Source organism: Choloepus didactylus, chromosome 21, assembly GCF_015220235.1.
Source record: "Choloepus didactylus isolate mChoDid1 chromosome 21, mChoDid1.pri, whole genome shotgun sequence".
Lineage (NCBI taxonomy): Eukaryota > Metazoa > Chordata > Mammalia > Pilosa > Megalonychidae > Choloepus > Choloepus didactylus.
Genome location: NC_051327.1, coordinates 9,569,345 through 9,641,433, shown reverse-complemented (window position 1 = coordinate 9,641,433; position 72,089 = coordinate 9,569,345). Strand labels below are relative to the sequence as shown.

Below are 72,089 nucleotides of genomic sequence, written 5' to 3'. Positions count from 1 at the left end.
CATTTTCTAAAACATTATTTATTTTTTGTATCTATTTTCCTGAGGTTATTCTCTATTGTTTTATTTTCTTCTAAAATGTCTTCAAATAAATGAAATTGGGATTTATTCTCTCTTATTCTGTTTTGTGAAAGCTTTGTAAAATTGACATTATTTTCCTTATAGGTCTCAAATAATTTTATATTGTAATAACCTGTGCTTTGAGAGTATGTGTCAAAGATTTTAAATGCAAATTTCTACTTCTTTTATTAGGTATAGAACTGGCACAATTTGATGTGTCTTCTTGTGTGAGTTTTGATAGTATGTTTCTTTCAAGGGTATACTGATTTCATCTAAGGTGCTATATTTATTGGCATAAAGTTATTTATAATCTTAATATTCTTTTCATATTTGTAAAATGTATGGTATGGTTATTCTCTTTCATGATATCGGCGATTCTTTTTATCTGAACAATTTAGCTATGAGTTTATCAATTTTACTGATCTGTCAAAGATCTTTTGTTTGCATTGATTGTTTTTTTATGTCATTTTGATTATCTCTGATCATTCTTGCTTTCTTTCTCATTTTTAATTTGAGATTTATTTGATCTTTTTCTAGTGTATTTTAGGTGTAAGCAAAGAAATTGATTTCAGATGTTTGTTATTACAATACATGGCTTTCTGCCGTAAATTTTCCTTTTTTTACTGCTTTAATGACATACCACAACTTTTATATGCTATGTTTAATATTCACTCAGAAAAAGATAATTTCTAATTTCCCTATTGATTTTTTTTTTTTTTTTTTTGACACACTGGTTATTTTCAGCATGTTATTTGGTTCACAAATGTTTGGATGTTTTCCAGAAATCTTTGGTAACTGATTTTTAATTGAATTCCACTCAAGACAAAGAATAATATTTGTGTAACTTAAAACCTATTAAATTTACTTAGACTTGTTTTATGTACTAGAATTACTGAAATTTATTTTATAGGCCAGAATTTTGGATACCTTAATAAGTGTTCTGTGTGCACTTACAAACAGAATATGTTTTCTGCTGCTATTGAGTAGAATGTTCTATAAATGTCAATTAGGTCAAGTTGGTTTATAACACTGAGCAATTCTATTAAAATTTTTCTGAGTTATTGACTTTCTCTCTTTCAAGAGAGGGTTAAGATACTTGTTAAATCATACTTTGAAAGTTATCATTGTTATGTATATATGTTAAAGTTCACAATAAAAAAGTGCATTAAAAAAGAGAGGGTTATGGAATTTCTATTTGTAATTGTGGATGTCTTTTTATCCTTACATTTCTATCAGGTTTTTTATTCATGTTTTTGGAAGCTCTGTTATTAGAAACATGGGCATTTAGTATTATGTCTGCTTCATTAATATACCATTTTATTATCATAAATGTATTTTTTAATCCATAATAATATTCTTTCCTGAAATCAAAGTATATCCATTTCAGCTTTCTATTGACTAGCATTAGTATGTTATATATTCTCTACTCTTTTAAAAATGTATTGTGTCCATTTACTTAAATTATGTCTTGTAAGCAAAATACACTGGGTCTTACTTTTTTTAAATCTGATTTGACAATCTTTGCCATTTTCTGACTATGTGAACCATTTATATTTAATGTGGTTATTGATAAAATTAGGTTTAAGTCTATCATTGATGTTTGCTTTCCATTCCCCCCATGGGATTTTGATCCCTTTCACTCTTTTCTAATTTCTTTTGATAACTGATTATTTGTTTTGTGATTTCTATGGTTTCTTTATATTGTTGCTTTAAAAAAAACCATATTTTATTTGTTATTTTAGGTTTGCCTTAGGGTTCATTGTATAGGTGGTATAGATATTTTGGTCACAGTCTGATTGAAATGGTAATTATTCCTTTTCACATTAAATTTTTTAAATATTTTTTATTATTATGGAAGTAGTTAATTATCCTTAAAAGAGATATAATTAATTAAAATATCAATAATTTAGTTATCATTTTGCCTGTTCTTCATTATTTTGTCTCAATCAATATTTCTATCTAGTGTCAATTTACTTATACCTGAAGGGCAATCTTCAACGTATCTTATACTGCAGGTCTGCAAATGATGAAATCTTATGTCATTTTCTGTGGCTAAAATGCCATTATTTTTGCATTCTTTTTTGAAATGTATCTTCCCTGGGTACAGAATTCTAGAGTCACAGTTTGTTTATTTTCCAGTACTTCAATGCTGTTGCTCCACATTCTTCACAATTGTTTTGCTTCTGACAAGAAATCTCTTGATGTACTTTTCTTTGTTCCTTAGGCATACAAAGTGCCTTTAACTCTTTTTGCTGTCTAAGTTTTATTTTTTGTGTTTATTTTCTTCCCAATGACCTTGGACAATTTGATTAAGATATACCATTAAGTAGATTTTCTATGTGATTCATGTTTCTGGAGTTTGTTAATCTTGGGTATTTTTGTGGCATTTGGGAAACTTCCAGCTATTATTTCTTTAAATAATTTAAAACCTCTTCATTTAAGGACTTCATTTACATATACACGTGGCTGCACGAAATTGCCCCAAAGCTCATTATTGTTCTTTTCATGATTTTGATTCTTTTTTCTCTCTGTCTTTCATTTTGGATACTTTCTATTGCTATATCTACAAATTCAATAAATTTCTGGAAAGACTATTCAAACTCAGGGATTCTGTGCAGCTTCGAATATGTTCCTGCTTTTGCAGTTGTTGTCTGGAAAATATCTTAAGGCAGTAAGTTTGTTCAGTCATATAGCTCATCTCTTTTTTTCCATAAACCATGGAAACTTTCCTTCAGTTCTGATGTCTGTGTCATGGCATGAATATCAATTTTTCAAATATTTAGTCTTAGTTTTCTTACTTTTGTTTCAGGTGGGAGGTTAAATAGGGTTAACTAATGTTTCAGATTAATTGGAAGTGGGAATGAGGATTCAACATATCTCGAGATGAGTTCTGGATTTAGTAGTTCCATTATTTTCTAATGATTAATCTACTTTTAATAAACTCTTATATTCCATACTAATACAAAGAAATATTATTGATATTTTCTTTAAAGCAAGTATTATAATCTGACTGCTTCTGTTATTGCTTTAGTATCCATATACCCTTGAAAGTATAATAAAACTCTTCAGAATTTTCCATTTTCAAATCTTAGTCCCCTGCAACCTATTATTTACACCACAGCCTTGGCAGTCCTGTAACTGATGATGCATCATATCTCTCCTGAGCCCAAAATCCTCCAAAATTTGCATTTTTCAATCAGAGAAAATAGCAAATTTTACAAAGGCCTGTACAGTCCTCCATGATGAGGTCCTGCATTAAAATCTATCATCACCTATATTTACCCATCATGTCCTCAGCTCAAAACACCTTCAGTTCTGTTTCTCCTCAACATAACAGTGATACTATCACTTAAGAACCTCTGAACTGCTGTATTTCTCTTAGTGAATATCCATATGGCCCACTCATTTGTTTCCACTTTTAAGTGTTATTTTCACAGAGAGTGCTCCTGGCTACCTTAAATAAAAATTTAACTGAAATCTTTCTGAAAAAAAAAAAAAAAAACAAAAAACTATCCCCCATTCTGACTACTTGTTCTATTCCATTTTCATAAAACTCATTAGGTTCAATCATACCATATAATCCATTTCTCATTTTGCCTACATTCTACATCTTTCTAAGGGAATACAAGACCCATAAAGATAGAAATTTTGATTGTTTCATTAGCAATGCATATTTGTTGCCAGAAATGGATCAATTTTCATAATCTTTATCACAGACTATTTTGCAACTTTTTATGCATAGGAACTTCAGATTAAATAATGAATGGTCTATACAGAGTCCCTAGTTCCATTAAGTCTGTTGCTTAGTGAAAGATACATTAAAACAGATTGTATGTGGGAAAACTAAGAATGGAACCTAATCTGGACTTTAAACTACATATAAATTTGTATGTGAAGTGTGAGTATAAGTTAGTCATCTCAGTGGTGGATTTTGGTTTGAAAGCAAGGAAATAATTTCTTTATTTCTATACCTCTTAATGATGTATTCTTGCCCATCCCTATGGAGGCAAAGAGTACAAGGCTAAAGAAATGCCGGATACAGTATAAAATGGCTATAAAATAATTTATTGTTTATGAATCCTACAATCAAATTTAAATAGAAAATTTGCACATATTTTCCAGGTTTTCTTTAGGACTGTTTTCACCTCTTTGTTCCTCAAACTGTAGATCATAAGATTCAGCATGGGTATCACCAAAGTGTAAATCACAGAGCCCATTTTACCAGTATCAAAGGAATGACTGGATTTGGGCTGCACAGGCATGAAGAATGGAGTTCCATAGAAGACAGCCACCACTGTCAGGTGAGAGCCACACATGGAGAAGCCCTTATGCCTGCCCCCTGCAGAGCTCATCCTGAGGATGGCCTTGAGGATCAGCATGTAGGATGCGAGGACTCTCAGAAGAGATGAACTAGACTAAAATCTGAAACAATCAGTATTATCAATTTAATTTCATGTGTGTTTGAGGAGAGCAATAATATCAAGGGCAGAGTATCACAGTACAAATGTCTGACAACATTATAGCCACAAAATGAAGAAAAGAATGTATTTTGGATGATCAGCAAAGACTCAAAAACACTGTAAAAGATAAATTATCACCACTAGTAGATGACATGCTCTTTGTGACATGATGTCTGTATAGAACAGTGGGATACAAATGGCCACATAGTGATCATAGACCATTGTTATTAAAATGAAAATTTCACCAGTGATGAAAATACAGAAGAAAGTGAACTGGGTAGCACACCAATTAAGTGAGATCATATTTTGATCTTTTAGAAAATTAAATAGCATTTTGGTCCCACAGCTGTTGAGTAACAAAGACCATTGGGGGGCAGATATCTGAGGAAAAAGTACACGGGTGTTTGTAACCTACAGTTTAACATGCTGCTGAGGATGATCAAGTCCAGTTTATGCATGACTGAGGCCATGTAACCATTGAGGAACAGCCTAAATAGATCAGGATGATCTATGATTCCCATTAGGATAAATTCATTCAGAATTGTGAGATTATTTTTGTTCATCCAGACCACTCAACAAGAAACCTATATTGGAAATAATTATGAGAGAAATTGATAACTTTTGGGATATATGATTGAAAAACATATATTTATATAATTTCCTTAAGACAAATCCATAGCAACAATTTCAGAGTATTTGCTATTATTTTGTAAATTGAAAACATCAGTACATAGTTCAGTTATCCCCCAAAAACATTCTAGTGGTGTGCATCATCAGTAGGATAAAGATATCATTAGCTACACTCAATAATTTTAGTGTCACATGAGGAGAGTTGTTTAGAATATATCATTGCACCAGTGATAATTCCTGCATGTTGTTAGTCACAAAATAAACATATCTTGGAACAGATCCTAGCATTAAAATTTCCCAAAGGTGATATGATTGAAAAAATATTTTATCATTAATATAATTATTATTTGGAAATCTTCTAAAGAAAATCTAAATGGATTTTTTATTGGATTCTGGAAAGAAAGACATAGAAAAGAAAGAAATAAAGGAAGGAAGGAAGAGAGAGGGAGAGGGAGGGAGGAAGGAAAGAAAGAGACCAAAAAAAGAAAGAAGAAGAGAAGAGAAGAGAAGAGAAGAGAAGAGAAGAGAAGAGAAGAGAAAAAAGTGGATGATAATATTTGTAAAATACACCTTTTGTGGTAAATTGTGACAATAAATTAGGCATTTATACTTTTGGCAGTAACTTTTGTGTTTGTTTCTCCTTTGGTATGAAAATTGTATGATGTTTTACTAAGAGAATGTTTTGATTTATGAGCTCAATCCTGAAATATTAAGGGAGTGATGTTTAATAATGTTTGCTAATTACTTTCAAGTGTTCTAGCATTTTAATCTCTCTGTGTCAGACACACACACAGTGGATTTTAATTATTGAATTGATGGTGATGGTAAATGGATTACAATGGTTTTGTTCTTCTATTTGATTTCATGCTTAAAACTATTCATAAGAAATTGACAAAAACCTATAGAAGAATGTAGAAAGCTCTAAAACACAATGTAGCCATGTGAAATTCATTATACATCCAGATGAAACAGTTTAAAACAAGTAATGTCCTTAAAAATGGTTGAGCAGCAACAGAAATAAGAAAATTGTGACAGATTACTTTATATTCTTTTCTTTTTTAAGGTAACTTCAAATGGGCAAAAAGAATCTTTCTTCTCTATCTCCCAATTATTCATGGAAAATGCTGAACACTGTGGGATAAAGTAGATCTACAGAGGAAATTGTGATAGCCTATTTAAAATCATTCTTAATAAGGGAAAACATACAGCAGATTTAACAATTATGTGTAAAGAATATATTATAATAAAAAGAAACTGCCCCCGGCTCTAACTCTCAGCATCCCCATTCCCTTTGCCCAGATTGCAGGTTCATGGAGCAAATGTAGATGGAAATAAGAGATAATATTAACCATTTCTCCTTTTACTTTTCCTCATGGTTACATCATTGTTTCTAAATCATTTCTTCAATATTTATTTATCATTTCAGATGTTATGTTTTGAATATCTAGTATGATAGATAAGAATTTAGCAAGCATATATCATCTCCTTCAATAAACCCTAGAGTCATGTAACTAATTTAATTTCCTTTAGATCTTCACTTAATCAACATTAGACACCAAAACAATGCTTTTAATGATTTTTCCATAGCTGAGAACCACTTACATATTGCAATGATCATCATTGTATTCTGAGAAAGGTGGATTAACTAACAATTCTTAAATTTCTGACTTATCTATAAAGGCAAGTATTTACACTGTGACAATATATTTTTCTATTATGAATTAAGATTATGTATGTGTGTGTGTGGTAGTGTGTGGTGTGTAGCTGTAGTAGTATAACATGGCAACTGGCTTTTCTACTGAAAATCCATGTGTGAATCTCCAGTATTCAAGGTCACAGTACAATAAAAGAGCAATGATGAAAACCATAGATTCCTCTGTGGGGTAGAGAGACAACATGAAATTCATCAAATAACCCAGTGTGGGGAAGTAGTGTTAACTAAGAGAAACACAATTACACAATTACATGTCCCATTTGCAATCATTAAACTTCCAATTTCTGTTTTGTTTATCTGCATGTCTCAGACAAAAGATATTTGTTTCACAGATGTGATCAACAACATACCACTGAGACTCTTGCAAAATCTATGTGTTCATGGATTCAAATACTATCTTTCTATCTTTATTTTATATTCCATCAAATAAAGACACTACCCCATACAATACAATTGAATTGATGACTGAATTATAATGGAATTGACAATGTTGTGGGACATAGATATTATTATTTTAAAAATTCCTTTCACAGATAGATGTCAATGAAAATGTCAGAATAGGAAACTTCAAAACTCTATCCATTCACTAAAAAGTTATTAAAGTGTCAAAGCTCTCATAAAAAATTAAGATTTTGGGAACACAGGAATCTAATAAAAAACACCCAATGTCCGGGAAATGCTTAATAAAGAAAGAGACTTTTCAAATTATGGTTAGAGAATGCTATGGCATTTTCAACTTTACTTGGCCTACTCTGGACTGGTTTGAAGCTGTATGTTCCCCATAAAAAGCATGTTCTTAAAGCTAATTAATTACCATGGATGTGGATCCATTTTAATAGGGTCTTTTGGTGAGTAGGATCTTAACTTGAGATGTGACCCACCTCATTCCAGGTGTGTCTTAATCTTCTTATGTTGTACCTTATAAGATGACAAAAGAGAGAGGAGGACACAGAAAAAAAGCCACAGGAAAGGACAAGAGAGACAGAGAAGCTGAGAAAGAAAAGACAGAGAAGCTTAGAGAGAAGGACATACAGAAGCTAAGAGAGACAGAAGCTAAAAGAGAGAAACATAGAGAGGTTAGGAGAGGAAACCCCTGAAACCAGAAGCTAGAGGCAATGAAACCTGGTGTGCCTGTTGGAAACTGTTGTGTACCCCAGGAAAGACTATGTATTTTTGATCCACTCTGGTGGGTGCAACTTTTCATGGGTGGGACCTTTTGATTAGATTACTTCCATGAAGGTGGGATGCCACCCATTCTAGGTGGGTCTTATTTAGTTTACATTTTGAAGAGAGCAGAGAGACACTTAGAGAGAAAATATGCAGAGACATTTTCAAGACAGCTGGTGAAACCAGACATCTGGAGTTGCTAAGCTAAGAGATGAAGCCCAGAGTTTGCTCCGGAGAAGCTAAGAGAGGACCCACAATGCTTAAGGAGATGACAACTGGAATCAGAAGTTGAAATCAGTACAAGCCAGAAGAAAAGAACCAGCAGACAGCAGCCACATGCCTTCCCAGAAGATTGAAGTGTTCTGGATGTCATTGGACTTTGCTCAGTGAAGCTAGCCTCTTATTGATACGTTAGTTTGGACACTTTTATGGCCTTAGAACTGTAAATTTGTAACCTGATGAATCAGCTTTATAAAAAGCAATCCATTTCTGGTATTTTGCATTCTGGTGGCTTTAGCAAACCCTGGGGAGAAGGAAGAGACTAGCAGCTGTGCCATATGCCTTCCCATGTGACAGAGGAACCCCACATTGCCAGCATCCATTATTCAAGAAGAAGGTATTACCCTATTTATGCCTTGATTTGGAAATTTTCATGGCCTCAGAATTGTAAACATATAACTTAATAAATCCCCTTTGCAAAAGCCAACCCAATTCTGGTATACTGCATTAATTCAGCTTTAACACATTAAAACACCTACCATCCCCCATTCACCAGCTGAAAGCCACCCCTAAGGGATGTTGTTCCATGTTTCAGAGGCCTCTTTATGGCTCCAGGGGAAATACCCATCCTATTCTGTAAAAAACCATGATAGTGTGTTTTGATCTTCTGGTAGATCCCTGAAGAATCAGCTCAAAGACTTACATTTGTTTCACCCATCTTAGAGCTGTCTAAGGTCTATCAAGTCCACCTGACTAACATTTGTCAAAAATACTTAAAGGAGAATATGCTAGCTGAAGTGTCTGGGGGAAGGGATAACATACAGGGCAAGCAACAGAAGAAATCCTGGAAAGGAAGAGTTTAGGGTTGGACATACTTGGGATATAAGTGATTTGAACAATTTTGCATCAATTAGGGAACCCAAAAACCATATGTATACATTGGACTAGGAGCATGCACAGAAAATATCTCAGAAGACCCTAAGCTTTCACCTCCAACTAACCTTTATATTTTGTGCAAGCAAAAAAGTGAAGGCTATGGCATGGTTGTAAATGGCCTGGCAAAATGTGGAAGGAGTGCCTAAACACATAGTCAGTCTGCAAATATCAGCAGTTTTCTTTTGTATTGATTTAAGGAAATCTAGACCAAATCATTAACTGATCACTTCAAATAGTAGGAAAGAACTTAAGTAAAAACACATTTAAAATAAGATAGTTTGTGAAAAATAGTTTTAAAAAGTCAGTGAACAAACAACTATAACACACATCCATGAGGGGAAAGAAGAATTGGATTTCAAGAGTTTCCACATATAGTATTCAGACACACAAATACCAGTTTTCAAGAAAAATTTATGAGACATAGAAAGAAACAAGAAAATATGGCTCATTCATATGAAAAGAAAAAAAGGAAAAGTATCCTCAAGGAAGCACAAATATTGGAATTACTAGAGAAAGACTAGTATCAACTGTCTTATGTATGTTGAAAACTGAACTAAAGGAAACCAGGAGAACTATGTCTCACCAAATACAGAGCAACATTAAGGAAATAGAAATTATGAAAGAAACCAAATAGAAAATTTAGAAATAAAAAGTGCTACAACTGAAACAAAATATTCACTAGTGAGGTTCAACAGCAGATTTGATAGGGAAAAGAAAGAAGCACTGAACTTGAAGATAGGTCATGTGAAAATATCCACTATGAGGATCAGAAAGAAAAAGAATGATGAAAAATAAACAGTGCGTAAGGGAATTGTGGGGCACCATCAAACACACCAACAGAAGCATAATGAGAGTCCAAGAAGGAGAGGAAGGGGAAGTAGGGAAAGAATGAATATTTGAAAAGGTAGTGGTTGAAAACAAATATGATGAAAGACATGAAGCTGTACATATAAGGTCAATTGACTTCAAGTAGGATCAACTCAGAAATTCAAAATGATATACTATACACTATTAACTTAACTACATAGATAGATTAAAAAACAGTACTATTTCATTTTTGGTTTGTAGCTCTTGTGTGGGTGTGTGTATGTATATGTGTGTGTGTGTGTGTGTGTGTGCGTGTGTGTGTATACTTACTCATTAGGCATTATGGTGTGGTTGAGCCACACTGTACTGAAACAGTTTAATATTTTCATTTGGCCTCACCTCCAACTACAAGTGGTGCCTATTATATATAGGACACACACTATATATATAAAGGTATAAATTGTGAAATAACAAGGGGAAGCAAAGCTGTATAAAAGCAGGTATTTTGTATACTATCTGTGTTGAGCTGGTATTAACTCAAACTTGATTGCTATAAATTTAAAAATATTAATAGCACTCTCCAGAGTAAACACAAAGAAAATTAATAAAACATCTCCAGAAAAAATATTAGAAAGAAATTGAAATGAAAGTTGAAAAATTAGGTAAACACAATGAAATGAGAAAAAGAGGAATTGAGGAAAAATTATCCATCAAGACATGAATAAGATGAAAATATTATAAATGTAATCACACCTCACAACAGAACACAGTCTACATGGGACAAAATTTGACAAATTTAAAGTGAGAAATAGACAGTTCTACAATAATGGTTGGAGACATCAAAACATATTTTTGGGGGTTCACAATTCAATGCATAATAGAGCATAGCCTCTCATTGTCATGCATTATAAGACCAGAGTATAAGAGGAAATTAGAGAAGTCAAATCATTCTTCAGAGTCAGTCCCCTAACCCTAATATAACTTTCAGCACTAAAAGAAATATCTATATTTCTATATGAGAGATCTAGAAAAACATGCATTTTGATGCATTCATTTAAATAAAAATTAATTTACAGACAAAACACCTGGAACTACTTAATAAATAAGGTGTGGATAACACTCCAATTTTAAGCCAAATGCATATTTCTGCTCCATAATTCTGCAAGGACAGTTCTTTGCTTACACCTATAGTCATAAAGATTTTAATCTTAGTTCTAATCTCTTTTTGATGTGTATTAGTCATTCAAATGATAATTTGTATCATTTCAAAAGATTCCTCTAACCTTGGAGGTAACATCCAGGGGCAGTCCTCTTGCTCATTAGGCATTATAGTGTGGTTGAGTCACACTGTACTGAAACAGACAGTTTAATATTTTCATTTGGCCTCACCTCCAACTAAAAGTGGTGCCTATTAAATGACATTGATCATTTGAATTATGTTGTGAATTTGGAAAATAGGCTAGAAAAGAAAGACTCAGCACAAAACTGATCTGACAAAACTGAAGGAGGGGCATTTTGTTGTATTTTGTTGTTGTTCATTCAGCTCCTGAAATTCAAGGAATCCCTTTCAAAACACTAGCTCAATACAAGCTAAAGAAACAGAAACATAAGTGATCACATACATTAAGCAACACAGTCTTTGCACAAATAAGTTGGAAAAATCACTAAAAAATATACTAATAACCCCTTCAATAATTAAAAAATAAGGAAACTTCTGGAAGGGAGAAAATCTCATTGCCCTACAAGCTAGAGACCTCCCTACCCTCCTAAACCCCTTTCCACTCTAGCTGAAAGATCTCATGCCAGGCTGTTCAAATTTTAAAAAAAAAAAGATATTTAGATATTTCCTACACACTAGGAGACAGCTTCCCCTCGGACAAGGAAGATTTAGGATTGTTTCTCATGAAGCAGGCAAGAACTCTCATGGTTAGGTCTACTCTCATGCCCCAAACATGAGACCTTGTAGGACCTAGCTTGGGAGGGACGAGAAAAAGTGAAGGCTCCTCTAAAGTCCAGACCCATTTAGGCCCACTGCAGAGAGCAATAATTGAGCTTAGACTTCTCTTTCACCAATCTCCCCTTCCCTTTCACACAGACATCAGAATACCATACATTTCATTGGACAATCTAAAGGGGAGATGAAAAGGGGAAGAAAGAAGGCAAGTAAGGATTGTTGGTAAAACATTAAAGAGACAAAGGTGAAGGAACAAGGGTCTTGTGTGTGTCCCCTCTTCCCCACTCCTATTTCACCCACACAAAAACATTGGTGATTAGATACTAGGGGATAGAGAGAAGAACCAAATGTAAGTATATGGGGCCCCAGCTACACCAATCATCCCAGGAGAGTGTGTCCCTTTTCCTTTTCCAAATCACTCCACCACCACCACCAACAACAACAACCCAAGGACCTGTCCTAAAAGGCCCAACTTGCCCTTGGATGGAAAGATGTTTCAAATGGAGAATAACTAAAGTTGGGCTAGAAACACATGTCCTCATGTTCTGTGCTAAGATTAATGGTGGGGAGAGTGTGGGTGTGTGTGGGGGGGGTAGGTTGGAAGTTCAATGATCTTTTGGTGATTAGTGACAAGAGCAGGAGACCAGGGCTGGAAGGAAGCAGGTGCTTATGCCACTGGAATGCTGACTTGGGTCCTCAGCTGGTCAGTACCTTCTTGCATATCTAGGGAATGAAGAGGGCTCAGAGGACTGAGAGGCCAGCTCCCAACACTGTACTTTCTTGGATGCCTTATTGTGTCCAAATGGGACTGAGGCATAAAGCTGTTCCTTCTCTTCCTTACAGAGGTTTGGTTCTTTGGGAAATTGTTGGTTGGCTTGTCATGATCAGTGTTCACAGCCTCCATATTGAGTTTAATTGTTTTCACTTTGCACCCGTAGAGAGTTGTAAGTTTGAAGATGGTGTGGAGAGTGCACTTCAAGTATGGTAGCTTATCTGATGCTGCCAGGAGTGTCAGCTCAATGCTGGTCCTATAGCCAAACAGGACCGAGGAGCTCCAGCATCAACCACCCTCCACCGGGACTTTTGTACCAGCAGAGCTAATTCAGCAAGTGCTTGACTCAGTGGCTGCTGGGAGTCCAACAATGCTGCTGGCAGTCTTATCCAAGAAGTAGGCCAGAAGACAATGCATGACAGCCTGGTGGATGATAATGAGGGCATCAGCCTGATTCTCCAGCTCCATGAAGACAGGCTCCAGCCACTGCACCAGGTCCTGGTATGATTCCATACCAGGACACTGATACAGGTATTTTCCCTGAAAGAAAATGGCAAACTCTTCTGGGTACTGCTTCTCGATCTCTGCATGTCATCTCCTTGCACACACCAGCATCAATCTCATTCAGAATCTTCCACTGCTCATAAGTCACCCCAGGGATTCAATGGTCTAGATAATCCTCTCCAATTAGCTTGTCCTTTGAGGTTTGAAGTTCACTATGTCTTCTTCCTCCAGAAACTTCCTTAAAGCTTGAGCAAACTGTTTTCCCTGCAATGAGAGTCCAGCATCACCTCTAATCTTCCCTAAGATTTTGAACTCACTCTCTCTGTGCCGACAAAGGTAAATGGTGTCAGGTTGGACATGGAAATTCATGAGGTAGTAGACTATCTTACTCTGGATATACTCTTGGACTCTATTCACTACAAATTGATGGCCCACACTTATCACCTTGATCAAATAAAGATTCTTGTCATAATTGTCTGGGTTGAGGTGCTGAGAGGTGGCTTTGTAGCACTCGATTCTCTCCAGGAAGTCTTCATCACATTCTCCCTGTTCCTTTAAGGGTAGTCAGGGCTCGACATCCTTATGTCCAAGATATTGGCAGCAATGACATCAGGATCATCACAGACAGACTCCACAAACAATACCTTAAAGGAATTCTCCTTTAAGACCTCATTGTCAGGTAGGAGGAAGTCATAGGACTCATAGGTCTTGACTGCTTCATACTGATACACTCCAAATTGAACACCTTGGTGGGAACCACAATCCATTTGAGTTAGTGTGTGAGTTTCTTTGACAGGTATGTTTTGCCCCAGGCTGGCAAGCCCATCAGAAGGATGAGAGTCAGGGAGTTGGTCATGTATGAGGCTCACAAACATTTCTATGAAGCTGAGAGATTTGGGGTTCTAATTTCATGTTCTGTTCTGAGAAAGAAAACATATCAGTTCTTCAGGAGACCTCCTATGATTCCTCCTACAATTCCTCCTGGCAGCAGCCCTGGCACTTCCCCAGTGATGAGGAGGATCAGAGCAGATGGCTGTGGCCAGCCATGAGCACACACACAGAGATATGCCTTTTTAAGGATGTAAATCAACCTTCCTAGAAAAGCTGCATATATAAGAAGTGAAGTGGAATTGGGAATGAAGACTGATGTTGATTATGGAATAAGGAATGAAGGTAGGATGAACTCAATTTATTTGTGAGATTAAAAGAAAGGTATAAAATGAGTAACACACATATTCATAATTTGTATTCTTTCTCAATTTTTAAAAAATATTTTAGGGCATGTTAAAGAAGTCTAACTTCATCCTCAGAGATAAAACTTGGAAAAAGCCACGTGTAAACTGCTGAATATTGAAATAATTTTTGGTAAATTAAAGTTGTGTATCCAACAAATAATACTTATATCAAGGTGCTTGAGAGAGGATTGTACAAAATAACACAGGAATGCAAGGAAATTGTACGTAAATTAATGTTTCTCAATAGGGAAATCAAAGTTAACCTGGGTAATTAACAAAGACCAAGTGGCATCATTTCCTGTTCTCAGATGCTTTGGGAATAATAACAAATTACATTCAAGCTCCCAGGTATCTGTCTCAAAGGGGAGAAATACTCATAAATTTCTCTGATTTCAGTGAGATTAGCAAATACATGAGAGAGCAGTAGCACATTTTTCATTTAAGGTGAGTAGAGGACTCTAGTCATGACTAGTCAGATTAGCTCCAGTGACAATTCTTGGCTCCTGGTTTCAATTTAAATTACAGAAATGACAATAATACCAATGCCAGACTCAGCACAGCATGCTATACATATTTTCTTATTTTAAATGATGTTTTCTGGAGTAACTTGGTATTTTTAGCATCATTATTATGCTCTTTGAAGAAAGCAAAGACTCTGTTTCTATATTTATGATTTCTTTATTAATCCTGGAAATCTAAACAATGAAAATTCTGAAAGGAAAAGTTGAAAGCACCATTTGAAAGTTTCATCTAGAATTGGCCTTAGGAAAGATGGTGTTGGTCAGGTCGGGGTTATTGATGCTAAAGAAGGTTTATGTTTCAAATACTCATAGTTTCCAATGAAAGCTCTCAGTAATTCAGTAATGTAATATTAGCATTATCATTGTCTCCTACTGGTTGCACCTACACAGTTTCATTTGTGGCGTGGATATCTGTGCTCTCATTTTACCAATACCATATACAATACAAGGAATTGTCAGAGTTTAAATTCCCTCCTTAGCAGACCCTTTGAGAAAGACTTGGGTGTATGATGTTTAATTGGTAGGTGGTTCCAGGAAGTATAAATGTGGAAATGAAGAATGTGGGACAGGGAAGGGAAAAAAGCTAACAATGTGTCATAGAAAGCAAGTTAGTGCTATAAGCAAGTGAGACTCAATCACTTGAAATGCTTTGATGTGCTCTGCAGAAATCTTCTTGGACTTGTCCTAAGATCAGAGAAGCTATAGTTTGGACACAACTGCAAAGCACAGCAGAGCTGGCCCAATATGATAGGGATTATGGAGACAGATGTTTCTGCAATTGTGATTACAATGGTAAATTGATGGCAAAGTCAAAATAAAATATTAATTATTTGGGGTTAGGCAAAATAATAAAATGACTTGTACCATACTATTTTGTATTAAATTTGCAGGGGTTTCCATATGGATACTGAGGTTCAAGCCTTGGAAGTATCTCTGAATATATTTCTAATGACGGCCAAACTGAGTTTAAAATCAGCACAATTAAAGGGTAAGGGAGGGTCAGTCCTTAGATGAATTGTGTCAGGTGTGCAAATTCTGCTTATCAGTATTGGTGAACTTGCCATGCATTAGACACTGATAGCTGTATAAGAGGAATTTTTGAAACAATAAGAGAGGAACGGAAGTGGCTGTATGATGGAGGCAGAGATATAATTGTATCACCAGTGAAGAAACCTCATGGATTGTCAACCACTGCCAGCATGGTCCGACCAACACCTTGATTTGGATTTCTAGCCCCCAGAACTCGGAGACAGTAAATTTATTTTATTTAAGGAAACTAGTCTATGGTACTTTTTTACAGTATTCCTGGAAAGCTAAGGCTTTCCTACAATGAATTTTATACCACGATTGAAGAAGGAAAAGGAGAAGCAGAAGGATGAATCTCACATGCATACTATTAAATGAAAGAAATGCTAACTCCCCTAAAAATTTACACTGGGATATACTATTCTGAAACATATTGGGTACTACTCCTATATTTGGACAGTTTGTAAAAGTTATACATATTTAAAGATGTATGATACAGCTAAAGAAGTATGGCATACATGTAAGAATTCAAGGTTGATTTCATCTATGAAAATCAATCTATGCAATAAAAATCATAATTTAAAATTAAAATGGGCATATGATAAAATTCAACATCAGTTTATAATAAAATTTCTAGGAAAATAGTATAAAACAACTTACCAATCTAATAAATGATATCTATAAAATTCTTACATTTGTTTATATGTATATTTCAATAAGTTAAAAATGCAAAATATAAAGAAAAAATGACTACACGGACATATATTATTTTTCCTTTGTTGAATTTTCAAAACAATATAATAGGCAATGTTTAATCACGTCTCCATTTTTTCCTAAGCCATAAAACAATGCATAAGCCACTCTAACAAATGTGGACTTTTAAGGGTTACAAAACAGACTAAAACACCTGTCCTACAGGTACAATATTTTAATTCCAAATCTCTAGGTGGCAGCAGAAGAGACTTAACCAAAAGAAACTGTGGAAAGTTATCAAAAATATCTTTTCTCTTCTTGGGATGTATAGGTGTCATTTGAAATTAGTATATATCCCATTGGCTTGCATGTAAGACTTCAAATGCTTTAGGCAAAATTAATAAATTGTATGCCTTCTCCTAAGGGACAGTCTCAAAGGAGGAGAGAAACCCATAAATTCCTCTTATTGGGTTGTATTAAGAGCACTTGGGGAACAAAGACATAATTCTCAATAAAGGTAAGTAATCTCCCCTCCTGTTCATGGGACAGTGGTAGTTTGATGTGTATGTATCCCAGTAAAACGTGTTCTTAAACCCAATCCATTCCTTGGGTGTGAAACCTTCATAAGTAGGACCTTTTGATGAAGTTACTTCAGTTAAGAAGCTGTAGCCCATCTCCATCAGGATGGATCACAATCCTATCCTGGAGTACTTTGTAAGTAGAGTGAAATTCAGACAGAGATCAGAGAAAGTCACAGGGGGCAAGAAGCTAACCCTAAGTGAAGGGAGAGACCATATGATAGAAGAGCAAAGAATTGCCAGCAGCCAGCCCCAGAACACCAGTGTTTGGGAAGAAAGCATTCCCTCAATGATGTCTTGATTTGGCCTTTGTTCTGGCCTCAAAACTTTAGCAATCAAATTCCCACCATTTATTGTGACCCATTTCATGGTATTTGATTGAGCAGCCTAGGAAACTAAAACAGGGACTGTCCCTCCAATTTCCAGTGCCCTTCATGACCCACATTTTCCATTTAATCTGTTTTCTCTAGTGCCTAATCTAGATGACTTAGAAATATGCATGAACAATCTGCCTTGAAACATGATTTTCTGGACTAGTGCAGTATGTCCACAACATTTATTATGGTCTTTGAGGAAAGCTAGAGCAGACTTCTACATCCAAGTCTTCTCTAGTTAATTGATATTTTTTGGACAGTACAAAGATTCACTCACTGAGGGGAGAAAAATCCCATACCAACATTCCTAAAATTTTCATGATTATTTTCTTTCATTTGGACCCACAACCAAGATATCAAGTATGATATTGTCATCCGTAATCAGGTTTGTTTCAGAATTAACCTCAAAATTTCCAATAGTGCTTTCCATCTATTTTTAATTGAAAGAGTATTATCAATATTTTCTACAATCCTTGCATTTACTCTGCTTTGAATATACTCTGTATATTTGACATATTTTCCAAATTTACCAGTATAATTCAAATGATCAGTGTCATTGCAAGGCACCGCTTTTAGTTGGAGGTGAGGTCAAATGAAAATATTAAAGTGTAAATTTCAGTACAGTGTGACTCAAACACACAGTAATGCTTAATGGGTAAGAGGACTGCCCCTGGACATTACCTGCAAAGCTTTGAGGAGTCTTTGAAACTCATCTGAATCATCATTTGAATGACTAACACACATCTAAAGGAGATGAGAACTAAGTTTGAAATCTGTTCAACTATAGATTTAAGCAAAAAACTATCCTTGCAAAATTATGGAGCAGGAACATTATATTTGGCTTTAAATTGTATTGTTGTCCACTACTTATTAAGTGGCTGCAGCTCTTTTTTCCATTATCTTTCACTCAAAAAGTACATTGATATTTAAATAAATGTGTTAAATGTGTATGTTTCATGCTCTCTTGTAGTAGAAACACATTTTTAATGCATTTTTATTGTGAACTTTAACATGTATACATAACAGTGATAACTTTCAAAGTGCATTTTAACAAGCAGTTCAAGAGCAAATTTCAAAGAATATCATGGGTCAGAGTTCCACGACTTTAGTCATTTCCATTATTGTTAACTATAACATGCATACAGAAAGGTGTTATCATTCAATGTACAGCTCAACAGTTATATAGATAATTTCAAAAATTGTTATGGGCTACAGTTCCACAATTTCAGTTCTTTCCTTATTATGCAATATTGGGTATATACAGAAAGGTGAAGACTTTCAAAGCACAGTTCAATGGAGAGCTGTAGAGCAAATTTCAAAGGACGTTATAGGCTACAGTTCCACCTGTCATTTACCTCTTTCCAGCTGCTCCTTCACCTTTTTGACAAATTCCTTTGAGGTACAGGAGCTTTTGATTTTGAGGAGTTCCTATTTATCTATTTTTTCTTTTGCTGCTTATGCTTTATGTGTAAGGTCATTTATTTTTATTTTATTGTTGAAAGCTGCTTTGGAATTTGGAGTTGGCCCTGGGGAATGATTTGACTTCCCTAATTTCCTCTTATGGTCTGGTTTTATAGTGCCATGACACTGCGAAGCCAGCCCGGTTATGTATTTAAGTTTTTTCTTTTGGTTACTATCTTTATTCATCCTTTCTCTTTCTACCTGCTTCTGACTTTGGAATTAAAACGAGTGTCATGTAGACAACATATAGTGGTATCCATTTTTTATATCTATGTAAGCCTTTGGGCTGATCCCTCAGGTAGCTATCAGACAAATCAAGACACACTACTTAAGTTAGAGAATACGATCAATATTTCCCCCTGGAACCATCAGGAAGCCCCAGGAGGATGGGCCAACATCATTTTGGCTGGCTTGGAGGTGGAGAATGGAGAATAGTAAGTTGAAGTGCCACAGCATTCTCAAACCAAAATGTACCAGTTACTTCATTAAGCATTTACATGGACACTGGACATGTTTTATTAGATTCCTGAGGTCCCAAAACCTTCATTCTTTATGACAGTTTGTGACAGTTTAATCCCTTCTTTAGTGGAAGGTTGGGATTTCTGAGTTCCCTGCTCTGCCACTTTCATTAACATCTATCTGTGAAAGGCATTTCTTAATTAATAATACCTATGTCTCACAAAATTGTCAATTCCTTTGTAATTCAGTCATCAATTCAATTCTATTACAAGGGGTAGTGTCTTTATTTAATGGAATATAAAATAAAGGTAGAAAGATAGTGCTTGAATCTATAACCACATAGATTCTACAGAATAGTTTAAGTGGTATGTTGTTGACAACATCTGTGTAGCAATATCTCTTGTCTGAGCCGTGCAGATTAAATTAAAACAAAACTGAAAGTTTAATGTTTGCAAGTGGGCCATATACTTTTGTTTCTCTTAGTCAGCATTGCTTCCCTACACTGGGTTATTTGAAACATTTCATGTTGTCCATCTAGTCCCCAGAGGAATCTAAGGTTTGATCATTGCTCTTTTATAGCTCTGTGACCTTTAATACTGGAGACTCACATGAGGACTTTAGGAAAAAGCAAATCATCATGCTTTTTAATAGTTATACGTCTACCTTAGTGTAAAGTAAAGTAATCATAGTCACACTTTAAATCTTTGTTTTTATGTATAAATAAAAAGAATTAAGTATTGTTTTTCAATTCACCTTTCTCAGACTACATTGATGATGGTTGCTATGGAAAAATCATCAAACTATTTGTTGTGTATGTGTGTGTGTGTGTGATTGATTAAATGACAATTCAAAGAAAATTAATTTACTTATTTATTATATTTAGGGCTGATAAAGAAGATGTGTATGTTTGCTAAATTGTTATCTGTCATAGTAGATATTCAAAATGCAACATCTGAAATGATAATTTAAGAAATGTTTTACAAGTGCTACAAACAGGAGGAAAAGTAAAAGCAGAGGCAGTTAATGTGATCTTTTCCGTCCACATTTGATTCATGAGCATACAATCTAGGCAAAGGGAATATGGGTGCTGATATGTAGAGCTGGGGGGGGGGCAGGTTCTTTTCATTATAATATAGACTTCACACTTAATTGTTAAACCCCCTGTATGTTTTCCCACATTAAGAAAGTTTAAAAATGGCTATCATACTTTCCTCTGTAGATCTACTTTATCCCCCAGTGTTCAGCCTTTTCTGTGTCTGATTGGAAGGTACAACATAAAGATTCTGTTTGTCATTTGAAATTACCTTAGAAGAAAAATTTATAAAATAATCTGTCACAGTTTTCCTTTTTGTGTTGCCTCTCAAACACTTTTAAGGACATTACTTGTTTTAACCTATTTTATCTGGAGGTATAATGGATTCATTATGAATATTTTAAGCATGAAGTAAAATAAAAATGGAAACTCAACTGTAATCCATTTACCAGCACCATCAATTCAACAATTAGGAAAATTCAGTGTATGTGTGTGTGTCTGTGGGTAGAGAGAGAGAGAGATTAGATGGATATAACATGCTGGAGCATTGGAAAGTAATTAGCAAACCTCATTCAATTTCACTCCCTTAATATTTCAGCATTGATCTCATACACCAAAATATTCTCTTCATAGAACTTCATATCACTTTCAAACCTAAGAACAAATGCAAAAGATACTGCCCAAAGTAGAAATGCCTAATTTATTAAAATGAAGCCATTTGCCACAAAAATATGTTGTATATATACTATCATTCACCTTTCTTCCTTCCTTCCTTCCTTCCTTCCTTCCTTTCTTTCTTTCTTTCTTTCTTTCTTTCTTTCTTTCTTTCTTTCTTTCTTTCTTTCTTTCTTTTTCTCTTTCTTTCTTTCTTCCTTTCTTTCTTTCTTCCTTTCTTTCTTTCTTTCTTCCTTCCTTTCTTTCTTTCTTTCTTCTCCTTCCTTCCTTCCTTCCTGCCTGCCTCCCTCCCTCCATTTCTCTCTCTGTCTTTCTCTCTCTCTCTCACTCTCTCCTACCAGAATCCAATCAAGAAAACCATTTAGGATTTCTATTTTAGATTTCCACTGTATTAATTATATTAATGATAAATTCTTCTTTAATGATATCAACTTTTGGATGAGATGAGATATATTATCTCCTCAAATGTCTTCACATTATTTCTAGTAAAATTTACATAGTTCCTCCACCCGCTGTGTTGCCTATAAACTGGAAGTAAGGTCTCAATTGTGATTATATTTATGATAAGAGTTTTTGTCACTAATATTTCACAGTCATGGTGCATAATCCATACTTCATATCATTAGGAAGCACAGGATGTTAGGTTGTTGTATTATTATTAGTGTTAACTTAATTCAATGTTAAGGATGTAATGGTAAGATCTCTTCCATGGTATGCTTTTCATTTTCAACTAAAAATATGAAGGATAAAATTTGACACAGTAAGAATATGATCTTCTAAACAATTTTCCCCCAAATGATAGTAAAATCTCTGAATGAAGATTACAAAATCTTTGTCTTATTCATGATGGACACCACTCAACTATTTTTTTTAATAACTGTTTACTCTGTGTAATGATTTTGTCAATTTACAGAGTGAGAGTTATTTTTGGCCACCAAAATTAGAAGAAAGATTTTTGTGGACTTGGAAGTTACGGATTGATGTTATGCAAATTATATGTGTGTGCGTGCATATTTTAATCATATTTCCCTAAAGTTATTGGTTCTTCTTATAATTATTTGTAATGTAGGTTTTCTATTGAGTGGCCTGGATGTCCACAAACAATCTCACAATTCTGAATGAATTCATTCTACTGGGAATCACAGATCGGCCTGAGCTGCAGACTCCACTATTTGTGCTCTTCCTCCTTGTTTACATGGCCTCAGTGGTGGGTAACCTGGGCTTGATCATCCTCACCATGGTAGACTCTAGGTTACAAACACCCATGTACTTTTTCCTCAGACATCTGGCCTCCACTGATCTTGGTTATTCAACAGCTGTGGGACCAAAAATGTTAATTAATTTTCTTGCAGACCAGCATACAATCTCACTTAATTGGTGTGTCACCCAACTCACTTTCTTCTGTATTTTCATCACTGCTGAAATTTTCATTTTATCAGCAATGGCCTATGACCGCTATGTGGCTATCTGTAACCCACTGCTCTACACAGTCATCATGTCACAAAGAGCATGTCACCTGCTGATGGTGATAATTTATCTCTATGGTGTTTTTGTGTCTTTGCTGATCATCCTAAAATTTTTCTTATCTTCATTTTGTGGCTATAATGTCATCAGGCATTTCTACTGTGATACTCTGCCCTTGATATCTTTGCTCTGCTCAGACACACATGAAATTAAATTGATAGTACTGATCTTTTCAGCTTTTAATTTAGTGTCATCTCTTCTGATAGTCCTCACATCCTACATGCTGATCCTCATGGCCATCCTCACGATGAGCTCTGCAGAGGGCAGGCACAAGGCCTTCTCCACATGTGGCTCTCACCTGACAGTGGTGGCTGTCTTCTATGGAACTCTATTCTTTATGTATTTGCAGCCCAAATCCAGTCAATCCTTTGATACTGATAAAATGGCCTCTGTGTTTTATACCTTGGTGATACCCATGCTGAATCCCATAGTCTACAGTTTGAAGAACAAAGAGGTGAAAAAGGCCCTAAAGAAAACCTGGAAAATACGTGCTAATTTTCTATTTAAAATTCACTGTAGTATTTGGTAACAATAAATTATATTATAGCCATTTAAAACTACATTGACATTTCTTTAGCCTAGGGATAGGCAGGAATCCATCAGTAAGATGTGTAGAAATAGAGAAAGTATTTCCTTGTTTTCAAACCAAGTCAAACACTAAGAGATGACTAACTTCTGCTCAAACTCCAGATATGAGTGTATATTTAGTTTTAAATATGGTTTATGTTCCATTCTTCCATTTTCTCATATAGAATCTCTTTTCATATCTCTTCCACTAAACAATTGCCTTCATGGAATTAGGGACTTTGTATAGTCCATTCACTATTTAATCTGAAGTTCCTACCAAAGAAAAAGTTACAAAATAGTTCCTGATAAAGATTATGGGAATTGATCCATTCTAGGCAACAAATGCATATTATTAATTGAAACAGTCACAATTCTTGTCTTTATGGGTCTTATATTCCCTTAGAAAGATGCAGAAAATAGGCAAAATAAGAAATGAATTATACAGTATTATTGAACAAAATGATTTATATGAAAATGAAATAGAACATGTAGTCAGAATGGGGGATGCATTTTTAATTAAGTTAGCCAGGAGAGCTCTCTGAGAAGATAGCATTTAAGCAAATACATGAGGAATTGAATGAGTGGGCATTAGGACATGCATTGAGAGAAATACATCCCTGCAGGAGCTCTTAAATGATAGTATGACCATTATGTTGTGGAGAAACAGAATCAAATTTTGGAGCTGAGGATATGATGGGTAAATATAGGTGATAATGATATATTTTAATACAGGACCTCAGGATTACCATTACCTTACTATATAGGCCATTGTAAAATTTCTGTTTATTCTGATTGAAAAATGTAAACTTTGGAGGATTTTGCACTGAGGAGACGTGATGTATCCTCAGTTACAGGATTGCTGTGGCTGTTGTGTAAATAATAGTTTGCAGGGATTGGAAAATGGAAAAATCTAAGTGCTATTTATTATACATACTTGCAGGGTTATGTGGAGACTAAAGCCATAATGGAAGCAGTCGTGTTATGAGAAATGATCCAATTATTGACATGTATTAAAGAAAGTATCAATGATATTTCTTCATATTAATGTAGGATATAAGGGGTTTATTAAAAGTAGATTAATGAATAGAAAATAGTGAAAATGCCAAATCTAGAACTCACCATCCATTTCCAACTAATTGGAAACATTAGGAACCCTATTTACTCTCACATCTGAAACAAGAATTGGAAAACTAAGTCCAAATATTTGAAAAATTGATATTCATGCCATGACACTCTCCTCAGGAACTGAAGGAAAGTTTCCATGGTTTATGGAAAAGAAATGTGGGGAGCCTTAGGACTGAACAAACTTACTACCTTCAATTATTTTCCAGACCACACTGTAAAAGGGGGAAATGTCATAGTCAAACAGAATCCCTGAGTTAGATTGCACACTGCAGATTAATGAACTTGTAGATATAGTATCAGAAACTATCCAAAATGAAACACAGACAGCAAAAACAATCAAAGTCATGAAGAGAGTGATAATGAGTTTTGGGACAACTTCAAGAAGCCCACATATATATGTAAATGAAGTTCCTAAATGAAGAAACTATAAATTAAAAAATTAATAACTGGAAGTTTTCCAAATGCAGTAAAAAGCACAAGATTAACAAACTCCAGAAATATAAAATGCATAGAAAACCTACCTAAAATCATACCAAATTCCTTACAGTCATTGGGAAAAAATAAAAACTAAAAACTTACATAGCAAAAGAGAAAAAGGCATAGGAGGAAAAATAAGCATGACATAAAATTTCTTGTTGGAGGCCAAGCAGTTGTGAAGAACGTGGAGCAACTACATTAAAGTACTGATAAAAGTAGCTGTGAATCTAGAATTCTTTTTTTAATGTAATTTTATTGAAATATATTTACATACCATATGATCATCCAAAGGGTACAAAAATTGTTCACAGTTTCATCGTACAGTTGTGCATTCAACACCACAATCAATTCTTGAACATTTTCATTACTCCAAAAAATAAAGATAAGATAAAAATAAAAGTAAAAAGAACACCCAAAACCTCCCATACCCTTCTCTTCCATGTGGTTCATTTACTTTTTGTCCCAATTTTCTACTCATTTGTCCATACACTGGACAAAGTGAGTGTGAGCCATAACATTTCCACAATCACACCATATAAAGCTAGATAGTTACATTATCACTTTTGAGAATCAAGGATACTGGATTGCAGATGAACAGTTTCAAGTTATTTCCTTCTAACTATTCTAATAAAATAAAAACTAAAAAGGGATATCTATATAATGCATAAGAGTTACTCCAGAATGGCCTCTCAACTCCATTTGAAATCTCTCAGCCACTGAAACTTTATTTTGTTTCAATTATCTTCCCCATTTTGGTCCAGGAGGCATTCTTAATCCCACAATGCAGGGTCCAGGCTCATCTCTGGGAGTCATATTCCATATTGCCAGAGAGATTTATACCCTTGGGAGTCATATCCCATGTAGGGGAAGGGCAGTGAATTTACCTGCTGAGTTGGCTTAGAGAAAGAGGCCTCATATGAGCAACAAAAGAGGCCCTCTGGGGGAGACTCTCAGGCACAACTATGAGTAGGCTTAGCCTCTCCTTTGCCATAACAAACTTCATAAGGCCAAATCCCAAGATTGAGGGCTTGGCCTACTAAGCTGGTGGTCCCCAATGCTTGCAAGAATATCAGGAATTCCCCAGCTGGGGAACTTTAATATTTCCATGTTTTTCCATAGTCCCTCAAGATGGCTTTGCAAATACTTTATATTCTCTTTCCAGATTACTCTGGGTTGTACTGGGGCTTCATGCTAACCTGTAAAAACCAACAAGGTCTCACTCCCTAGTCAAGGTTCCATGTAATTATGGCATTTGAGCAAACTGATCATACAAGTTAAATTATATAGTGTGCTACAGAAAATATAGATTTTACACCATATAACTATCTCTTCCTTTGGTCTCACACAGAAGCCAAAGTTTTAAAACATGGTTAATGTCATTATCTACCTTTTAGTCTGATCTACTCCAATCTCAATCAAGTCCATTTCATTCATATTTCCAATCAAAGTCTGATCTCCTTTTCAGCCTCTTTCACAGTTGATTCATGGGGCAATGCCAACACTCACAACTGCTGAACTCTGGCTCTAAGTCCCAGCTGCCAAACAGACACCTGAAGCTCCAGGGACTGACCATGTCACACACAAACAGCTCAGAATCCCAAAATTTAGAAATAACTGTTGCAACTCATGAATAAAAGTTGTATAAAAATTCTTATATTTGTTCATTTAATCACATTCATTAACCACTCTAGGTTTCACTATGTTATACAGTCCCAGTCTTTATCTTCTGTCTTCCCTTCTGGTGTCATACAGAACCCTAACCTTCCTCTTTCAACCCTATTCCCAGTCATCTTTCTTCAGTGTACTTACAATATTGTGCTACCATCAAAGTGTATTGTGCTATCCATTTCAAATCTAGAATTCTTTACCCAGGGAAGATACAGTTTACAAAGCGATGCAAAATAATTTCAGGAAACAAATGCCAAAATAATCCATCAGTTGAAGACCTGTAATATAAGATATGTTGAAGATTGCCCTTCAGGTAGGAGTAAATTTATACCAGATAGAAATATGGATCTAGACAAAAGAAAGAAGAACACCAGAAATGATAACTAAATATATGATCTTTTAATAAAATTATACCTCTTTTAAAGATTATTTAAAAGATGATTAACTGCTTAAATAATAATAAAAGCATGACAAAAATTGCATGTGAAGTGATATGATTGCCATTCAATGTGGACTGCAACAGGTAAAAGGTCTGTACCATCTATACCATGAACCCTAACACAAACACTAAAATATTAAAAATATAGTTCATAAGGCCACAATAAAAAGATAAATGATTAGTTAATCTAAGAGGAAACAGAAAAGGAGGAAAAGGGAAAGAAACTATGGGACACATGTTTAAGGACAGCATAGATAATAAGGAACGATCATCATAAATAATTTGTTGTGTCATCAGGAGGCACAGATAACTCTTTCTCTCCAACTTGGTTGGCACTGCCATTTTAAGGTCAGCGACAAAATGAAACAAAGATAGAGAAAAATCTGTGTCCTTAAATAAAACTTACATAAGCATGCACAGAGTTTGTAGGTGAAGAATAAGTTTCCCATCAGAGCATGTGGGAAGTTTATGAAATCACATAATGAATCATATAATCAGAAGCCAGGGATGATCAGTGTGATGGTTAATTTCATGTGTCAACTTGACTAGGTTATAGTGTCCAGTTGTTTGGTCAAGCAAGCACTGGTCTGATTGTTATTGTGAAGGCAATAGTAACCAGGTTTGACTGATAACATTTACAGCCAACAAAGGAGATTGCCTTTGGCAGTGAGAGGAGTCTCCTCATCCAATCAGTTGGATGCCTTACAGGGAGGAATGAGAATTTCAGTAGTCAGAGAGAATTGTCATCACTAATTCAGCCAGCCCTCTTCCTCTGTGGAATTCAATTATCACCTTTATTGGATTTTCCAACTTTCAGCCTGCCCTACAGAATCCAGAATTGACAATCCAATGATGAAGAAAGCCGATTCCTATAATAAACCTCTTAATATTTATGCAATAATATAAATCTCCTATTGGTCTTTTTCTCTGGAGAACCCTGACTAATACAGTGGGGTAGAAGTGATATTTAATTGTTATCTAACTTATGAGGATTAATTTCTGTATATCAGGGAAAAATCTATTTGTGACTTATAATTAGTTTGTGTTCAGGAGTCAAAGATAATAAAATTATATCTATTAAATGTATTATAAAGTACACTTTTGCCTTTGCCACAGTTTATTAAGAAAAAATTCTATAATGAATATTAAATACAAAGGTTGCATGCATTCTTCAAGACTCTGTGCAAGACAGTTTTTACCTCTGTATTCATTAAGCTATTGAACAAGGAGCATGGGGATAACTAAAGTGTAAAACACAGAGGTCATTTTATCAGTATCAATGGAGTGACCAGATTTGTGCTGCACATAATTAAACACTAGGGTCCAATAGAGCAAAACCACCACCGTCAGATGATAACTGCATGTGGAGAAGCCTGCCCTCACCTGAGCACATCCTCAGGATTGCATATATAATTAACATTTATGAAACAAGAATAATCAGAACTGAATAAATGAATGTAATAAAAGCAAAGACCAAAATCCACAGCTGTTTGGAGTGAGTATCTGAGTGAGTTACCCTGAGGAGAGGCATGTCATCACAGCAGAAATGATTGATGATATTGGAGTGGCAGTAGGAGAGGCAGAATGTGAGGATGGTATGGAACAGTGCAATAAGGAAGCTGCAGCTATGGGGGCTGGTACAAGAAGAATGCAGATTCCTGGGGACATTGTGACCATATACAGGAGGGGATTAAAAATGACCACCTATCAATCATAGGCCATGGAAGCCAGTAACAAGCACTCTGACACCATGAAAGTGAGGAAGCAGCCTAATTGAACAGCATACTCTTTGAAAGTGATAATATTTTGGTTGTACAAAAATTTCCAAGCATTTTGGGAATAATGACTGAGGTATAACCAAAATTGACAAAAGCCAGATTGCTAAGGAAGAAGTATATTGTCATGCTGAGTCTTGTATCTGTCATAGTGACTAGGATTAAACCCAGGTTGCCCACTACTGTGCAAAGATAGAAGGACAAGAAAACCACAGAAAGGGGCACCTTCAATTCCTGGTGATCTGTAAGTCCTGCAAGAATAAATTCTGTCACCTGAGTGCAATTAATCTGAGCCATGTGTCTCTCCAGGATGTCTGCTGATGAGGAATAAGAGTTCTGTTGCTAATGTAGGGATTGTTAGCAAACTGGGAGCTATGAATGGGAAAGAATACAGAAAGAGATATTTATAGGAAAGGAGTATTCTATCCCCCAAGATTTTTATATAGAAGCTGTGAAACAGTCCACATTGGCTTAGCTTCTATTCAAAACTTTTGAATACCACATTATTTAAAGCTATACTACCTGACTTGTTTAGAATGTTTCAACTATCATTTTGATTAAAGAAATGTTATTATTATTAACAGAGAGGAAAACAAAGCTGTGCTGGCAGGGCTCTGACAGATCTATCATTCTTCCAGTGCAGACGTGAACTTCACATTGCCACAATGCTGGCAGAAATGCGGTCATGTATATTTCTTTTTCAATCATTTACCACATAGAGGACACTATAGGTTGTTAACAACTTTCACAATTATGTCAATATTGCAACTACTGAAAATGTGGGTCTTTATGGAAGAAAGAATGAGAAATGTGAAAATCGCATTGCTGACCAGTGTGTTGGTCTCAGTAGAACTGTGTCAACACAATGATTGCCCTCAGTGGCCATGAGAAACTAACAAAGTTTTAATATCTTACCTAGGCACTCAATGGTTTCTCATAGATTAAGACTCTAGAATGAGGGTGCTACTTATCATCATTTTAAAGTGCCTTTTTTTTTCACTGCAAACTCATCCCCTAAAATTCTCTGCCTCGATCACTACACTCTAGCATTCTGCAATTTCTAAAACATGTCAATCATGTTCTAGTTTCAATGTATGTGCTACAGCAACTGCCTCTGTCCTCCTCCTCCAAATAGTCATAAGGCTTCCTCATTATCTGATAGTGTTTTATATACTTGCTTCTTTATTTTCCAACTTTCCACTCAAACAGAAGCTTCACAAGGGAAGGAAATGCTTTGTTCAGCATTAAATTCTTGTAACTTAGGATATGTTCTTGTCAAATTTAGTAAACAATAAAGATTTTTGAGAAAGTATAATATGTAAATTTTCATGTAGCCCATGGTCATTTTGTTGATTAGTACATTATCTTATTTTTTTTTTTTGTCATTTTGTCTGATTCAGGAAAAGAAATTAAACCTAAATCAATAATCAATGTTTATTAGCCAGCTTGGTATTTGATGTGGCTATTAAAACAATCATTACTTGCAAATTCAGTTCTCTCATGTAGATGAAGTTTGATGATTTTATTTAATTTTGTCGTCAGAGACCAGACCACATTATTAGTTATTATTATTTCAGTAATAGCAATAATCACATCATATTGCTAACCAACTTCAGTGCTCTCTCAACTCCTCTAATGGAGAATTTTGTACTGCTTCAACATTGTATTTGTCGCTTGGCTTGTGTAGGTGGAGTTTACCAGTTTTTTGGGACTTTCGTTAATAATCATTTGAAAGCTGTGGAGAGTATGAAACAGGTATGCTTTGACTCTTACTTCCTCTTAGAAGTTTCCACTGGGATGCTGTTTTTAATCTCACATTCTCTCCTGAGTCGTGACAGGGGTTTGCTATGCAAAAACTTTGGGGTTGAGCCTATCTAAACAAAATAAATATGTAGACTTCTTCATATTTACGGAAAAAGATAATAGATACGGAACTCCTGGAATCCCAAGTTTTTCAATGAAATCAATGTCATTTCAATAAATTAAGAAATATTTTAAACACAGAATACTGTTACAATCTAATTTTTTTTAACTAGGAAAATCCTTTAAAATAAAATGTGCTTTCTTAAAATTGTCAGAGGAATGATCATTTTTCCAAGAAATATTGGCTATTTAGATCTCAAATTCTGCCAGCTGACAAAATTTCCATTTGGATTGTTGGATTTATGATGGGAAATGAAGGGCAAGAGTTGCCTGATACACCTTAGGTTCTCAAGAGTTACAACATAATAAAATTGTCCCCATTAGGAAGAACAAGTGTTTTTTTTTTTCTTTTTTTTAAGGATTGAGGGAGATTCAATCATGGATGATGGGAAATATTGGTGAGAAAAACTGTACTGGCAAAGCATATTTACTGGATACTAATTAGAGAGTCATTAGAGAATTATTAAACTGGGTGACACTATAGATTATGTTGTCACAAAGTTTCCCAATAGAGCTTGAGAGATTTGTGAGACAAATCTTCCTTATGGTAGAATTCTATATAATAAACATAGAAGGAATAATGAGGGAAATAGAAAAATTAGCAATAGAACTGCAGACCAAAAATAGTTGCAGAACACACACACTGACTAATGCTAAAATTACCAAGCAAGGTACCATTTGAGTCTATCATCATGGATTTTGAAGGCTGCATATTTATATACTATATCAGATAAATATCTATTTTCTACATACTATGCTATTTTATTTACTTTATATTTAAGGCCAATCCAATTTTTGTATAATTACCGTGGAGGTATACTGAAGCCAATTTTTATTCTCTCTTGAGATCCAATTGTATTCATGTTTACCCAACTATACCTTAGAGAAATTTCATTGTGAGATTTAAATTGGCTATGCTTGGAATATTCACACCATGGAAATCAGAAAATGCTACAGAACAGGGCTTTTTAGCTTATTTATCAGAGAGCTGATTGTTAAACATTTAACAGCACATAACTGACTCACATTCCTTTTTCAAACTTTTATATAAATTTTTAAAATATATTTTGCTGTTTGTAACTATAAATAGCCCTCATTATGGTGTCTTTCAGGAAGCTGATATAATGATAAATTTATATAAAATATCTCTACCATTAGATACAATGCTAATGCTGTGAACTTTTCAAAATAAAATTATGAAAATAAAATATTTTAACTATTTTTAAAATTGCCCAAAGTGGCAGCTACCTAAATATATTCTAACAGTTGTTTACTTAACTAATTGCATGCCTTAATAGTAAAACAATACATGGGTATTAAAGAGTATGTTTACATTTATTGATATTAAAATATAATATAATTAGTTAAAAAGTGAATCCTGTTAAATAAATACTATAACACTAACTGGTTTTTATATGTTCACTTCATGATCCCTGGATCAAAGACAAAACAGAAAAGCTGAAATTGCATATGCCAAGATGCAAACAGTACTTATATTTGAGTGATATTACAGTTGATGCATCTAAAGACCAGAGGATCAGAATCCACATTATATTATACAAAATATCTGGTTTAATAATTTACAAGACATTCAAAGAATATAGCAGCCCATAATAGGGGGAAATAAAGCTGTTAATAGAAATTACATCCTAGGGTCCCAGATGTCCAAACTTAGTAGACAAAGCCTTCAAAGCAGTCATGATAAAAATGTTCAAAATATTAAAAGGAATTATGTTTAAAAGGTCAAAAGAAAGTACAGTTACAATGATTCCTCAAGTAAAAATAAAGAGTAATTATTGAAAAATTGAAATTCTGGAATTGATAAATAAATGACTGAAAATATTAAAAGGTCCCTAGATGGGTACACCAGCAGATTTGTGCTTGTAGAATAAAGAATGATTAGACTTTTGAAAATAGATGGATATAGATTATCTAAGCTAAAAATGAAGGATAATAAACAGAGCCTCGAGACCTGTGGGACCTAATGGAAATTTGAGAAGAAAATGAGAGAGGAAAAGGGGGCAGAAATAATAACTGCAGAATAATTGTTGAAAACTTACTGAACTTGGTGAAAAACTTAAATCTATAACATTTAAGAACTTCAACAGGAGCCAAGTATTATTAACACGGAGATATCCACGCATAGGCACATCATTCTTAAACTGGTGAGAGAACAAAAGAAAATCTTGAAAGCAGCTAGATAATTGATTTCCAAACGTTCATCAACTAATAAATAAATTTTAAAAATATAGAATATCTCTACAAACAAATACTATTCAGCAATAAAAAGTCATGGGCTTATAATGTATACTACAACATAGATGAAATGCACACACAAAATTATGCTGAGTGAAAGATGTCAGACACAAAAGAATACATATTGTATGATTTTTTTATCTGAAAATTCCTCAAAAGCAAATCCGTGAGACAGAATGAAGATTAACGATTGCCTGAAGCTCTATGTGGGAGTGAGAATTGGCAAGAGGGAAATTTTTGTGGGGAAATAAGTATTTTATAACTGGATCATGGTTATTTTTACATGACTATACATTATTTAAAACCATTGATTTTGTAAACTTAAAAAATTAGAAATACATGATGATGGATGTGCAACCCTGCAAATTTACTCAAATAAATCTGCATATAATCCATTTATCTATAGAAGATGAATTTTTATGATATATAAATTAAACCTCAAGAAAACTGTTAAAAGCACCATAAAGTAGCTATATTGGGATTTTTTTGATGTCATGATTAAGTCTCAATTTATTCAGCTGGTATAGAATCTGTAGCCTATTTATCACCTCACCCATTCTACGAATATTGAAATACAGCTGAATTTTGTGTAACGAAACTATGAACCAAATTAGATTTTATGTTTATGTTGTTTTATGTAATGGTTAAGAGTTAAACTCATGGTTTGAATCCCATCTGTGCCGTTTATCAGTTGTAAGACCTTGGCAATTTATTTAATCTTCCCAGAGATTCAGTTACCTTACCTGCAAAAATGCTTTAAAATGAAAATGCTTTTTTAAATAGGGTTAAAAGAATGAATAGATTGTTATGATCATTCAACTACATAATGCCTATACTACAATACTTAGCACATTGGCAGAAATATAGAATACTTCCTAAAAAATATAACATCTGGAAATTTAAATCCTTTCCATTTTTACTACTGATTTTAGTTAAGACTTTTGCCATAAATCAATTTACAAGTCAGAAATGGATTTTTTGTCTCAAAACTGTGGTCATGGGAGATGGTAAATAGCTCATAATGTTTTCCTGTTTTAGAAATTGTGATATTTGACTTTGGTCTAAGAATCATTTCAATGTTACCCTTCCACAGATCATAATCTTTTTCTTCTTCTTTCCTTAAGGGAATTATTTGGCCACTATAGTAATAGGCAGATTCTGATGAGTGGGCTGGACATTAGAAGCCACCAGCTTTCAGGAGAGTTTTCTGTTTGATATGTTAATTCCTGATTCTTTCCTTCCCTGGGAGGTTAATGTGCCCAAGTCACATACCAGAAATACCACACTGGATTCTTGTGCTGTGTTGCTTGTCACTGTAATATGTTGCTGTTTCAGGAAGTCTTTCTGATTATATATGATTCTTAAGTGATATTTAAGCCATGAATGCATAGAAAATACAGCATAGCACATACTATACTGTATATTTTTCATGCAATCCCTCTCTATTCTCCAGCTCATCCTCTTTTGATTTTCCATCTCACCCCATTCTTATTGTGATTCCATTTTCATCAGTGATACTGCCTTTGACCATACCCTCTCATATCATACTGTTTGACATGAAACAATATGTTTTTTTTTAATTACCAGCATGAGGAAATGCTTCCTTCTTTAACCTCTCATTTCTTCTCTCTATATTTCCTACAGGACTACCTCTTTGTATTTACTTGGTAAAAGGGGTGTCTATACATTTAAAGATATAGTGATTTTACAGGGTTTCATCTTAATTCCTCTAGGAATTTTCTTTTCTACTTTCTTTTGTAATGTGACACTTTTTAAACACAAACAACAAATGAAAGAAACAGATGAAACCTAATTCCCCTGATTGAAAGCAGAGAGGAGTTATAAATCAGACAAGATTGGTGAATATTTACTCTTGATTTTTTAAAGAAACTTCTGAAGATTACAAAAGAAACTCAGAAATCTCCTTCCAAATAAAGTTGCAAACAGGTCACTATTAGTTTGTACAACACACAGTTTAAAAGCATACAGACTTGATAAAACTTTATCATTAAACTGAGTGTTTTAACATTCACTACTTCGGGATCTAAATGAAGTTAAGTGATTTCTGGCATATTTTTCAAAGCATCAGGTACATGGCTGGTCTAGAGGTTCAAATATTTGACAGTAAAATGATGATCATCATTCTCCATTGGAAATGCCCAGTGTGGATACATGTACACATACGCATTATTACATTAATTTATTATCACATTTTTGAATCAACAATGTTTACATTGAGAAATAATTATTTTATTTAACTTACTTGACTTAAAAATTAAACTAAAAAGCTTCCATCCTAGCATAAAATAAATCTGGATGAATCTAACATATTTCATTGGTCTTATTTGGCTGCACACAATTTAATGGTCTTGGAAGCACTGCTATTTAAATCCAAAGATTAGCATTTGAAAACCGTCTTAAAAGCTGACAAAATAATTCATTTGATGGGGCAAATATTTATTTTTATCATGTCACCCTTATTCCATGTTTCAATAGAAGACCTAACTAGGAAATAATTCATCAGGATCCAAAGTTGACTGTATATACTAAAAAATATACTGGTGATATATTTTATAATATTATATGAAATTAAAATTTTATGTGTGCCAAATGTATATTAAGATGGAAATATAACAAAACAAATTGGAAAGTGGTGGTGAATGTGGGCTGAATAATATGATATATATTAACTCAAAATCTCCACTAACACCAAGATATCTTTCTCCTACTTTTCCATTCTCTAACCAAGGGAAAGAAAAGATGGACATAAAAAGTGCACTAAAGATGTCAATATTAAGGCAAACTCAAAGATACTCAATTACAATCTTCAATGTTTGAGGCTAATTTTGTCTTAAATAATTGCAGTTCTTTTCCAATATAAGTTTTATGACTAAAGTTTTGATATCTATGGCTGAAGAAGCTAGTCAGCAATGGAACCCACTTATAAGTAAAGTGAACATTTCCATAGAATGCTAATTTGATTGGTCATATATTTTTTCTGGTCTAGTCTTTGCTATTTGTTAATATCATAATTCCCTCTGAAGCTTATTAAATACATGATTCATTAATCTTTACTTGCTGATTATAATTCTATGTCTGAGGTATAGCCTGGTCACCTGTATATAATCACAGCTGTAAAATAGATTTTGATGTACACTGACTGCTCAAGAAATATCTAAAAACAGAACAAAATTATTAAACAAAATAATTTTTCCTATTATTACCTGAGGAACATTCCTGAACACAGTCCTATAAATGTCTAAGAATAATACAATCCAGAATATTTACTACACCAACAAAATAAGACTGATTCTAACAGTAGAGAGAAATGAAAATCTTTTCAAACTCTACTAAATTTATTAATCAAATACATCCAAAATGAAATATCCAGCATGAAAACATGTAAACTGATAGTGCCCTGTGTCTTTCATACAAATGCATAAATTCTATTAATTGGAATAAAATAATTTCTATCCTGTTCTGTTTCTTAGAATTCAGGATATAAATACCATACTTTAAATCTTTCTATTCAAAAATATTGAGAAGCTTAGGAAGTTTTATTTTAAATATACTTATTGGTCCAATCTGGCTAGCTTAGCTGAAATAAGGATTTTAGCAATCTGCTATTGCAGTTATTTGAAATATAATAATTTACTATATCAAACCATATATAGATACAAGGTAAGAAGGAAACAAAAGAATACGATTGTTTAATTTTCTCATCCATATTTTGTTGCTCTATTCAAATTTATTTGATTTTTTTTAACTTATGTTTCCTTTGACTCCTAGAAATATTTATTCCAAAACTGGCTGCCTGCTTACTCATGAGCAAAGTTAGTGATTACTACATTTGTTTATTAACTGCACAATTCCAAGAACTTCAGCTTATTTTTTAATTTTATTTTCTCTATCCTAGCCTCTTTTAATTCCCAGTCTTCCTTGTAGCTTTAAGTTGGCTCCTTAACTTTAATTTTCAGTGACATAATGGCAACCTTCCTCAACCATCTCTTCAATTACTTGTAGGGTTCTAAAGTGACATTGATTTAAAGGAAGAGCATGAATTTTTCAGGAGTTTCTTTATGGCAGCCTTCCCATCCCTATTCCGCACGCTGTAGACTATGGGATTCAGCGTGGGTATCAAGGGTGTAAAACATTGAAGCCATTTGATCAGTATCTAATGAATGGTTAGTTTGTGGTTGCAAATACATGAATAGCAGAGTCCCATAGAAAACTGTGACTGCCATCATATGTGAAGCACAGGTGGAAAAGGTTTTTCCTTTCTCCTCATGAATGTATCTTAGAATGGACAAAACAATGTTGAGATAGGATACTAAAAACTACAATAATGAAGAAAAACAAATTTGTAGCTGAAGAAATAAAGACTACTGTTTCTGGGAAGTTAAGTATCAGAGTAGGATAAGGCTAATAGAGGAAAATTATCAAAATAAAAATTATGGATTCACTGGAAGAACAATAAGACACAGAGAATACACATGAAGAAACCACAATAGTTGTAGAAAAGCTACAGATGTATGCGAGAGATACTAGCAGAAGGCAGATCCGTCGAGATACCACCACCATGTAGAGCAGGAGAATACAAATGGTCACATAGAGGTCATAGGCCATCACAGCTAGCATGAAAATCTCAGCCACAATGAAAAGCAGGAAAACACCCAGTTGGGTGAAATGTTCATAGTAGGAGGTGGTTTTCTCCTTTACCAAGAAATTAATCAGTGTTTTAGGGACAATTACGGTAGAATTGCCAAGGCTGATGATAGCCAAATGTTGGAGGAAAAAATACATGGGGGGTTGAGGTTGAGAGTTGACACTGGTGAGGGTGATGATGCCCAGGTTCCCTGCCACTGTCAGCCCATAGATCACCAGGAAGACCAGGAAGAGGGGAATCTGGAGCTCTGGACACTGAGATACCAATGAGAATGAACTGTCACCCGGGTGAAGTTTTCAGGAGCCATATAAGAGTTGTAAATTCATCTGTTTGGATAAGAAAAGAAGTGGTTACTGACTTTAAGGAATTATTTTCTAGGACTGCATTTAGATGGCAAGGACAACTCCTAGGGTGAGATATCCCTATTATGCAATAGTATAACTCATTTTCTAAACTCAAGCCTTTAATTTGATAAACTTTGCAATCATTTGGGAGAGAGAAAAGCAAATTATGGATATGATCCAGCATAATGCATCATTTGTGGATGTTTATTTCCTCACAATCTTATAAAAGTGTGACTATGTTATTAGTTTGCAAACACTGAAGCCATGTTCAATATCTTATATCTTGCACTGAACAGAAAAGATTGAAGAATCAAATATTACTCTTCATGATTTCTTAATCTGAGATTTCTTCCTGTATCTTAATAATAAATAATTCTACCCACAACCCTGATCATTCTCTCTATTCTATCGAGCTGTAATTTAACTTATTAATTCTATCATCCATGTGTTCACTTTTTTCTTATTTTTCATTTTATTTACACAGACAAGAATACATGGAGATATATCCTATCTAGGCTTCTGGTTACTTATTTTTCAGCTTTTTGAAAATGACATCTCTGAAATGTTACCATTTCTATAATTTTTCCATTATGATTTATTTATGATTTATTTAGGGAGGTCATATAAGCAAAATAAAACCAAGAAATTTCCATTATTTCAGCTACTAACAATAACTAATATTAATATTTCACTCTAGCTCTCTCCAAAATACATTTTTTTCCTTGGGTTAAAAATATTTTTTATATTCACATGTCCACAGCTCATGTTTATATATATAATGTAATTTTATCTTAAAATTAAAAAGAAATCATCCATGTGAATTACTTAGTAATATTTATATTGTCATGACCATATATTGCAAATGTTTTTTTCTTATTTCAAATGAGTTACATTAATTCAACATTTATTGACTATGCTGATAATTTTATTCCATGATGGTGGACCATGCAAACAGTTCAGATTCTAAATCTTGTAAATGAATTCCAATGAACAGTAAAAAAAACTATAAATAAACAAAAAGTACATGGGAAAATTTACAAATGGGGCAACTGTATCCAGTAGATGACAAGTTTACAAAATGGGACATACTATGCCCCTTTCTCACTAGAAATACAGCATAGTCCAAACCATGAGATTATCTCCTTTTTCTTCCTCCCAGTAAGATTATCAAATCAATGCTAACAAAAGATCCTAATCAAAATACGGTACATACTCTTACGAGCCCAATTTGAAAAAGTCAGCCACAGGAAGAAAGGCAAAAAACATAATTCATCACAGATGGAATTGTTGAACAAGGATATGAAAAACAACTATTCAAAGACTTTGTTAAAAAAATTGTTTTCTGGAGAAATGAGGAAGAGTAACAATACATGTGACAATATAAGCATGTGGAAAACAAGATCCTACTGAAAGGAAAAATAAAAATGTAAAACTCAGGGAGCTTCTCTTATTAACCTCTATAGATTTTCCTTAATTGTCATATCCACTGATATAGAAAACAATGGGCTGATTTAGAGAAAAAGAAAGAAAGAGAGATGCCAAGATCATACTGTGGATTACAGCATTGCAAAGTATTTTGAGTTACTAGATTCTCTTGGTGTCACACAGAAAATTAAAGGCACAGATTAGGAAAGAGTGGGACTGTAAGGTTTGGAATAGGGACATTTGGTCAAGTTCAAGTGACTGAGTACTTCAAATCATCACACTGTACCGAGCTTCCTTGTAACCACAATCAAGTTTGATTCTCGTACAGCCTGGGATAGATTTCAGTTTGAAAATATGGAAGAAATTTCTGGATCTTGGTATTTCTCCTTCATTAATTCTTGATTATCTCCATTGTCACAGAGAGAACAAGGCTTAAGGCATGACTGGTAGAGTATGCATTGCCTATTACATAATTTATTTCTACCATATTCTACAGAGAATTTTAAGTTAAACATGTGCACACATTTTCCAGGTTTTATGTAAGGCATTTTTCATCTCTTTGTTCCTCAAACTGTAGATCATGTGTATCAGCATGAGAATTACCAACATGTAAATTGCAGATGTCATTTTATCAGACTCAAATGAATGACTGGATTTGGGCTGCACCTACATAAGGAACAGAGTTCCATAGAATAAAACCACCACTGTCAGATGAGCTCCACATCTGGAGAAGGCCTTGTGTCTGCCCCCTGTAGAGCTCCTTCTTCTCATGGCCATAAAGATCAGCATGTAGGACATGAGGACTATTAGAAGTGATGACACCAGATTGAAAGCTGAAAAGGTCAGTATTACCAATTTAATTTCATATGTGTTTGAGGAGAGCAAAGATATCAAGGGCTGAGTATCACAGTACAAACAGTTGATGACATTATAGCCACAAAATGAAGAAATGAGAAGTTTTATAATGGTCAGCAAAGACAAAAAGAAACTGTAGAGATAAGAAATCAGCAAGTGGCATGCTGCTTGTGCACAATGTCTGTATAGAGCAGTGTGTTACAGATGGCCGCATAGTGGTCATAGACCAAAATGACAAAAATTCACTTGTGATAAGCATACTGAAGAAAGTGAGTTGGTGACACACCAATTAAAGAAGATTGTATTTTGATCTGCAATAAAATGAATTAACATTTTGGTCCTATAGCTGTTGCATAACAAAGATCATTGAAAGTCAGATGTCTGAGAAACAAGTACGTGGGTGTGTGTGTGGCTTGAAGAATATCATGGTGAGGATGATTGAGCCAAATGTATTAGCCAGGGTTCTCTAGAGAAATAGAACTGACAAGAGATATTTATATATACATCTGCAAATAGTTGAGGTTTTTATAAAAATTGTCTCACACTACCATGGGGTTGAACAAGTACGAATTCTGTAGGGCAGGCTGTGATCTGGGAACTCTGAAGAAGGTTTTTGATGAATTACCAGCAGAAGCAGCTGGCCTCAATAGAGATGGAAATTCTCTCTTATGACTGCTGACATTACCACTTCTTATAAGGCCTTCAACTGATTGGATGAAACTTCTGTCACTGTTGACTGCAATCTCCTCAGGTGATCGTAGATGTAATCAGCCACAGATGCAATCAACTTACGGATCATTTAACCTATGAAATATCCACGCAATAACAATTAGGCCAGTGCTTGCTTGACCAGACTGGACACCATAATGTGACCAAGCTAAAACATGAACTTAACCACAACAACCAGGTTACCTATCATGGAAACCATGAAAACAATGAGGAAGAGCCCAAAATAGGGAGTCTGCAGTTCAGGGCAGATTGTGATTCCTATTATAAGGAACTCATTTGACATTGTTAAATTTGCTTGTCTATCTAGTCCTCTCTGAAATTATACTGAGAAAGGATATAAGAATGATCATTTACTCTCATTATATATGTAATATTTATAAAAATACAATGTAATAATATATAATGTAGTATAATATAATATAATAACATATTTGCATAAAACATCAATTTCAGAGTTTTGATGAAACTCCCTCCTCTAATATTGAATTTAAGAAAAAATACTATTTTTTGTGAATTCATAACATCAAAGTAAATTATATATCATATTTGTAATGTTAGATAAGTAATATGAAGTGAATATTATATTTCAATGAAGGGCATAGTTACCACAATACAGACTGATGTAAGTACAGCATAAGTAGAATATAAGCTAAGTCCAAATGCAACAGAAAATACATCACAAATTTCAGTCAATAGTTTTATTATTTGTGATGGAAATTTATTTTGAATAGAATAATCATAATGCGTGAAAAATTTATTTCAAATATTAACCTGTTAGTTACAAAACAGAAATCATACTTTTGAAGAGATACTACTATCAGAATTCTAACCATCTAACTTACCATATCCTGATATCCTGTGGCTCCTGGTGTAATAAAGGAGGGACAGCCCAGCATAATTATGAAATGTTATTGACAAAGATTTTTATCCTGAATATATTTAGCACTTTATAGCTTACTTCCAATTTAAAATCAATACGGTAGATAGAGGAAAAAGGTAGATATCACTAGAAATAATGCCAAAAGATTTGAGGAGATAACTAGCCTCATCACACTTCAGACATTTAATAGCATTTAAAAAGATACCAACCTAATTAATAATCATTAACATTATGCAATCCTTCTAAAGAAATTTTAATTATTTTAATTGTATTCTGATGATAAAGAAAGAAAGAAAGAAGGAAAGAAAGAAAGAAAGGGAGAGAGAGAAAGAAAGAGGGAGAGAGGGAAGGGGACTGGAGGGAGGAAGGAAAGAAGGAAGAAAGGAAGGAAGGAAGGATGAAGGGAGGATGGGAGAGAGACGGAATTGATTCATACAAAAGACATCCATGTGGCTAATGGAGTCTCATTTAAGAGCAGTGAAGCAGGTGACACTAAGGAAGTTCTGTTACTTTTCTAAGTGTGAAAATATTAAGGCTGAGAAAGCTTTTAGTCATGAGATCAAAGCTGATATTTGAAGAGAGTGACGTTTAATGATGTTTGTTACTTGCTTTCAAATGCTCCAGCCAATTAATCCCTCTCTGTCACTCTACATTACACTATGCCCATACACAGGATGGATTTTAGTAATTACTTAAGTGATAGAGCCGGTATATGGACTACAATAGTAATGTTCTTTCTATTTTCCTTTATGTTTAGAAATATTCGTAATAAGAATTGACTTAAAAAATGTAGATAAATGAAGAAAACCCAGCAGCAGTGGGTTTGAGTGACTTGATACCTTGCAAATCAAAACATACAGTTGCATTCAAACTTATGAAAGTAATAGCCAAGCTATTAAATATCTTACACGATGTACATCAGGGATGCTGAATTTAATACTCAAGAAATGATGCATTTAGGCACAATTTTCAGTGAATGTAAAAGAAATCAGTATTAAACAAGTTTGGCAGAATTACCTAGAAGTAGAACAAGTGTGCACTTTTCCAAACCATGCCAATAAATACCAGTTTTCTTAACTATGAGAAAACTGCATAAAACATTACTCTCATCATCTTTAGAGTTTTATTTAAAGTACTAAATTTTTTATAAATTTTAATATGGTTATTTACATTATTTTATATGATTATTGAAGATGACCTGGTTCTGATTTAACACTGTATTTTTTCAAGAAAATTACATCTTCATTCTATCAAATTTCAAAACACAAAAAGAAATCCTTTGCACAGAGCTTACCATTATACATTTAGTGTAAAATTATGTCATGAGGTGAGTTTAAGTTAAATTATTCCCCAGTGCTTTCCCATATAACTTTCAACATTAAATAGGTAACACTGAATGTGTTTTTATAATGAGAAATCAAGAAAATAAATATTTCAATACATTTATTTAATATGTTTTTTGTTTTTAATTTTGTTTTTTAAGTGGAAACTGAAAGAAAGAATATATGGAAAAGTCAAATACGTATTTCTGCTTTACAAGTTTGCAAGGAGTATTATTTGTTTAAATCCATAGCTGTGCATGTTTTAATCTTATCTCCATCATATGTGTATTCAGTCATTCAAGTGATCATCTGATATCATTTCAAAGACTCCTCCAAACACAGGAGGTCAGAGTGAGGGACAGTCTTCTTACTGATGAGGCATTATGTTGTGTTGGAGGCACGCTGTACTGAAAGAGACACATTAGTATTTTGCTTTGGTCTCATCTCCAAATAAAGGTACCATCTATGAAATGACATGGATCCTTATGAAGATATTGGTAAATTTGGGAAATAGAAATATACATGGAGTATTTGAAACAGAATAGATGCAAGATTATAGAAAATAATGAAAAAAATTCATTTTAGAAACCACTGGAAAGCAGTATGAAAAGAATTCTGATTAACTGTACACGACTTGGCATTTGGTGGAAGATCCAAATGAAAATAATATAATCTTAGGGATTTGGGAGATAGTTTCCTGTCTTCAGAGCTTGCCTTTTTTTTTCCCCCCACTATCCAGAGATTACCAACTAACTCAGAAGAAATAAAGTAAATATTTAGCTTTCCACTATAAAGATAGTTGCAAAACCACTCTACCCCAGAAACTCCTGTTATCAAATCAGTGTTAATCTGTCATTAAGTCAACTGGATTGAATAGAAGAAACTACAGGTGATATTGAAGATGGGGCCATGAAGGGTTACTGGAACTCTGAATAGGAGTCTCAGAAAAAGGTGTTGTCTACTCACCTTTGATGAGGAATATGTTTGTGCTCCCCAGGTTGCTCACACAATGCAATAAGAATAATTTGTAGGTTTCTTTCCTCCTATGAGACTCTCCCTGAGGAGGAAGCATGTGATTTTTTTTAATATAACTGAAACACTTGAAAAGCTTCCGAGCAGGCTAATGGGATCTCTTCTAATTACAAAGAACACCTTTATATTCCCTTATGAGGACACTTATTTTAGATATGCTTTCACAGCTTCTCTAGGTTAAATCTCTTCTGCTGCCTCCCAGAAATCTGGACTCAAAATATTTATACTTGTAGGAGAGATATTTAGTCTCTTTTGTAGCCCTTAACAACTCCTCTTTAAAACAATGGCTTATTTATGGCTTTATTGCTGAGGAAACAATGGTGAAGCATTTACAGACTGCTTATAGCATTGTTTTAAAAATTCACAAGGGAAAAACAATATATTGATATGTGTAGACATTTTTCCCTTATATGTTGTACTTTAACCTGCTATTGAAATAAAATCTACATATAAACAAATGCACACAACATAAACAATTTGACAAACTTAATATATCTACAACCGCAATCCAGATTACACAAGAACAGCCAAAAAAGCATGAAGCATTATTAGAACCCCAAAAGAATCCCTTATTTTCCCTTCCCCTATGAACAGCCAACTCCCCCAAAAGTATAACCACTATTCTGACTTCTAAAAGCATATATTGTTTACACCTATTTTTGAGCTCTAAAAAAAGTAGTTAACTATGCATAATAATTTTCGTGGCTGGGTTTGTTCATGAACTTACTGTTACATGTCATTTTAGATCACTCATTTTCATTTCTGTGTACAATTCCCTTTTATGAATATTATTAAAATTAGTTATCCACTACTCTATTGTTCATCATTAAGATTGGCTCAATTTGGGGGTTTTATGAACAGTGTGTTATTAACATTATAATCCCTGTTTTGATGGAAAACTGTATGTAATTCTGTCGAGTGTATTCCTTGCTGAGTCATAGCATATGCATCTTTAGCATTAGTAAATATTGCCAAATGGTTTGCCAAAGGGGTGATACCAATGTACACTGGCATCAGCAAGCATGATAGTCACCAGTGCTCATTATCCTGGTCATGAATAGCCATGTTAGCCATTCTTGACATGTATGTGTATCATTGCAGTTTTTAATTGCATTATCCAGATGCTAATAAAAATGAGAACTTTTTCATATGTTTAATGGCGATTTAGAAATTTTTTTTTTGAAAAGTGCTCATTCAAGTCTTTTGCTAATCTTTATATTGGGTATCATGCCAATTACTTATTGATTTGTAAGAGTTCTTTTTAGATTCTGCATGCAAGTACTTTTCAGATATACATGTATGATTATGTATGCCTGATATAAATATCCCCTCCTACTTTGAGGGTTGCTCTTTTCATACTGTTAATTTTGCTGAACAGAATTTCTTAAAATAGTCCAATTAATCTTTTTCATTATTTTTACGTGGTTAGTGTTCTGTGGGCTCTGTTTTAAAAACCATACATATGATGAAGATATTTACAGCCTTCACAAAGCATAAGATTTTTAATTGTAATGAAGCACAATATATCAATTTCTTTTGTTATGGTGCATGCATTTTGCCTTTTTTTGAAAAAACGATTTGACTAAATCATGGTCACGCAGATCTGTCCTCCATTTTCTGTAGAAGGTTTTTAGCCTTAGGTTTTAAATGACTGTCTAAAGTCCATTTTGAGACAAGTTTTATGTATGATGCAAACAGTGAACCAATGTATCTTTTATTGTGGAAAAGGACTTCAATTTTTTCAGCCCCATTGTTTTCAAAAGACTAAACTTCCCCCATGGATTTTCCTTGGCAACTTCATTTACAGGCAATTGACTATATAGGAGTGAATCTGTTTTTGAACTCTCTATTCTGTTTCATTGAAATAGTGTATATCTTTTTCACCAATGCCATATTCTCTTGATTATTTAAGTTTTCTGATAAGTTCTGAAATTAGATTTTGTGTCTTCCAACTTTGTTTTCCAACTTGTTGTAATGAACTTAGTCCTTTGCTTTATATTATCAATTGTAGAATCAACATGTTAATTTCTGCAAAAAGTGTTTGCCTAATTTTATTAGGATTGCATTAAATCTAAAGAACAATTTGGGATTGCATTTGATTAATGGATTGACTGTTTCCAAGTGGTCTGGCTACCAACATCATCTTTCTTTCTCTTTTTTTTTTTTAATTCAAATTTGATGACCAGAATTCCCTATCTACTAATTTAGAATCCTTGTGTATGTGACAAAGGCATATATGTGTTTTAAACAATTTTTCTAGACTTTCTGATATACATAACCAGATGTTAGTCTATAGATTAGTATATGAAATCCTTGAGTAATGAAAACAGTTTATACAACTCAAAAAGTGTTAATTTTAACACTGCCAGACCTCTAATATTGTAATGTTCTATCATATAACTTAATGAAGTTACCTATATACTGTCCCATCTCTCCTCTTAATATTTTCTATCCATGAATTTACAGGATTATTTTACTTATTTGTATCTTATGTCCTCTCTGAAAATGTCATTGTGTTTAAATTTATCTTTCATTCCATTATAAGTATAGTGCTTGAATTTTAAACCTGAAATAAACTAATTTATATTAAACAATTATAAATTGTATCACACATAAATGCTTTCATATTATTATTATTTCATATTCCTATTATACCAATTCATACTTCATTATTCATATTATGTCATTATACACATTTTTACTGAATTTTGAGAAACTTAAGCAGGTTATCTTCCCAGGAAGAGGAAACTGGATTTCAGGCAATTTATGTTATTAACCCAATGTCACATAGCTGATTAAAATCAGACTTAATATTATGTTCTGTACAATTAGATTTCTTTTACAATCCTAGGCCATGTATTTTTCTACTGATGGATCAGTTTTTATCAGAAGTCAAAGTTCATTCATGTATTCATTTTTTATCATATACTCCAATATTCCAGAACCATCCACGTTTCGTACAGGAAAAAAAAAAATCAGCTTGTGCTTTTATATCCCAGAAGGGAATGAAGGTGTTTTCCCCTTGGGTCATTCCCTACGGACTTCAAGAATAATTCAAGAACTAATAAAAGAGTCCAAATGCTTAATATTCAGAGCATACTTAAATTGAGTTAGCAGTTCAGTTCCATGGGTAAGAGTAAAGGATTTTCTTTTTCCCTTTTCACTTACAAAATATTTTAGAAGTTGTAATCAGGAATCTCAAACTACATGCTTTAAAATATTAGTAATACATGCTTTGCTATTTAAATTTGATATGATTGATTCTAGTTATCTCAGGGTTGTACTAAAGTTTGAACTGCACTCCTTTCAAGGAACATAACAGGGAAAATAAGAACTTCCTACATATTTGGGTAAATAGAGTTATAAAGAGAAATTGTTTTAACTTGATTGAGGGAAAGTAATAGGCAGAATAGGGACAATAGAAATAAGCCACTTTATTAAATGCACAGGAAATTAGCTAACAACCAGCCATTGAGTATATGTCACTTTCAGCCATTTTTTTTTCTTTGTGATGGAGGAATAAAAATTAATTTTAAATTTATTTTACTAATTAGCTAATTGATCTAGAAGCCCCTTTAGTTGGTTTGTTTGCTTTTGATTTCATATTCATTTTTTTTTTTAACTTAGAGGGCTTTATAAATGAATATAAATAGGTGAGGGTGTTATTTTGTAATTTTTCTAGGCAATGATTCCAGAATTTTAACAGGTCACAATGGTATTGCAATATGGTCGAGTTGAAATAGCTTAGAGCATGGATTCAGAGAAATCTGGGCTTGAGTCCTGGCTCTGTAAATAACTAACTATGTGAGCTTTGTCATGTTCTACTTCTAATTGGGCACAAGCTTTCTCATCTATGCAAGGACCCTAATTTTTTAGATTGCAGGTTGCTATGTAGATCACACAAGACAATGTACATGAAGTTCCCAACCCTCAACCATTTAATAACTTGTGGTAGCTGCTATCATAGCTTTCCTTCTTCTCAAGTTTAATGTTTGTAAAACTCTTCTCATGGACATCTGTTACTTTGTTTTCAGACTAATGAGAGTTGAGGAAATTGTTTTTTAGTCTTCCAGAATGATCATGTTTTGTTTTGGTTTCTACATTCAAGATCTGTGTATTCTTTTTTCTTTCTAGGCTTTATCTCCTGTTAAATTAAAATAATCTTTACATAAACACAATCAGTCTAATTTGCTCAAATATTACTTAACAGAAATGCCTGTTTGAAGATCAGCTTAATGAAGTAGCTAAACCTCAACATTTTCTCTATTATATATCTAGTTCCTTGTAGTGAAGTAGATAAATTATTTAATGGGGCATCATTTGATATAAAAGACTCCTTCATTCATAAACCATCTTCTTAATCTACAGAAAGAATGAGATACATCAACAGTTGCCAGGAAATTATATAAGCAAGATTATCAGGAAAATTACAGAAAAACACACTATTATTTACTGACACAGCAAAGACAGAATGCAGTGAAATGGATGAATTTTTATGGCACCTTATGCATAGAATAATGAGATTCATTGGGTTTATACTCAGTAAAATGTATTTTAATATTTAGATAGTGTCATATAACAAGTATATATATATATATATATATATATATATATATATACATAAAAAAGAAAAACTGAGGTAATGGTTGGGAGAGTGTTTATTGCTCAGTGCTGTGATTATAAAAGTTAATTTTATAACTGTCCATTGTGTTTCACATAAATAAAATTTGGTTTTCATATTCCAATTATATGCATCCTAAACATACAATCAAAAATTTAATTTAATACAAAAAAATTAAATGCAACTCATAAATAAGAACTTTGTCATGAAACCATGTTCATGTAGTTGAACAAGTTAGGCCTGAAACTTTTGGTCAATTTTATTACTCTTTTATTTGGAATGAGGAAGTTACTTTTCCAAGGTCATACTGTCACTTGGTGTTACATCAAAGATTTTAATACAGGGCCTTAGAGGCCATATATAATGTTCTCACTCTTTTATAATTGTTGTCTTCTATCATACATGACATAGAACTGAAGGTTAGAACTGTCATGTAGCTTACATTTCTTCTATGTATTTCAGCCAAGTAAACTTTGTAATGAATTCTTTTTGTAGACTAACTACTGTACATTTTTCAAAAACTTACTTGAATATTTCCAGTTCCTTTCATCATGGGATTAAGGGAGAGAGAAAGAGAGGGTGTTGGGGGAGATGAAGGTGGAGAAATAGAGAGAGAGAATGAGGAATATTGTTAATAGAAGTGTGTTTTTATGATATACAATGCATTAATACATATTAATATTATTAAGTGATGTATTTGTTTTATGAATATAGCTATTCAAAATACATTACAAATTATTACATTTATGCATGTGTGCATGTGTGTGTGGTTTCTATACATAGTATGTAATGTGTCTGGATATACACAGAAATCAGAAATTACCTTAATTATGTATTTTTACTCTTGAATTCTCTAAGGATCAAATGAGCATTTTTTGTCCTCTAGCCCTAGTTTATGTTGCTTTTTACTATTTTATTCATCTTCCACATGGGTCTGTGATAACTTTTCTTGATGAATAATGACATGTGGCTTTCTTCTACTTCCACCTGTGGTTTTAAGCTTATTTCATCACTCTTTTCCTAATATAGGGAATCTCAATATGACAAAATCTAGTGTGTTTCATGTCATGGATATAAATCATCTTAAGTCATGGAATGCAGCCCAATCCAAAGCATGGCAGATATTTCATTCCTTTAAACCCTAGAAAACATAGACATAGTTGCCAATTACTTAAGAATGAGTCAAAAACTTCAATCTATATCACACTGAAGGTAAAACAAATGTCACTCTGCTGAAATCTCATTCCAAAATATGTTGGACCCAGTATTGTACTTCAATCACTGAGGCATTCAGTTCAGATGCAGCTACCTCTTCCATGTTTTGTTTTCATTTCTGTTTTTTGCTTATAAACTTTTTTTTTTTGGTCATGCAGTTTCTTTCTTCATAGTCCATTAAAGAAATGCTCTGATGGCACAGGAAAAAATACCAGAATTAAAACATTAAATTGTAGCAAAGCAATAACTATGCCTTTATTCAATCAATTTATTACTGATTATTGGGTTATATTATTTTATATTATTTTAGAAGTTCCATTAGCAATGATAACATATTAAAGGTATGGCTGTGATTTCTTTTTGATAGAATTATGTCTGGAAAATCCATCCAAGGACTTTACTGAAATAATGAGCAAATGCATAGAGAAAAACCCTACATGGTTTTTGTTAACATTTCAGAATCAAGTGCAATGGTACAATAAGTTGAAGAAATCAAATATGTACATCTTAGTGTTATGTTTTTGAAGAAACAAAACTGAAAAAATAGATATTGTACTGTTTTTTTTATGTCATACAAGATGCTTATACTTCTAGGATAATTTCTTCTGTCCTATTCAAAACTATTGCATAGGACCTAATGGAACAGGATCATTGCCTGGAAAGAGCACATGAAATATGTAGGTGTGAAAAGTCTGTCATGTAAGATAAGTTGAAACATAATTCTAATTTATCTCAGTTTTAGTCACCTGGAAACGTTTTTAAATTACATAATTTTCACTTTGTTTTTCTATTTGATTTAACCCAGTCTTCTGAGGTAGATGTGGTTGCTCATCTTTTATAATCACGATCATCAGTGAAAGGTTTTCCATGCACATTGTAGCAATTTTTGAACTTGTCCTCAAGTGCTATCATCCACTGTAATATTTTTGGGTGCCAAAATCCAGATATTCATTGTTGTGAATTTTAAAATGATGTGATACAAGAAATGGTAGAATTTTTTACAGAAAATAATCCTCTTAAATTCAGTTCTTTTTTTAATTTTTTAACATGACAAATTTAGGCAAAAAAAGAATGAAATCATGTCTTTTTTTTATTTATACAGGGTAATGCATCCACATGGGTCCCATTCCTTCATCAATATCTGTCCTATTACTGCCTAGGTTACCATTTGCCCTTCTAAGAAGGAGACATGGTGATTTAATTGGTTCAACCCTATTTCAGCAGATATTGCCTTGCAGACCTATAAATATAAACCAAGATGTCAGTGTTATCATCAGATTTGGAGTCATACAGTATTCAACTGAAAAATCTGACAAGGGTCACCATGTTTATATTGAGGGGATTCACAGATAATATTGAGCTAAACATCTCCCTGTTTTTCCTATTTCTAGCAATCTATCTTTTTACTCTGATAGGAAATTTGGGACTAGTTATATTGGTCATTGGGGATTCCCAGCTCCACAACCCCATGTACCATTTTCTGAGTGTGTTGTCATTCATGGATGCCTGCCTTTCTTCAGTTTTCACTCCCAAAATATTAGTGAATTTACTGGCAGAGAACAAAGCCATTTCATTTCTTGGATGTGCAATGCAGATGTTTCTGCTGGTTACTTTTGGGACCACAGAATGTTTTCTCTTGGCTGCAATGGCTTATGATCACTATGTAGCCATCTACAACCCACTACTGTATTCAATTAACATGTCACCTGGAGTCTGTGTGCCACTCATCACTGCTTCCTATGTTGGTGGCATTTTGCATGCTGCATTACACACAGAGGCCACTTTTAGCCTAGTCTTCTGTGCATCCAATGAAATCAGACATGTGTTTTGTGACATCCTTCCACTGCTCGCAATTTCTTGTTCTGACACTCACATCAATCAGCTTCTACTCTTCTACTTTGTAGGCTATATTGAGATAATTATCATATCAGTAGTCCTGATCTCTTATGGTTTTATTCTGCTGGCTATTCTTAGGATGCTTTCTGCTGAAGGGAGGCAAAAAGTCTTTTCCACCTGTGTCTCTCACCTAACTGGGGTGTCAATTTACCATGGGACCATCCTTTTCATGTATGTGAGGCCAAGTTGCAGCTATGCTTTGGACCATGATATGATAGTGTCTGTATTTTACACCGTTGTGATCGCCATGCTGAATCCTATCATCTATAGTTTGAGGAACAAAGATGTAAAAGAGGTAATGAAAAAATTGTTTAAGAAAAAATTGCTTTATTAATAAAGTATATTTTTGGCATTGAGTAAAACTGAAAATAATGCTGTGAGTCAATCCATATTTTTATGGTCAGAAACTAGAGAAGAAGATGGCTTATCTTTACCTAATATACCTTAGAATCTTTCCAAATAAACAATTAGTTAGTCCTCTTGTGTAACATTTTATAGACGTAGATTAACTGTCTCATCTATATTCCTATGACTATACTTGAACATATCCATATTAAACATTCACTGATGTACATATATTGCTATTCTTAGTCATTTTCGATCTTGATTTTCACTTATTATAGAAGTGATTTCTTCAGGGTTTGATAGCTTCATATATTTTCACATTTTTCATTGTAATCCTTCTGCACTCAGTATGAAGCTAATTCCACTTGTGAAATCCCTGGAAGGACTTCCCTGTGGTTAACTTATTTGCTTGATATACCCTTCCCTATTCAGATCCATATACCCTCTAGATGTACCTTTTGTCCTCTTTGGTCTAACACCACAGAATTTTATTCCATTATTAAAGTCTTTCCACTTGCCAATTAGATATATTGATTAGATCTGTACTGAAACTCCCCAAATACGCTGAAACTATATGAAAATATTTGTATAGAATGTACATGAGGATCAGGAAAGACAAATAAAATTATAGTTTATGAAGAACCTAAAACTGACCATAGGATGTAGATGTTCCACCATCTGAAAAGGTAGTCCACATTTGAGGGTTCCTAGGGTGCTGGGATATTGGGCTTGGTCTTATCTTATCTCTACCTTTACCTTCTATGTAGGAGGAACGACTGCATTTGTTATTGTTCCTCAAAGTTACTCCTAATGAGCAAGGCACATAATGGAAAGATTATTATTTCAAAGCATTCCTGCTTCTGCCTTATTTATTCTGCTGCATTTACTTTGGTCCCATGTTTTGTTCATTAGGAGTAGAAACTGCCTGGAGCCAGCACCAGATAGGAATAAGCAAAGGAGATGTATTAAATTTTCCTTGAATTACAATTTAAGTACTTGATATAACTAATTGCTGAAGATTGAGGGTGGACTAACTGGGGAGAAAAAAAGTACCTAGAGGCCCAACCTTAATGGGACCCCTTCACAATTTCTTGTGTTTTATTTCCAGGAGCCCCAACAGGCTCTCACAAAAATCCCTTTGTGCCTCTGCCAGTAGGGAAGGAAAATTAGTCATTTAAAATATTCCCAAGGCATTTTTTCTTAACAAATACCTGCTCTTAATCGATACTATTTTACCAGAGTCTAATCAGCCTGGATTTACAAGAGCAAACCTACTTTCAAGTGACAGACATTCAACTCCAGACCCCTCTGGCCCTCCTATATTAACTAGGAGGTGAAAAAAGGTGATAAACATTTATGAAGGTCAGAGTTTAGGGACACAGGCTCACTAAAAGACTAATTTTCCATAGGATTATAGAACATTTACCTCCCCCAACATCCTACCAGCACATTAATAGGGTTATTGTATATAAGGGATGACAACTATCAAGAATTGAAAGACTCAGACCCAATTTAAGAAGGAATCCCTAAAGAAACCCAAAGACAACAGAGGAGATGAAAACAAGGACATGAAATAAATTTAATCACTGAAGCTTACAGCTACAGGAAAACAGTAAACACAGCCAAATTCCAAGCCAGATGAGCATAAGACCTCACACTAAAAGTCTATTTACCTCAGTTTCCATTACTGGATACATAGTGTCTAGCTTTCAACAATAAAACACAAAGCATGCTAAAAGGCAAAAAACAAAAAAACACACAAACGAAAGTCTGAAAATGAGGGCAATATCAAAACCAGACTCAAATTTGGCTGAGATATTAGAATTACCAGAGGAATAACTTAAAATAACTGATATTAATATGCTAACAACTCTTAGGGAAAAAGACAACATGCAAGAACTATGGGGTAGGAGGTGATTAATAAGCAGGATTGTGGAATAAGACATGCCTGGCACAGAGGCTCCTGAGAAACAATGAAAAATGGGCTGACTTTGTTGGAATGAACTTTCCCCAAACTCTGGAAGACAATCAAGACTAGGCAATGACTCAACAAATAACTACAGTTATTTTCTGAAATCAGGAAAAAGAAGAAAACAAATGTAAGTAATTTAGGGCAGACCCAGGGCAAGTTTGTTCATCCTGGGCCCCCCTTCCCCTCCCTCAGTTCTGCATGGTAGTTCCATGACCCACAGTGATGGCCCAGGCACATTCAACTGAGAGTCCCTGGGGCCTGATTATTGCTGCACCCTAATGAAAATATTGGGTGTCTTTGTACATCAGACCCAACCAGCTCTGTGGAAGACTGACCCAGACGATGTGTTCATCACTTAGTCTGGGATTTACTTGAGACTGAGAAGTGGCATAGAATACTCCATAACAATTTCCTTTATGAACACAGAGGCAAATCATCAACTAATTGTAGAAAATTGAATATGATGGCATATTAAAAGGATTACACAACTGAGATTTATCCCAGGAGTGTAAGAGTAGCTCAATATAACTACAAAAAAATCAATCTATATACATTGATATAATTACATTATATCAAAAATGCAATATATGACATTAATCTATGAAAAAATTACTTATCATATGAGTTGATTTAGATCAGGAACTTGACAAAGTCCAACACAATTTCATAATAAAATCACTTGGTAAAATAGGGATAAAAGGGAACTTCCTCAACATGATAAAGTCATATGCAAAAAGTCCACAGCTGTCATTGTATTTAGTAGAGAAAGACTGAAAGTCTCCTCTGAAGTCAAGAACAAGACAGGCATGTATGTCTTCTTTCCCTACTGCTGCAAGAATGAGGTTCTTATACATGCTTTGATACTGTATGGATGAACTTGAGTGAAATAAATCAGACACAAAAAAACAAATATTGTGTAATATCACATACTGAATAGCTAGGACAAGCAAATTCACAGAAACAGATAGTTGATTACAGGTTACCAGGGGCTGGGTTGTGAGGGAAATGGGGAGTTATTGCTTAATCAATGTTTGAGGCAATGAAAAGCTTTGGGTAAGGGATTGGAGTGACAGAAGCATAATAATTAATGCAATTAATACTGCTGAATTGTACATTCTAAAGTGGTTAAAAAGGGAAGTTTTGAGTTGGATAAATGTTACTATAATAAAAGGTGAGAAAAAAAATGCAGAGGATTAATATCAGCAGGGAGATGGAAACCCTAAGAAAGAATCAAAAAGAAAGGCAAGATAACAAACTGTAACAGAAATAAAGAATGTCTTTCCACTGATTTACAGCTGCTGACTGTTCCCTCTGGCTTCTCTCTCCATCTGACTTGCACTCTGCTTTTAAAGGACTCCAATAATCTGGATTAAAGTCCAATCTGATTCTTTGGGCTGCACCTTAACCCTCTTGAAGAAACTTTATTTACAATGTGTCCACATCCGCAGAACCAGGGGAGGACCTGAATATGCCTTTTGTTGAGGGCAGGATTCAATACCAAATAGCAACCAATAAAAAATGTAAAAATAAGTATAATTGTTACACAAACAGAGGAGAGGAAAAGGAAAGAAAATGGAGTCATATGAAATGCTCATTTAATACCAGGGAAGAAAACAAAAAGATCATGGGACAAAAAATTAATCAAGAACAGGGGCAAGGAATAGAAAACAGGTACAATTATGATAGCTATTAATTGAACTGTATCAAAAGCATTTTAAATGGGAATAAAATGGTCTAAATAAACTAAGTAAAAGACTACTATAGGCTGGCTATAATTTTTTTTAATTTTTTAATTAAAAACACGAATTAAAATAGTATCACTATAGGTTGTCTATAAAAATATTTAAAATTTAAAAACACAGGTAAATTAAAAGTAAAAGTATGTCAAATTATATGCCATGCTGTATTTAATCAAAAGAGCTGGAGTCACTGTATTAATTTCAGATAAAGCAGACTTCAGAACAAATAAAAATATGAAGATAAAGTGGAACATTATGTAATGATAACAGGATCAGTTCTCCAAGAACATACAATAATCCTGAATGTATACACACCTATCAACAGAAGGGCAGAATATGTGAGGCAACAACAGATATTAACTACAAGGTGAAAATGATAAATCCACTAATAGAGTCAGAGATTTCAGCAGTACTCTATCATTTATTGACAGATTCAGCAGGCAGAAAATCAGTAAAGAGATAGTAGAACTTAATAGAATAATCAGTCAACTGGATGTAGTTGGTCTTTGTACAGTACTTCATCCAAAACAGGAAGACTACACAGACTTCTGAAGCTCAAATAGACCATTCACCATGATCAACCACATCATGGGCCATAAAGCACACCTTAACAAAGTTGAAAGAATAGAATTCATTCAAAGTACACACTCAGTCCACTTCGGAATCAAACTAGTAATAAATAACAGAAAGAAAGTTTGAAAATCTCAAATATTTGGCAATAATCAAGAACTCTTTCAACAGCTGAATAGAAAAATAAACTGTGATGTATTGATACAATTGAGTATTTATTATACAGCTATAAAAAGAAACAAACTATCAAGCTACAAAAACTCAAAAAGGAACTTAAATGCATATTGCTAAGTGAGAGAAGCCAATCTTAAAATCAACAAACTGCAGATCCAATTATGTAACATTGTAAAGAGGAAAACTATAAATGGAGTAAAAGTATAAGTGGTTGTCAGGAACTCATGGTTAAGAGGGAGAGGTGAATGAAGGGCACACTGGAAATTTTTACATCAATGAAACTATTCTATATGATATTGTTATGGTGGATACAAGATATTTAGCATTTTAAAAAACCCATAGGGAGGCAGGGCAAGATGGCAGTATAGGGAGGTATGGAATTCAGTTAGTCCCCTAGAGCAACTAGCAAATAGCCAGGAACAATTAGAAAATAGTTTGGAACAACTGATGGGAGGGACATTCATGACTGGACAACATCATATACCAGTCAGAAATGGGTGGAATGGCTGAGATCACAGCATAAACTGTGGAGCTAGTGCACCTCCCCCGCTGGTGTGGCAGGTTGAGTTGCAAAACTTCACTGTGGGAGAAAGAAGCAGTCACTGCTAGGAGCAAGGGAATGTACCTTAAGCTCCAATTCTGGTTTTAATTAACAAATTTGGACATTTGAATATGAGCACAGATAAACCCAGAGAAAGCAGGAAATGACCCCAGAGGTTTATCCTGGCAGAGAGGATGTGGGACTGGTGGGAAAAAAAAATACATAAATAAAAACAGGGCCTTTTGGATTCTGCTGAGCTCAGAGTACTGGAGAAGGGCTGTGTCTCCAAAAACAGGGCACACTCTAGGAGTCTCCTCCTGCGTGCCTCTTTGTTGCTCAGATGTGGCCCTCTCTCTCTAACTAAGCCACTTCAGCAAGTGATCTCACTGCCCTCCCATGTGGGACCTGACTCCCAGGGGTGGGGTGTAAATCTTCCTGGCAATGCAGTATATGACTCCCAAGGATGAATCTGGACCCAGCATCGTGGGATTGAGAACATATTCTTGAACAAAAGGGGGATGTGAAACGAAATGGAATAAAGCTACAGTGGCTGAGAGATTTCAAATGGAGTCAAGAGGTCACTCTGGTGGATATTTTTACACACTATATAGATAACACTCTTTAGGTTTTAATGTATTGGAATAGCTAGAAGTAAATACCTGAAAGTATCAAAATACAACCCAGTAGTCTTGACTCTTGAAGATGATTGTATAACAATGTAGCTTACAAGGGGTAACTGTAATTTTGAAAACCTTGGGGATTGCACTCCCTTTATCCAGTGTACAGATGGATGAGTAGAAAAATGGGGACAAAAACTAAATGAAAAGCAGGGTGGGATGGGGGGAATGATTTGGATGTTCTTTTTTACTTTTATTTTTTATTCTTATTCTGATATTTTCTGGTGTAAGGAAAATGTTAAAAAATAGACTGGAGTGATGAATGCATAACTACATGATGGTACTGTGAACAGTTGATTGTACACCAAAGATGATTGTATAGTATGTGAATATATCTCAATAAATCTGAATTAAAAAGGGGGGGGGTTACACAGAACCTGTTACCAACTATGGTTCCTGCCTGGTGAACTGGAGGGCTGGGGAATGGCTCTGAAAAGGGGACTTCATGTTTTGTTTTGTTTTGATTTTCCTTTTTTTCTCTCTCATTCTAAGTAACTCATTAGAGAAAGCCTCAGGCATTTTCGATTTCAGCACTGACCCATGTAAAGGTGGAATAAAGACAAGAGAGTCAAAGGAAAAATTCAAGTAGGAAGGTTACAATTCCCTAAAGGGCTTATCTTCCTTAAGAAAAGGGGTGTGTGGGACCAAGATCAGGTCCTCCCTCAGAGAACTCAGACCCCAGGACCTGGGGGAAGGCAAAAACAGCTTAAGTTTGGCTTCTCACACCCTTGAGTCCCTGGCCAGGACAGGGCCCACTGAAATTAAATATACTGCACCTCTTTACACTGGTGGGAAGCTGCAGGCTGACATGTGGCATCTGTTGGGCAAGATAGGAAAAGCACAGAGTCTAGAGACCTCACAGAAAAGTGCAACAATCTTATAGGTCTCACATTCAGGGAAAACTGATACTGAATACAGCTTCCTCCTGAGACCTGGACCCATATAGTCTAGGAAAATCTGATTGGGGTAATCAAGGAAACAAGGTGCTTAGACAACAGAAAAGTAGAGGTGACACTAGGAAGAGTGAAGATATGGCCTAGTCAAAGGAACAAACTTAAACCTCAACTGAGATACAAGAGTTGAAGCATCTACTTATGAATTAAAAAACAAAAAAACAAAAAAAAAACCCCAAAAACTAAATCCATTCAAAAATCAAATCAAATCAACAAGTTGAGGGAAGACATTGCAAAAGAGATGAAGGATGTGCAGAAGACATTGGGAAAACATAAGGAAGAACTTGAAAGTTTGAAAAAACAAGTGGCAAAGCTTATGGGAATGAAAGGCACAATAGAAGACATGAAAAACACAATGGAGATACATAACAGTAGATTTGAAGAGGCAGAAGAAAGGATTCATGAACTAGAGGACAAGACCTCTGAAATCCTATACACAAAAGAACAGATAAGGAAAAGAAAGGAAAAATATGAGCAGAGTCTCAGGGAAAGGAATAACAACAGGAAGCAAATAAATATGCATGTCATGGGTGTCCCAGAAGGAGAAGAGAAAGGAAAAGAGGCATAAAGAATAATGGAGGGAATAATCACTGAAAATTTCCCATCTGTTATGAAAGACATAAAACTACAGATCCAAGGAGCACAGCATACCCCAAACAGAATAGACCTAAGTAGAACAACTCCAAGACACTTAATAATCAGATTATCAAACATCAAAGACAAAAGGAAATTCTGAAAGCAGCAAGTGAAGAGTGATCCATCACATACAAAGGAAGCTCAATAAGGCTATGTGTGGATTTCTCAGTAGAAACAAAAGAGGCAGAAGGCAATGATAAGATATACTCAAGATACTGAAAGAGAAAAACTGACAGCCAAGAATTCTATATCCAGCAAAACTGCCCTTCAAAAATGAGGGAGAGTTTAACATATTTTCAGACAAACAGAAACTGACAGGGTTTGTGAGCAAGATGCCTGCTCTATAAGAAATACTAAAGGGAACACTACAGGCAGATAGGAAAATGAAAGAGAAATTTGTTGAAGAGTGTAGAAATGAAGACTATCAGTAAGGGTAAAAATAGAGAGAGAGAGGAAAATACAAAATAAAATAAGATATGACATATAAAATCCAAAAGACAAAATGGTTGAGAGTAGACATTATGTTGAGTGAGATTAGGCAGAAACTAAAGAAAGGATACTGTATGGTCTCACTAATATGGACTAACATTAATGAGTGAAATTTGAGAGCTGAGAAACCAGGTTTTCAGGAGATAGAAAAAAGTTAGTGATTGGGCATTCAATGCTGAAGGAATAAAGAAGGTTCAACAGGATTGATTGTATAGATCCAGAAAAGGAATGGATAGTATAATGGTGTGTTGGTAACACATTTTTATAAGTACTCTGAAGAAAGATGATTGTCAGTCAGGTTGAACGAGAAAGGCTAATGCCATATGTGACACCAGAAGGAATGATAGAAGATAAAAAGTGGGATTGTATAACTTAGTGGAACCTAGAGTAGTCAGTTATGGTGACTAATGTACAAACATAAGAATGTTATTAAGTTAGGGAGAAGAAATGAATGTCAACATTGCAAGGTGTTGAAAATAGGATGGTATAGGGGGAAAATACAATCAATGCAATCTAGAGTCTATAGTTAATGGTTTCATTGTAAGATGCTTCCATTAATTGTAACAAAGGCAATATATCAAAGATAAATGTCTATAAGAGGGAGATATAAGGGAGTGATATGGCATTCATGGTGGTGGTATCTGAGCTTTTCACTATATTTTATTTTTATTTTTCTTCTATCTTTTGTATTTTTATTCTTTATTTTTTGTCCTTTTCCTCTTTGGGAAGACATGGAAATATCCTCAGATAGGTTGTGGTGGTAAATGCATAATTATGTGATTATACTGGAAATTGTTGATTGTTTACTTAGTGTGGATTGTATGGTGTATGAATAAAACTGTTAAAAAATAAACTCAGGCATATAAGTGCTGGGTAAAATGTGGAGAGAGGGATGTACCTGATCACTATTGGTAGGGAAGTAGAATGGTGCAGCCCAGCTGGATGGCAGTGTGCTGGTATTCCACAGGAAGCTAATTATGGGGTTGCCATATGGTCCTGCAGCCATGTTATTGGGGATATACTTGGAAGAACTGAGAACAGTGTCATGAGTGGAATTGCTCACTGGTGTATATGGAAGCCATATTCAAGATTCTCAATGGATGGAGGTGGCCTAAGGGTACATCAACATAGAAACAGAATGGTGAACTGTGGTACATACATACAATGGAATACCAAGAAGCAGCAAGAAGAAATGAAGTTGTGAGGTATACACCTAGGTTAATGGACCCTGATAACAGTAGGTTGTGTGAAATAAGCCAGAATTGAAATGACAGACATTATAACACCTCACTAATATGGAGTAAACTATATTGAGCAAACTCTGAGAATTGAATCTGAGAGCATAGGTTATCAGGGGAACACCTATGGTAAAGGTTCCTAGATTATAAGCTCTTACAGCAGTCACATCTATTAATGAGTTGCGGTGGTTATCTCTAAATTTTGATATGCTGAGCTGTTTGTGTATAACCTGGTCAGTCACTGGAAATTCGGGTATCTATGTGACACCTGAGACTCAGAGTTAGAGTTCAGCAGCTATGAATGTCAGCATTACACCATACAGAAAATGTTAAAAAGCTGAAAAATAGATCAGACTTCAATTAGAGATATAAATAAAATGGACTTGATAAGAACAAAGGTCATCCAGACTAAACGATAAAGGATGATATTGACTATGTTTTAAAACATTAACTTCTGTGTGAGACCAAAGGAAGTGATGTTTATTTGGTACAAAAATCTATACTTTCTGTAGTACGCTATATAATTTAACTTGTATGGTCTGTTTATTCAAATACCATAATGACATGGCAACTTGAATGGCGGTGAGAACTTGTTGGTTAGTACAGGTTAGTGTGAAAGCCCAATACATCCCAGAGTGATTTGGCCAGAGAGTAAGGAGTATTTGCAGGGCCCCCTTGGTGAGGTGTGGAAAACATGGAAATATCAAAGTTCCCCACCTGGGGAATTTGTGATATTCTCACAAGCATTGGGAACTAGCATTGTAGTAGGCCAAGTTCTTGATCTTGGGCCATGCCTTACAAAGCTTGTTACTGCAAAGGAGAGGCTAAGCCTACTTATAATTGTGCCTAGGAGTCTCCTCCAGAGAACTGCTTTTGTTGCTCAGATGTGACCTGTCTCTAAGCCCACTTGCCAGGTATACACACTACCCGCCCCTCCCACTACATGAGACATGACTCCCAGCAGTGTAAATCTCCCTGGCAACATGGGACATGACTCCCTGGGATTAGCCTGGAACCAGCATTGTGGGATTTAGAAAGCCTTCCTGACCAAAAGAGGGAATAGAAATCAAACAAAGTAAAGTTTTGGTGGCTGAGAGATCTCAAATGGAGTTGAGAGGCCATTCTGGAAGTTATTCTTATCTATTATGTATATATCCCTTTTCAGTTTTTAGTGTACTAGAATAACTAGAAGGAAATACCAGTTGCCTTAATTTCTGAATATCATTGTTTAAATATATAGCTTACGTGGTGTGGCTGTGTGATTGTGAAAACCTTGTGGCTCACACACCCTTATCCAGTATATGGACAAATGAGTAGGAAAAAAGGGGGACAAAAAGTAAATTAATAATGGGGGAAAGGAGTATGAGATGTTTTGGGTGTTCTTTTTTACTTTTATTTTTATTTTTATTATCACTATTTTTTGGAGCAATGAAAATGTTCAAAAATTGATTGTAATGATGAATGCACAACCATGTGATGATACTGTGAACAATTGATTGTACACTTTGGATGATTGTATGGTATGTAAATATATCTTAATAAAATGGCATTAAAAATAATCAAACCAAATAAAAACAAACATAGAATTGTACAATATGAAGAGTGAACACTTATGTAAATTTATGCACTTTAGTTAATAATAATGTTCTCTGATTGTAACAGAACAACCACACTGATTTAAGATAATGATATGAAAAACTCTTGGGGGGTAGAGAGGATATATGGGATATATGGGAACACAGAACACTGCATTTTGTGTAAAATATTCCTTGAGCCAAATTCTGCTCTTAAAAATAAAGTCTATTAAAAAAGGTTTAAATTTATAAAAAAATTTGAGAAACAAAACTGACCTTATTGTAGAGAGCATTTTGTCTTATAATGAAAGAAAGTTACTTACTTTTTTTATTATTAACTTTTGAGGTGATTTTTCTAGGAAAAAGAATAAACTATTCAAAGCTGTTTCTAAATAGCCATCTCATAAAATTTACATTTCTTGCAGCATTTCAGTATCATTTGTGTGTTTTTATGGTTCAAATCAAGGTTTCAAAATTGTCAAGGCAAAGTTTCAGTCAAGCTGTTCCTTGGCTTAATCATTTAGTTGCTCATTCAAATTGACAAAACATAATCTTTCATAGAAAAGTAAAAGAAGAGCTTAAGGAACAAGGATGCACTCACTTATCCCTAAAAATATCTGGCCAATAATTAATTCAAGAAATAAGACAAAGTGGATATCAAGTTAACATGCATGAAATCCACCAACCCCCAACCTTATTTCCTAAAAGTAGAAACCAAGTAGTGAGAATAAGTAGTACCGCTTGATTTGCTATTTGTTCAGATAAATGTAGAATAATGTGTTTAACTGTCAAGTTAATAAGCCTTCACTCTTCATATCTCTGCTCAAAATTATCATTTCCTCAAGGAAAAATTACTTGACTCTCCCATCCCTGCTGGGGCCTCTCTTTCATATCACTTAACAGAGTTATTTAATATTTGCTGTGGTGATATTTGATTACTTTGCAAATCTTCCACTATACTGGCACTGTCATTCACATAAAGGCAGATATGTCTATTTGCCCTCCCAATTATATGAACAGGGCAAGAATAGTACCTGGAACATGTAGTTTATTTAGCGAATATTTATTGAATATACAGTAACTCAATGAATGAGTAAATTTAGTAGCAATAGTTATTACTGTTAGCTTATTAGGTACTGAACAACTATGTAAATATATACATATATTAATTCAGGTAATCTCTATAACAACCACTGAAAAGAGAAAAGACACAAATTACCAATATAAGGAATGAAAGAAGGTAGACAATATTCTCCACAACATGAAAAGAAGAAAATATTAATAAAACATTTTGTTGATAAATTGTATAATTTATATGAGTTGTATAATTTCTTAAAGTTTATCACACCAGAAGAACGGATAACCTGATTAGGCCTATATCTATTTAAAACTTGAATTAATCCTTAAAAACTTTCCACATGAACAGGCACTCTTCACATTTCTTTGGCCCTGCAGTAGAAGACAACATATTGGGAGGCAGCAGAACAACACTGTTCTAGTTTGCTAATGCTACCAAAATGCAAAATACCAGAAATGGATTGGCTTTTATAAAAGGGGTTTATATGGTTAGACAGATACAGTCTTAAGGCCATAAAGTGTTCAAGGTAACACATCAGCAATCGGGTACCTTCACTGGAGGATGGCCAATGGTGTCTGGAAAACCTCTATTAGCTGGGAAGGCACGTGGCTGGCATCTGCTCCAAAGTTCTGGTTTCAAAATCGCTGTCTCCCAGGATGTTCCTCTCTAGGCTGCAGTTCCTCAAAAATGTCACTCTTAGTTGCACTTGGGATGTTTGTCCTCTTTCAGCTTCTCCGGAGCAAGAGTCTGCTTTCAATGGCCATCTTCAAACTGTCTTTCATCTGCAGCTCTTGTGCTTTCTTCAAAGTGTCCCTCTTGGCTGTAGCTCCTCTTCAAAACATCACTCACAGCTGCACTGAGTTCCCTCTTCCCATCAGCTCATTTATATGGCTCCACTGATCAAGACCTACCCAATGCACAGGCCAACACTCCATGGAAATTATCCAATCAGAGTCATCACCCACAGCTGGGTGGGGTGCATTCCAAAGAAACACTCAAAGAAATCTAATCAACACTGATAACATCTGCCCACACAAGATTACATCAAAGATAATGGTGTTTGGGGGGACATAATACATTCAAACTGGCACAAACACCATAGAAGAAACCTGGGCCCCAGGATTACCTTGTGGAAAAGACCCACCCACAAATTTTGATCAGCTAAATTCTGCATGGTTATATCCAAGGATGATACTTCTCATTTTGTTAAGCTATCTGTTTCTGAATTCCTTTTGCTACACCACAATAACCAGTACTCTAATATAGGTTCTCTCTGCAGCACAGTCACATCACTGATAAGTTATTCTTTCCTTTATAGCCTCCTTTTTTCTTCTTCTGCAAATAGAACAGTACCTATATGTTGGAGAATATTTAGCTGGTATCCTTGGGCATAGTGGCCACAGGGAATTGCCAAGAGTTCACTAATGATGAACACTGCAAATAAACTGTGTAGTGCAAAAAAATATAAGGAGATATTATTTTCATCTACAAAATAATTTGCTAACATTTTGGGTCCCTTAGTTGTATACCAAGGTCAGTGACAACCAGGTTTCTGAGGAAAAGTTTCAAAGGTGTTTGTAGCCTGGAGTCCATGTTGGTGGGGATGGTCATGCCCAACTTGCCCAACAGTGAGATCACATAGATGATGAGGAATAACCCGAATAATGAAGTCTGTAAGTCAGGGCAGTCTGTGATTCCTGTTAGGATAGATTCATTCAGCACTGTTAAGTTGCATTTTTCCACCCAGGTCTACCAGAAACCTATTCTGACAGAGATGTCAGCATAGCCAATAGCTTTCATGTAGTATCATGTGATAGATTTTTAGTACACAAAGCCAGTATAAATAACATGGCTCCAAATTTTCAAATTTAGGATTTTGAAAATAAATCCACATCCTACAAATAACACACACAAATGCACAAGTATGCCCACTCACAAACATGTACACATATGCACAGGTATGCATAGATATGTGTGTGTATGTGTGTGTGTATGTGTGTATATATGTATATGTGTGCATATATATATATATATATATATATATATATATAGAGAGAGAGAGAGAGAGAGAGAGAGAGAGAGACTTTCTATCTTTATTTCTGCCAGGAAATTTCTCCTGAGAAATCCATCACAACCTTCATCAGAATTCCCAACTTGTGGCCTGCCCTATGGAATGTGGACTTCGCAAATCCCTGTTTCAGCCTGAACCAACTGTAGGCAGAAGAACTTTCATGGAACTATGCTTTTAAATGTGGGTTCCAAATGTTTCTGTATATTTTGTATTAATATGTATATAAAAAAGCTTTATGAATAGTACAATTATAATCTAGATATCTAACTGTTCTGGTTTGTGAATGCTGCCATTATGCAAAATACCAGAAATGGATTGCCTTTTATAAAGGGGGTTTATTTGGCTACAAAGTTATAGTCCTAAGACCATAAAAGTGTCCAAACAGAGGTATCAACAATAGGGTACCTACAGTGATGAACACTGTTGGCCTCTGGAAAAACTGCATCATCTGTGAAGGCATAGGCACATGTCTGGCATCTGCTCAGGGTTCTGGTTTCAAAATGGCTTTCTCCCAGGATGTTTCTTTCCAGGTATCTGGTGTGCTCTCTCAGTTTCTCCTAGGCAAATTCTGGACTAGCAAAAGTCTACTTTCAAAGACTATCTACAAAATGTCTCTCTTGGCTGCAGCAGCAAGCCCCATCTCTCTGAGCTCTTACATGACTCCTATAAACTAATCAAGACCCACACTCAATGGGCAGGGCCACATCTCTGTGGAAATAATCTAATCAAAGGTATTATCCACAGATCAGTGGGTAACTTCTCCATGGAAACAATGTAATCCAAATATTCCAGCCTAATCAACACTAATATATCTGCCCCCACAAGACTGCATTAAAGAATATGGCATTTTGTGGGACATAATACATCCAAACCAGCACACTAACACTGAAAGATTTTAACATGTTTTTCATCTTTGCTTCAACAACTATCTATTGTCTGTCTATCTATTTTTCTATCTATCTATCTATCTATCCATTTATCTGTCATCCATTTTTCCATGTATCTATACATCTACCCATCTATCATCTATTATATGTGTATGTTCATGCATATATTTCTAGGAATGTGTATGTATGTTTGCATATGTTAATGAGTGTACATTTTTGTGTCTTTGTGTGTGCGTGTTTCTTATTTGATAAAATATTTATTTTCTTATTATTGCACAGGTTGTTGATTATACGTTTTCCATAGATGCTGTGCCAGTTTGAATGTATTGTGTCCCCCAAATGCCATTATCTTTGATGTAATCTTGTGTGGGCAGATGTATCAGTGTTGATTAGATTTCTTTGAGTGTTTCTTTGGAGATGTGCCCCACCCAGCTGTGGGTGATGACTCTGATTGGATACTTCCATGGAGGCATGGCCCCACCCATTTATGGTGGGCCTTGATCAGAGGAGCCATATAAATGAGCTGACGGGCAGAGGGAACTCAGTGCAGCTGTGAGTGATGTTTTGAAGAGGAGCTACAGCCAAGTGGGACACTTTGAAGAAAGCATAGGAGCTGCAGATGAGAGACAGTTTGAAGATGGCCATTGAAAGCAGCCTCTTGCTCTGGAGAAGCTAAGAGAGGACAAATACCCCAAGTGCAACTAAGAGTGACATTTTTGAGGAACTGCAGCCTAGAGAGGAACATCCTGGGAGAAAGCCATTTTGAAACCAGAACTTTGGAGCAGATGCCAGCCACGTGCCTTCCCAGCTAACAGATGTTTCCTGGACACCATTGGCCATCCTCCAGTGAATGTATCTGATTGCTGATGTGTTACCTTGGACACTTTATGGCCTTAAGACTGTAACTGTGTAACAAAATAAACCCCCTTTTATAAAAGCCAATCCATCTCTGGTGTTTTGCATTCTGGCAGCATTAGCAAACCAGAACAGATGTCTTTTTTAATTTGAGGGAATTCCATTCTAATATTACTTTGCAGAAACTTTTACCCTTTAATGAGTGTTGGATATTGTTAAATGATTTTTCTATGTGCATTGAAATGGTCTCATGTTTATCTTTTTTAAGCTTGTTAATATAAAGAATCACATTATTGATGTTGGAATGGAAAGGTAAATTTGTATTCTAGAAACAAACCCATCTTTTTCATGAAGCATTATCAGTTTCACATATAAGTAGTATGAATTTGGTAAAATATTGTTTATGTTTTTTGCATCTATTTTCCTGGGGTTATTCTCTGTTGTTTTATTTTTGTCTAAAATGTCTTCACATATTTTAGGTATCAGAGTAAAGTTATTACAATAAACTAAATTGGGATGTATTCTCTATTTTTTTTTGTGCAGAAGGGTTTTATAAAATTGACATTATTTTCCTTACAGATCTCAAATAATTTGGTATGATAATAATCTGTGCCTTCAGTGTACAGTCTGAAGGCCATAAAAGTGTCCAAACTAAGGCATAAACATGAGTATACCTTCACTGAAGGAAGGCCAATCGCATCTGGAAAACCTCTGTTAGCTGGAAAGCCATGTGGCTGGCAACTGCTGATCCTGGGTTGTGTTCCAGCTCCTCTCTCAACTCCTATGCATTTTCAAATGTTGCTCTTGGGGCATTTCTCCTCTCTTAGCTTCTCTGGAGCAAACTGGGCTAGCTTCAGTAAAATCTGCTTTCAATGGCTGTCTCCAAAATGTCTCTCTGAGGTGCAGTATCAAGCTCCTTCTGTCTGAGCTCCTTTATAGGACTCCAGTGATTAAACCAAGACCCACCCTGAAAAGGCAGGGTTCATATCACCCATGAAATAACTCAATCAGACATTTCAGTTGATCAAGTCACATCTCCATGGAAATACTCAATCAAAGGATTCCAACTCAATCAACATTAATACATCTGCCCCCCCCCCAAGATTGCATCAAAGAGCATGTCATTGTGGTGTCATAAGGCATCCAAACTGGCACACCATCCATTCACTAAAAAAAGTGATTAAATTGTCAAAAACTGTCATAAAGAATCAAGATTTTGGGGACTCAGGAATCTAATTAAAAGCATCCAATGCCCATGCTTAATAAAGAAAGAAAATTGTAAATTATAGTTAAAGAACGCTGTGGCATTTCAACTTACTGGCCATTCTGATGGTTTGAAGCTCTATGGTCCCCCAGAAAAGCAAGTTCTTAAAGCTAATTCATTCCGCTGGAAGTGGACCCATTTTAAGTAGGATATTTTGGTGAGTAGGATCTTAAGTTGAGATGTGACCTACCTCATTCCAGGTGGGTCTTAATCCTTTTACTGGAGTCCTTTGTGAGAGGATAAAAGACAGAGAGAAGACACAGAAAAAGGCCACAGAAAAGGCAAGAGAGACAGAGAAGCTGAGAGAGAAAAGCCAGAGACTGTTAGAGAGAAAGACCTACAGAAGATAAGAGATACTGAAGCTAAAAGAGAGAAACACACAGAGTTTAGGAGAATAAACCACTGAAGCCAGAAGCTGGAAGCAATGAAACCTGGTATGCTGGTTTGAGACTGTTGTGTACCTCAGGAAAGACTATGTTCTTTTGATCACTCTGTGAGGTACAAGCTTATTGTGGTTGGGATCTTTTGACTGGGTTGTTTCCATAGAGATGTTACCCACCCAATTGTGGGCAGGACGTTCTGATTAGATTATTTCCATGGAAGTGTGACCCCACCCATTCAAGGTTGGTCTTAATTAATTTACTGGCATCCTCTATGAAAAGATCAAAGGCAGAGACATTTTGAAGACAGCAAAGAGACTGTTAGAGAGAAACCACTCAGAGACATGTTGGAGACAGCCTTTGAAACCAAACATTTGCAGTTGCTGAGCTAAGTGCACATTTTGTCCTGGAGAAGCGAAGTGAGAACCCACAGATGCTTAAGGAAAGGCCACTGGAATCAGAAGCTGAAAGCAATGCAACCTGGGAGCAAAGGATTAGCAAACACCAGCCATGTGCCTCCCAGCTAACAGGGCTGTTCTGGACACCATCAGCCTTTCCCCAGGAAAGGTATCATCTTGTTGATGCCTTAGTTTGGACACATTTATGGCCTCAGGAAAGTAAATTTGTAACCTAATAAATCCCCTTTAAAAATGCCAATACATTTCTGGTATTTTGCATTTCAGTGGCTTTAGCAAACCCAAACACCTGGAGAGAAGGGAGAGACCAGCCTATGTACTTTGGGCCTTTCCATGTGCCAAAGTGTTTTGCTTAATTTATAGGATCAGATTCAAATGATAGAAATAGATGCTCTTACACAACTTTAGAATTCAAAAGCTAATTTTATTGATATTAGCAAAATTAAGAATATATTAAAGAAATTAAATGATTAAAAATTAAATGATCAGAATTAAATGAGTGACTCAAATATCACAGAAATAGAACAAAAGAGAAAGAATAAGAATCTATTACCAGCTGGGCAGCAGCATCCACGGATTAAAAAAGCCACTAGCTGGGAAGCCTTTTACTCTGTGGCAGTCCCTGGAGCCTGGAAAGGGAATTCATCAGCCATAAAAAGTGCATTCACCTTGCAGGTGAAGGCTTCAGGGAATCCAAGAAGGGCTTTCCTTTTTAAAGCCCAAAATACATTTGTCATAATCAAGAGTGTTCCGTTGAAGTTGAAGCTGGCCAGACTCCAGTCTCCAAGGCTAGACTCCCTCATGACATTCTTGGTGTTCCTTAGAATGCTTTGTTCCTAAGGATATGGAACACTAAGCTTTATGTACATGTTTCTCTGGACCTCTCTTGTTTAGATGTTATATATTAACCTTTGGGTGAGTCCACAGGGACATGCTCCAGAATCCTTCATGTATGTAGCTACACATTCAGTCCCTGGACCTGTGGTCACATATAAGAAGCAATTTTGGTTTTATAACTGGGATGAGGAATAAGGGATAAACCTGTTGGGAGACAAAGGCAACAGCAATAACAACAACTAAAGTGAATTATTACACAAAGGAGACTAATTCCCATAGTTAACAGACCAGTGTGCCACTTAGCAGATAGAACAGAAAACCATTGAGCAATAGAATCATTGCTTATTTGTTGTATTTGAACAATGTTTTTGCATTTGTTGCATCACATTAGTGATATTCTTGGAATAATCAGGTATATGTACACAGCATTCAATTTGCATCACAGCACATACACTACCTCTAGCTGCCGTTAGCATATCTAAAGCCATTCTATTTTGTAATATATCTGTCCACATTTGTGTTGTTTCTTCAGTCAATAAAATGATACTATTTTGAGAGGCATTCAAAGCAGCAGCTTGTGCAAGCTCTAGGCATCTACTTGTTTACTAAGAATTATGGTAGAGGCTTGTCGTAGAAAAATGCTTAAAGGATAAAACCACCATGCAGTTCATTTGATTCAATGGTGGGTAAGAATGGATTCTCAGTTATCAGGTTGGGAAGGCAGATGGAGGGGGATAGTTGCAGGTAAATACAGCCAGCCTGAGGAACACAGTCCAGTCCAGTTGTGAGGGAGATATTTCCATCCATAATTTCCACATATCCATAAAGCCCCCCATGGTACTGGAGTTACATGAGTGTGAGAGGTATTGGGGGAAATTATAAATTTTGTTAGTGATGTTTGAACAAAGCTCTTTGGGCAAAAATCCTACAGTTACATTACTATATCCTGTGTGTTGTATACATAAGGAGAAAATACCATCAGGTTTTACATCTAAAGCTGGTTCCCAGTATAAACCTTTCCATACTCTGTGTGTTAGGGGTTTTACTGTTTAATTCTCTGTCTTACTTCAGCAAAGATACGTTTGTGGGTTTCATTGAAAGCTTGGAGACCTCTGTGAGATTGGTATTGAGTCCAATTGTCTAACCAAGTCCACTCTGAGAAATTAGCAGGGTAGATTATCCAAGCAAGAACTTCCCCAGTGGCAGTTGGAAATTCAGTGCAGATCCAACAGTCTGATTGATTGCAGATTCGGGAGACAGAGTGTGCCCATTCTAGTAGTGTATTTCCAGACATCAAAGCAGGTATACAGTATCAAAGATAAAGCTATTCATGAAAAGAACAATCAGTTATAGATACATTAATCCATTTTTCCTGTCTT

At 34.8% G+C, this 72,089-nt stretch overlaps 2 protein-coding genes and 3 pseudogenes across 2 annotated transcripts; 2 read left to right on the top strand and 3 right to left on the bottom strand.

Annotated features, from left to right (window-relative positions):
• Positions 1-12,611: 12,611 nt before the first annotated feature.
• On the bottom strand, positions 12,612-14,076 carry LOC119518127 (annotated as a pseudogene).
• Positions 14,077-22,352: 8,276 nt separating this feature from the next.
• On the top strand, positions 22,353-23,328 carry LOC119518126 (olfactory receptor 8K3-like). The gene has a single exon (XM_037815178.1). It carries the CDS (start codon positions 22,366-22,368, stop codon positions 23,326-23,328), a length of 963 nt encoding a protein of 320 aa, XP_037671106.1. The 5' UTR covers positions 22,353-22,365.
• Positions 23,329-28,290: 4,962 nt separating this feature from the next.
• On the bottom strand, positions 28,291-29,147 carry LOC119518125 (annotated as a pseudogene).
• Positions 29,148-37,056: 7,909 nt separating this feature from the next.
• Positions 37,057-38,002, bottom strand: LOC119518120 (annotated as a pseudogene).
• A 13,326-nt stretch (positions 38,003-51,328) lies between these two features.
• Positions 51,329-52,348, top strand: LOC119517946 (olfactory receptor 5T3-like). The gene has a single exon (XM_037815025.1). It carries the CDS (start codon positions 51,377-51,379, stop codon positions 52,346-52,348), a length of 972 nt encoding a protein of 323 aa, XP_037670953.1. The 5' UTR covers positions 51,329-51,376.
• The last annotated feature ends 19,741 nt before the right edge of the window (positions 52,349-72,089 follow it).

What these genes read in the sequence shown, in the direction of transcription:
- LOC119518126 (XM_037815178.1), top strand. Translation starts at nt 22,366, where the DNA reads ATGTCCACAAACAATCTCACAATTCTGAATGAATTCATTCTACTGGGA.
- LOC119517946 (XM_037815025.1), top strand. Translation starts at nt 51,377, where the DNA reads ATGTCAGTGTTATCATCAGATTTGGAGTCATACAGTATTCAACTGAAA.